At 32.3% G+C, this 64,003-nt stretch overlaps 3 protein-coding genes across 3 annotated transcripts; all 3 read right to left on the bottom strand.

Annotated features, from left to right (window-relative positions):
* Positions 1-21,468: 21,468 nt before the first annotated feature.
* Positions 21,469-25,564, bottom strand: LOC106780798 (ADP-ribosylation factor 2). Its single transcript, XM_014669102.2, has 7 exons — positions 25,436-25,564; positions 24,721-24,890; positions 23,869-23,939; positions 23,639-23,758; positions 22,175-22,293; positions 22,008-22,089; positions 21,469-21,743 (listed from the first exon to the last, which is right to left on the bottom strand). The coding sequence occupies exons 2-7, from the start codon at positions 24,866-24,868 to the stop codon at positions 21,738-21,740; spliced, it is 546 nt and encodes a 181-aa protein (XP_014524588.1). The 5' UTR covers positions 24,869-24,890; positions 25,436-25,564; the 3' UTR covers positions 21,469-21,737.
* A 3,282-nt stretch (positions 25,565-28,846) lies between these two features.
* On the bottom strand, positions 28,847-32,490 carry LOC106780774 (1,4-dihydroxy-2-naphthoyl-CoA synthase, peroxisomal). The gene is made up of 9 exons (XM_014669083.2): positions 32,184-32,490; positions 31,984-32,106; positions 31,552-31,653; positions 31,283-31,321; positions 30,542-30,640; positions 30,330-30,377; positions 30,100-30,195; positions 29,738-29,860; positions 28,847-29,187 (listed from the first exon to the last, which is right to left on the bottom strand). The coding sequence occupies exons 1-9, from the start codon at positions 32,418-32,420 to the stop codon at positions 29,071-29,073; spliced, it is 984 nt and encodes a 327-aa protein (XP_014524569.1). The 5' UTR covers positions 32,421-32,490; the 3' UTR covers positions 28,847-29,070.
* An 11,062-nt stretch (positions 32,491-43,552) lies between these two features.
* Positions 43,553-48,465, bottom strand: LOC106752403 (polygalacturonase At1g48100). The gene is made up of 7 exons (XM_014634085.2): positions 47,870-48,465; positions 46,798-46,929; positions 45,873-46,097; positions 45,700-45,744; positions 45,399-45,606; positions 44,616-44,806; positions 43,553-44,191 (listed from the first exon to the last, which is right to left on the bottom strand). Exons 1-7 carry the CDS (start codon positions 48,278-48,280, stop codon positions 43,799-43,801), a joined length of 1,605 nt encoding a protein of 534 aa, XP_014489571.1. The 5' UTR covers positions 48,281-48,465; the 3' UTR covers positions 43,553-43,798.
* Positions 48,466-64,003: the final 15,538 nt, after the last annotated feature.

Here is a 64,003-nt window from a genome sequence, read left to right as displayed (position 1 = left end):
AAAAACCGAACATAATAGATATCATAGTGAACGGAAACCGTAAATTGAACAAACCTAAAGCAAGTTGTATAAACCAATTAACATGCAGCAGATAAAAAAAACTTGGTGTGCTATTGGAATTACAACGATTGAACTAAAAAAAATAAAAATAAAATGCTGATTATATTAATCTATCAATGCATATTCGTCATGGCAAAGGTACTAAAAGAAAAAGGGAAAGCTTGAACAGTAAATGATGCACCAGAATTTGCAAAAAGATAATGAACATTGAAAGACGCATGTGTTGGACGTTACTTTGCTGGAATCAAAGCCATTAAATGCAGAAAACAAAATGTTGCAATAAAACTTCAATAAAAAATGTATGAACCAAATTTAATCACCGTTTTCTTCAATCAAGAAGTAAATCAGCGTGCTACAATCACCAACGAATAAAAGTCAGCTTCGTGCTCTTCTAAAGGAAATGAAATCAGCATGTAGTTTCTAAATCAAGTTGTTGCAGCCAAAACAAATGCAATAAAAAAAAGAAAAAAAAAACAACTAATGCCAAATGTGCTCCGCAACAGCATTATTTTTTCCTCATTCATCCAAAATTAAAGAACATCAACATGGTTCCAAGCTCTCCGAAAAAATAAGTTCAAGGCCAAGCCAAAAAGAAAATTTAGTGAAGGCTCCCCCTAGCTTCTAAGCACCATGTGCTTTTTTATAAAGGGTGGGGTCCACCCTAAAAGAAAACCCTAGGTGCCATGTGTCATTTTACTCTTTCGGCCCAACATCTTTTGCCAAAAATTGACCCAAAATACAAAAGTTTGTCCAAAAATATTCTAAACTACTAAATTACAATTGAATTAATTATAAAATGTCCGTGTGAAGAGTTTTGAATTATTTGTCTCCTTCCTAATGCTCCAAAATATATCTCCAAAATTTTCCCTACAATTGATAATGCAATTCATTAGCTAAGATAATTCAAATTAATTAAAATTAGAATTTTCGGTCAAATTAAGCGCAATTAGAAAAAACGGGAAAATATCGGACATTTAAGCACAATTTCCTGATTAATTCTAGCACAATAAACTAAGTGAAGTCAAGAAAATATAGACTCATCAAAAATAGATCACACTTAGTCTTTTGCACTCGTGGGCAAAATCAAGACGCAAATTAACGAATAGTTCAAAAGACATCAGGGAAGTGACACAGACTCAGCACAAGAAAACCAAGACTAACAAGGAAAAAAACAAAATTACACAGTTCTCAAGGAATCTGGACAAAGAAAAGATGTAGACAACATCCAATACAGAATCAGAGAAAGCAAATACTCATGAAGTCATCCAGGCAATTCAAGGCATGGCAAAATGATCATCAGCTCAAGAGGTGAATCAAAAGTAACAAAACCTCACAGATGCACTATCAATGTTTCTCTCAAGTGTCTAGGGTAAGCTATATCAACTCAATGCACTCAAGAAAGCAAGCAACAATAGACTTGGCAAGCCTCTAATATCAACACTCAAAACATATGCATGTTCAAATCAAAAGGTCTTTTATGGATGTAATGGGGCCAAGGACAAGGCAGGATAACATATGGATGAGAAGCTATAAGCCAAAAGAAATAGAGGAGCAATGGGGAACAAGTGAAAACACAGTCAAATCACACCCAAAACCTCTAATTCAATCCTCTTCTTGACTCCATTATTCACAATTTTTTTTTCATTTTTTCTTTTTGTTGTTTGTTTTTTTTTTAATTTTTCTCATCTTGTCTCTTTTTCCTTTTCTTTTTTTCTTTTCAGAAAAAAAACTGTAAGAGACAAGGTGCACACATATATAAAAAAATAAAACAAGAAGAGGAACCAACTAGTCAATTCATCATAATCCCCAAGGAGACCGCACTTGTTCCCAAACCACTTCTAAAGCTCCAAAATTTCCTAAGGTTAAGGTAAACATGGTTTTTCACTTAGGGTTGTTAGTGTATGAGCTTCAAAACAAAGAAATGGGGAAAGTATAGGCTCAAAAAAGGTTATCAAGGGATTAAAACAAGGTAGGCTTTTTTTGGCTAGAGAGGCTCAAGAAAAAAACTGCCTTTATCATTTTCAAACATGCATATCAGTCAAGAATTATCAACAATAGTCAAGCCAAGGCATATGTGAAAGCAATCAAGAGACATATCACACAAGAAAGAACATAAAGTGGCTCAAATCTCACACAGGGTACTTCTGTCACAATCAGTTCAACTCTCAAACATCATAATCATCTACCAAGCATAGTAAAGCAAGAATTTTCAACCAATCAGAGTATCAATGAAGTAAAAGACACGTCTACACCAAAACTGAGTCCAGAAATCAAGAGAAACATGCAAAACTGTACATAAGACAAAACGAAAACTACCTAGAAAAGAAAAAATTTAGCACCTAGAAAAGAAAAAATTTAACAAAGGAAATAGAAATATCCCCCAATAGACCACACTTAAACTACACAGTGTCCTCAATGTGTCACAAGCATAAGATCAGAAATCAAAACAATCGACAGATCATGGGCAAGTGCAATAGAAGTGGGGAAAGGAGGAGAGGGGAAAAGAAAACTCCCCTGATCATGGTGGCAGATGCCAATTTTGGACTATCAGGGAGATGTCTTCCACCACAGGATTCAACCAGGAAGTCTTAAGGAAGAATTGCTTCATCCTCCAAATTTTATCAAGCAAGGAGATGTCCTCCACAACTGGATCCAAGAAGAAGTGATTGTTGATGAGTGGGTTCAGTTGGTGCCTATTAATCTTCAAACTGTTGTGTATGCTGGTACCCTTGTCTTCCACCGTGGGTGTGTGTTGGTCAACTTCATGTGTACCTCCTGCAACATGGTTAGTGCAATGTTGTTCCAAAGAAATGACATGCAGGGGTATAACACCCAATCCCAGTGTAACAGCCTGAACCTCAGATATACCCTCAGAACATGAATCACTTTCAAATGTAGAAACAATATCAGCAACAACCTCAGATTCATGTTCAGTGCATGGAGAACAAACATTCATATGTGATAGCAAAAAGTGGTTCTCATCATGCAAAGAGGGAGAATGAAAATCATGCTCATCAACATACCTATCAATAGCATAATCATCAACAACAAGGTATGTTTACCTCCACTTCCTTGAAGATTGGTGGAGTAGTGGAAGGTGAAGATGGTCTACATATCTCAAAGGTGTTGCTTATATTTGTCTGTTCCTCAACATTTTCATCAGACTCACAGTTAGTATCACCCATCATAAAGTCGGAAGCTGGTTGTATCAAGTAATTGATTTCAACACAAACAGAGCAAGAACCAACTTCACAACTACATTTAAAATTTTCAGAAAACTGTGAAAGATCAAAATTTAATCCTAAGTCTAAAGCATCTTCAGTTTTCACAGTTTCTATGTCAAAATCATCACTAACATGTGAATCTGCAACAGAATCAAGAACATTTGAATGCATAAACAGCTCAGGCAAAGCAAGTGGGAATTCAAGTTTAGAGAAAACCTGTGCTGATTCATGATTCATCTCACTAGTAACAACAGAATGAGCAACTGCACCCTCAGGTGCAAGAGTAGGGACATAGGAAGGTGGGAAAGTAGGTGGCACTGTGAGCACATGACTTTGCTCCCCATCTCTTATGTGAATGGCACTGACATCATCAAGAATCTGAACAGTCTGAAATGGTGATCCCTCTTAAACTTGAGACTGTTCCTCAATGAACTGAGTGGCCATCTGCCCTAGCTGATCAGTCAAACTCTGCATGGAAACTTTGGTTTCCTGCTGAAACTCCATGTTCTCTTGCTGAAACTACTGAAACTGAGCTTTGGTTTCTTACTCAAACTGCATATTCTACATGACCATTTGCCTAAGTAACTCCTCCAATGTAGACTCAAAACCATACTGAACAGGGAAGAATTCATCCAAGAACATATGCTTAAGATCTTCCCAAGATGTGGTGGATACTGGAGGAAGACAATACAGCCAATCACTTGTTGCTTCTTGTAATGAGTGTGGGAATGCCCTTAAGAACATGTGATCATCAGGGACATGAGGAGGTTTCTTTGAAGAGCAAATGGTGTAGAACTCCTCCAAATGACTGTGTGGGCATTCACCTGCAAAACCATGAAACTTACGCAGCAAATGTATCAGTCCAGAGGTTAGAACGCAATGAACATCATCCTCATGAAGTGAAACTGGCTCCCAAAGAGCACTCTCATCATCCTCATGACTGTGTGGGCATTCACCTGCAAAACCATGAAACTTAGGCAGCAAATGTATCAGTCCAGAGGTTAGAACTCAATGAACATCATCCTCATGAAGTGAAACTGGCTCCCAAAGAGCACTCTCATGAGTGGGAGGATGAGTCATATTATTCTCAACATAGAAATCAGTAGAATATGCATGAGAAGCAATATCAGAGTCGGATGCAGAAGGAGAATCATAGTCATGGACATAGGCAGAAGAAACAGTATTCACAAAATCAAAATAGGTAGACATGTAGAAGGAAGGGGGAAAAGAAGAATGCAATCAAAATATGCAAGTAAAGCTACCTAAATGCAACACACATGATAACACACAAAAGAACAGAACATCACACTCACAACACAAGACAAAACACAACACACACTAACAAAACAAAAGACCTAAGACCGAACCATTGGTCCCGGCAACGGCGCCAAAATTATGATGGGTGTCGCACCCCATACAAATTTGATTGCATTAAGAATGCAGTATAGACTAGGAAGTGACTCCTAGTTTTTTTGTAGACGTCGTCTCTCAAGGACCAAATGCGGTTCGAGTCTTAGGTCTAACACATAGGGGGTTTGAAGGTGTTTGAGATGATAATTAAACTAAATTAAAGCATGAAAATTAAACATAACTAAACAGAATTGAAACCATTGCAGTAAATGTGGAAAACAATAAAAACCGAACATAATAGATATCATAGTGAACGGAAACCGTAAATTGAACAAACCTAAAGCAAGTTGTATAAACCAATTAACATGCAGCAGATAAGAAAAACTTGGTGTGCTATTGGAATTGAAACAATTGAACTAAAAGAAATAAAAATAAAATGCTGATTATATTATCAATGCATATTCGTCACGGCAAAGGTACTAAAAGAAGAAGGGAAAGCGTGAAGAGTAAATCATGCACCAGAATTTGCAAAAAGAAAATGAAACATTGAAAGACGCATGTGTTGGACGTTACTTTGCTGGAATCAAAGCCATTAAATGCCAAAAAAATGCTACAATAAAACTTCAATAAAAAATGTACGAACCAAATTTAATCACCGTTTTCTTCAATCATGAAGTAAATCAGCGTGCTACAATCACCAACGAATAAAAGCCAGCTTCTTGCTCTTCTAAAGAAAATGAAATCAGCGTGTAGTTTCTAAATCAAGGTGTTGCAGCCAAAACAAATGCACATTCTAAATGCCAAAAGAAAAAGAAGAGTGTTGCAATAAATAAATAAATAAATAAAACATCTAATGCCAAATGTGCTCCGCAATAGCGTGTTTTTTTTTTTCCTCAGTCATCCAAAATCAAAGAACATCAACATGGTTCCAAGCTTTCCGGAAAAATAAGTTCAAGGCCAAGCCAAAAAGAATATTGAGTGACGGCTCCCCCTAGCTTCTTAGCACTGTGTGCTTTTTTATAAAGGGTGGAGTCCACCCTAAAAGAAAACCCCAGGTGCCATGTGTCATTTTACTTTTTGGGCCCAACATATTTTGCCAAAAATGGACCCAAAATACATAAGTTTGCCAAAAAAATATTTTAAACTACTAAATTACAATTTAATTAATTATAAAATGCCCATGTGAAGAGTCTTGAATTATTTGGCTCCTTTCTAATGCTCCAAAATATATCTCCAAAATTTTCCCTGCAATTGATAATGCAATTCATTAGCTAAGATAATTCAAATTAATTAAAATTAGAATTTCCGGTCAAATTAAGCGCAATTCGAAAAAACGGGAAAATACCGGACATTTAAGCACAATTCCCTGATTAATTCTAGCACAATAAACTAAGTGAAGTCAAGAAAATATAGACTCATCAGAAGACACCAAGATCTGTTTAAAGTAGCTAGTTTCATATGATTCTTCACAATTTCTAACCAGTTGGTTGGAATGTTATTTTTGAATGCATGAAGAAGATAAATGTCTTCACTTGTCATCCTGTCAGTTTTAACTCTTCCTGGTAATATGATTCGAGCAAGAAGAACAGCCAACAACTTTTGTTCTTTTCTTAGACCTTCATGTGCATAGAACCTTTCAATGGAATATCTTCCAGGAAATCTCAACCAGTCCTTATATACCTTCCTCTTGTTGAATGAGATATTGGTTTAAGCAGAGGATAGATGTGACAGGCCTCCTTCTGAAGGTAAATTTACAACCATGTTCCACAAGAAGTCATCAATTACAATTTCAACTCCTTTTACCCTTGAACAAATATTATCATCAATCATCCTCAAGTTGTGGTAGAATACTTTCACAAGGTCAAGGTACCACCATCCCTTTAGTTGCACAAGTAATGACAATCTTTGTCTCTCTATCCACTCAAGAAATTTGAATCCTTCCTCTTCGAACAGATTCAAATTAATGTTCATAGGAGAGATGATAGTCTTTGTAGTTGCACTGAGGAATTTTTCCCGAGTTGCTTCATCACTAATACAGCCAGTTGGATTAGGCATTCTGGATTCAGAGTCATTTCTTCTTGTGTTTCTTGGTATGGAGCGACTTGAAGAACCCATGAGAGTTCACGAAACTTTCTTTCTCAAGCAAAGATAATAAATGATTGTCCACAAGGATAGTGGTGTTTCTAAGAAGAAAGACGCATAACGCAACGTACAACAATTTTAAAAACACAGTTCCTAGTTCATTAAAGTTCTAACGTTTAAAAACAGAGTTTTACACACAATCATATAACTCAGTCGATTGAATTAATATTGGAGTCGACTGTGACTCGAGAAAACATTTTCAAACAAATTCAATTAATCAAACAGTTAAGCATACAACACAAACAATCATACAGCAACAACCAATCAATATGAGCATGATGCAGTAGATAGATACATATTTACCAGTTGTAGATACTCGAGATCTTTGATGTATTCCATAATAGATTCATCCTTGAGATCAATCTGCATCAGCTTTGTATCTTGTAAAACAACTAAGTTTTGGTTGTTGGTACCCATTTGACTTTGGGTCCTTGATTGTTAATCCTTGTTACATGTTCCTTTGGTATCCAGACACATAATCCTTTAGGAACAACAACATTTTTGTAATAACAGTTTCTAACAGTATGACTAATACAATTGCAATAAAAACATGCATTTCTAGAAGGTTTATTCAAATCAGTGAATTTCCTAGCATTGGTTCTCTTAGATTGAGCTTTGTAACCAATTCCTTGTCTATTAATAGCTCTACCAGATGAATTTAAAATAGCATATAAGTTGTCTCTACCTTGAGTAAACTTAGCTAGCGTGCTAGTCAAGTAATTTATCATTTCAATATGAGCAGGACAATTTTCACAAACTTTTTCTACTGTAACAGTTTTAATTTCAACATCCTTAGCAGATAACAAGGCTTTATTCAATTCATTTTCTAATTTCTCATTTTCTGCAACAAGGTTATTAATTTTGTATTCATAATCTCTTTTTTCAGAGTTCAGTCATTAACCTTATATTGCACTCGCATAGCTTCAGCATGTAACTCTTTAAATGCATCTTGCAGCAAATCATACTTGACTTCCACTGGTTTATTTGATATGTTTGCATCATTGTCATAGTTGTCCCATGTTACACCTGTCATATAGCACAGATTTGATTCCTCCTCTTGATCAGAATCTTCATCACTTGATTTCTCATAATCTGAGTTCTCCCAAGCAATGTAGGCTCCTTTTCTTTTCATATTTCTGCCTTAAGGGAATCTTTTCTTTCCCTTTTGCTTCGGTTGCAAGTCAGGAGGACAATCAGGCTTGATGTGACCTTCTTTTCCACATTCATAGGACTGGACAGCATTTGTACTGAAGCTCTTCTTTTTGCTTTGACCTGGATGGTTAGACAGTTGACTATCATTTTGCATAAGTCGACTAAACTTTCTTACCATCAAGGTCATCAATTCTTTCTCGTCTCTCTTTGTTTCTGTATTGTTCTTGCTTGAAGCTTTCAGACCAATGGACTTCTTTTCTTCAATCTCCTCTTCATCCTTTAATCTACCAAGTTTCAACTCATGTTCCCATAACTTGCCAAACAAGGTAGCCATGTTCATAGTTGTAAGATCTCTGGATTCAGAGATTGTTGTGACTTTTGGTTTCCAATTCCAGTTCAGACTTTTCAAAATCTTGATGTTGATCTCCTCCTTATCAAACACCTTGCCAAGAGCCATTAGATGATTTACAATGTGAGTGAATCGTTTCTGCACATCATAGATGTTTTCTCCAGCCTTCATTCTGAACAATTCATACTCCTGTATCAATGAGTTCTTTCCATCTCTCTTGACTTCATCTGTGCCTTCATGAGTTACCTCTAAGAAATCCCACATTTCCTTCGCAGATTTGCATTGAGATATCCTGAAAAATTCATCAATTTTCAATGCATAGGCAATTATATTTCTAGCTTTAACATCATACTGAGCTTTTCTATTTTCATCAGCAGTCCACTCAATAAAAGGTTTTAAAACAGTTTCTTTATCAACAGTTTTTGTAGGCACATATGGACCATTCAAAGTGGCATCCAAAATTCCCTTATCTTGCAATTCAAGAAAGATTTGCATTCAAATTTTCCAAAAAGAATAATTTTCACCAACAAACAAAGGTGGTCTGTTTATTGAAGCACCTTCACCAAAAGTTTGAAAACAGGAAGCCATCCCCAGGTTTTATAGTCGAATAAGATAAAAACAGAGTCGACTAAATTTTCAAATATCTTATGAAAACCAGCTCTGGTGCCAATTGTTGGGAAACAAGTAGGCTTCATTTTACACCAAGAGGGGGGGTGAATTGGTGTTGTTTCAAAATAAAATCTTTTCGCAATCTTTAAACAAAAGTATAAATCTTTTTTATCTTTCTTGAAATGCAAGTAATGAAAATTTCTATGCAGCGGAAAAACGTAGTTGACTGCGTAACAGATATAGTCGACCGAAATAAAGAGTGCAGGGATAGAGAAAATCAAACATTGGTTTTTATATTGGTTCGGCCAACAATGCCTACATCCAGTGTCCTTCCACCCAAGAAGCAAATGCACTATATAGGTTGCGGTTTTTACAACAAAGAATTTATAGAAGACCTCACGTCAAAAATATAAATCTCCTCTCTAACCAAAAACCAAAATATAGCTGCAATAACCAAAACTAGACTTGCAGCAAGAATCCCCTCTTCTGCAATCTGAACCCACGTCGAACAATCTCAACGTGTAACCCTTGTATCACAACAGGTCCATTCCAGCACTCTTCACAGGATGCCAAGCCTTCAATGATCAATCAAGAAGCACCTTCTTCGTGCAGTTCTGATCACACAGTCAGCGCATAAGCCTTCTGCCTTTGAATCTCTCTCAAGATAGATCACTACCATCTTCTTGGAGAATTCTTGGAGCTGTTAACATAGAGAATTCAATCTGAAATAAGAAATAAAAATGTTAAATCGTCAAAAATCTCTGAACAAATCGTCTTCAGCCAATTTAAATTTTTCTATTAGTCAGATTGTTTCTCAGTCGAATAGCCTACTAATTCAGTCGACTGTACTAATACAGTTATAACAGACAGTCAACATAGAGGCTCTCAGTCCACCAAAATCAACACACATTTAATTCTTTGAAATAAAAATAATAACAAAAAAATTCTTTTTAAACTTTTCAAAATAATAAAATTATATATTTAAAATATACTTATAATTACAAAATTATTTTAAATAGTTTTTATAAAATAAATATTTATATATTTGTATTTAATTAAAAAGGATATTAGTAAAATATCATGCAAAATTTGGAAACTATTAAACTTGTAAAGTAAAGAAAAGAAATAACTAAAAATATATTACAAGTGCATTAATTTAGTTTGGGGGCCTAATCCCCTCCTAACCCTACCTCAACTCACTTTATATGGGGCTTTGGGGGTTAGGACTTTTAAAAAGCTCCCTATTAAGTGCGTTAGAAAAATTGAGCTTGATTTTAGAAGGGGTCAGGGTCAACCCATGGGTTAGGAGCTCAAATGAGACCTTTAACAGTAGTTTTGATAAAGTTTGAAAAACACTTTATCTTTAAACATGTGGTTTAAACAGTGTTTTACAAATCATGTGTCTAACAACCTGTGTAGATCATCTAACCATCACTAAAGTTGTTAAACATCTTTTGGCAAAATGTTTTCTAAAACACTAATCGACCCCCTTCTAGTGTTTTCCAATTATTTCATTCTAGGAACAATAAATAAGACTTGTAAAATCAATGAAACAATAATTGTGTTTAAGGAAAATTTTGTGAAACCCAATCCCAACATGTTTTATCTTATTAAATTCTTAAATCTTGATTGTGAGTTCTATATCATTCCTTATTTTCAACCAACACGTTTGATTATAAATCCAATTTAAATCTAGTTTTTGATAAAGATTGATCAAATACATGGTTTCAAATACATGGTAAAAATACAATGAATAAGTGATAGTAAGAAGGTTTTGCAAAACCAGATATACTTCAAAAGACACTTTTAGACCTTCAAGCCATGCATTAATGGATTTCCCTATTGTAAATTGTTAGTACAAGTTGATGGAACCTTTCGATACAAAAAATATAGAGATACCCCTAGTGGCTATTGCACATGATGGGAGGAACAACATACTCCTAATTGCATTTGCTATAGTTGAAGGTGAAATAAAAAATGCTAGGTTTTTTCTTTCCTTAAAAACCTTATGAGGCGTGTTACACCTTAAGAAAACTTGAGCTTGATTTCAAATCACCACAACTCCATTAATTTAACATTGATAAGAGTGGGGAGTGACGAAGNNNANNNAAANGTGTCCATGTGTACTGCACATGACACATTTCACATAATGTCATAAGAATATTTAAGAATGAAACTCTGAAGAAGGACCTTATCAACATGGGTAAGTACTTTACTTTTCAAAATCACATTTAAGTGTGTGTAATTTTTTTGTCAAATTTAATCATTATTGTTCTTACAAGGTCAAGAAAACCTTGTGAAAACTCTTCAAACTCCTTCTAACAAAGACTTCTTACTCTTCAAATCAAGATGTTTAAGGTCCATGTCTCTTTAAGACCAAGAGGGGGTGTGTCTACAAAAGACACTCTAATATCCAAGTTAGTCAGGTGTGTCAAATAACAATTAATGTTGTAATAATGAACGTAAATTATTACCTCAATGGTTGTACTTTTTATAGGGTAATTATGACGTTTGTGGGCTCTCACCTATATGTGTCTAGGTGGGCCTAATGGCCCATTTACCTCATGAGCCAGTTGTTTGTCTAAAAGGTAGCCAAATGAATTGGCTTATGACCAAGTATGGTGGTCATACAAACCGACTTGTGGTCAAGTAGAAATAGTCAAACAAGCTGACTTGTGGTCAAGTAAAAGTACTCAAACAGGTCAACTTGTGGCTAGCTAGAAGCACTCTGACTTGTGGCTGGGTAGAAGTAGTCAAATAGGTCAGCTCTTGGCCAACTAGAAGTAGTTAGACAGGCCAGCTTGTGACCAAGTATAAGCATTCAGATAGGCCGACTCTTGGCCAGGAAAAAACAGTCAGACAGGTCGGCTTATGGCTGGGTATATCACCATTAGCTTCAGCAAGTGACACATGATATTGTAGGAGGCATGCAGTCCTTGGCAAGTAGCACTCGACCTTTGGCATGCGGGCATATAGCCTTCAACAGCAGTTAGTGTTTAACCTTCAACATGCGGCATGTGGCACTTTGTAGATAGTGTTTAACCTTCAGTAAGTAAAACTTAACTCTCGACATGCAACATATAGGGTGTGCTTTGCACTAAGTTATTCTAAGAAAATATCAATGTTGATAAGGGCAAAGGATACTCAGCCATATACAATACAATTATAAATATTTTTTATTATATTTACAATATATGCATTGATTAAGCCCAGATGTAACTATTAGTATAACATCATAAGGAAAGTCAATCTAGAAGCAACAAGTTAGATTGACGAAATTCCAAGACATCAATGGACACTTGCGTATAATGATGATAGAAGATGAAGTCACCTTACAACTAATTTAGTCGAAGCAATCAATTTATTTCTAAAGATAACAAAAAATCTACTAATTTCCTCCATAGTCTTGGCCATATACACTAGATGCAACAACTTTTTCACATGAAGAGGGAAGCAAATAACTGCAATGATAAATGTTGGTCATTTCTATTTTGAAATTACTATTGAGGTGTTAGAAGATCGATATTCAAAATCAAACACACACAAAGTGGTTGAATTTGTTATAAATGTCGCTAGATTCAAAGTGGAGGAGATGGTCAACCTAAGAGAAATTTGACCTCCTAGCTTGGAAATTTGTCGTTAGGTTAAATGGATGGTGGTTTGATTGTAACAAGTTTCAAAATCTTCATTTATTGTGTTCTCATGTCTTATAGCCACTTGCAAACATGTTCACCACAACTTTAACCTGTATATCAGTACACACTATAGGTTGGATGTGGTCATCAAAGTGTTTAACAATATGTTTAGAGAGTTAAGACATGAAGATTATTGATCACTACACCAAGAACCATAACTTTGGCCAAATCCAACCATAAGTCAGTCAAAATCATCTAAAATTAAAACTCAAATAAAATATCAAATAAAGAGGACATTGAAAAAAAATGTTTATATTATCAAACACTAAGACAAAAAAAAAAATCACTGATCTCACAACTTTGACATAAGAAAATCCACATTCAATAATTAATTGTCTACTAGTTTCCACTTTAGTAATTTCTTTCATTCAATAAATAAAACTTATATTCACTTATACTTTTTCAATTTAATCAACCTTGCATAATTAACTTTATAATTACTAATACATTAATAATCGTACCATTTTATTTTAAATAATTAAACACTTGTTAATTTTTAACAATTAATTTCTATAAAAAAAACAATAGTTTATTTTTTACCTACAAATCTATTAATATTTTCTACTAACATTTCTTAAAATCAAAAATAGAAAATTTGCTTTTCTGAATATTATTAAGTCTATTTATTTTAATAAATAATTTAACTTTCTTAAAATATACAATTACTTTGGTTAACTTCATTATTATTAACTCAAAAACTTTAAAAAAAATAACAAAATTATAAATTAACCAAGACTATATTTTTTTTACCTACAAATCTTTTAATAATTTTTACTAATTTTTCTTACAAACACAACTAAACTAAATCAATTCTTAGTTTCATTCTTTTACCTCAATTTATTTGAATAAAAAAATAATTTTTAAAATATACATTCATCTTATAGATGAAGTTCATTTTTTTAAATCAAGTCATATACTTTACCTAAATAAAAATAATTTATAAAATCCAACGATAAATATAAATACTATTTCATCTTATAAACATATTTTAAGACTTTTTACTCCTCAATTTTTCTTAATTTCGAAAATTAAAAAAAAAAAAAACCAGCATAAAATTCGGTTTTCGGAATTCCAACTGGTTTTCTAGTGTAAGTGGATCATTTTAGCGTTCCGAACTAGGGTATTTGGGGATCAAATTCTCACCTACGTCCAAAATCGTGTTAGACTTGAAAATGAAAGGCAGTGTGTGCTACTCGTGTAATTTTAAAATGAAAGTGTGATAAAAAAAAATAAAAATAAAAAAATTGAACGAACATGGAACTTTTGAACTTCATGATAAACCACATCTCATTTACTCCCTTTACCAACATCACCATTATGGCTCTTCGTCATAGTTCTTTTTGCGTTAAAATAATACATTTTTTTTAAACTTCTACAAAATGGATAATTTTGTAATAATGGTTTGGGAAAGAATTGTGTACATAAATAAGCTATTTCGTGGATATCATATCCAACTACTTTTCAGTGAAATATTTTGCTTATCTAATGGGAAATAAGAGTTTTTGTAAGGAGCTCATATTTGAGAAAATTATATTAAAATAGTATTTTTATTGATACAATTTTTTTATATGTATAAAAAAGCTTACACAGGATATGGCCTCGCTATTTTGTATTTTTATCAAAAGTGAAGTCATTTTTTATTTATAATTAAAAAGGCGTATATACATAAATTGTGATTTCGATAATTATACAATTTCACTTAATTATCGATCAATTTTATTTATTTTCTTTTCAATAATTAAAGAATACAAATAGCAAGTATTAGTTATATTAAGAAAGTGGAGTGTAATTTGTGCAAGCTGAAGTGTTGGGTTGAACGGTTCCATTCGTGGTATCAGGTCCTGCTTTATCAAATGATCTCGAGTTCAATTCCTGCTCAAGCACTTGGTTAACCAGGCTCTGATACCATGATGATTATGTCTCCCAAAATTCATTTTTTATTATATTTATTTTACGAAAAACGAAGACTAATTTGAGTACGTATATACTGATGATGATGATGGATGGAACGAAATCAACTTAGCGTAATGCATCTGCTGCTGGTGTTTTTATTTTATTTAAAAAAATAATAATTTTGAAAAGAATAATTGTTTTATGTATATAACCATAAAATATTTTATATGTTAAGTATATTTCTAATACATATAAAAAAATCTTAAAAAAAAAATAACAGGTTAGGACATGCATCTGTCTTTTGGCTAACATGTCATAAATTTTAACTCGTATAAGGGCTTCTTAAGGCATCCCATTATTGTTTTCTTTCTGCAGTATCAAAATTTTCATTGCTTTCCATTTTGCTCCCTCCTAATATAAAATAATTCAATATAATTCTCATGTTTTTCCTCTCCTGAAATCCTTCTTTATGCACCCAAACCTTTCTTTGGTTTCACATTGAAGAGAACCAAACATCTAATTCTCTCCATTCTTAGTTGCTTTGCTCATACCACTTCAAAAAACTCTTATCTATATGATTTCAGCAATTCAATCGAGATAATATTCTGTTTTTATGTTTTTAAGAAATGAACAATTCGGTGTAGTGTTATTCAATCGAGGTAATATATTGTTTTTAAGTTTTTAAGAAGTGAACAATTCGGTGTAGTGTTTTGGGTGGGGATGAGTGTGTGTTTTATATCTTTTTAGAGAGACTAATTTGAAAGTCCTTTCTAAATCTATACTCTAGTCCGGTAATTTCGGTATTAATCGGATTGTAGGTTCTAGTTTACCCTTCTTCCAAATTAAGTAATGTGGTTGCCATTCTTGAATCTGAGATTTCAAACCAGAGTGGCAATTTCGGTATGCATGAACCTTATCCAAATTACGTAATCCAATTCTTTAGGAACAAATTGGGTTATTCCAAATATGATTTATGCAGTCCAGTTGACATGTAATTATGCAAACAATTTTTAATAATATTAGTTTGTGTTGTTTGTAGGTGGTTATAATTTTGATATTGTAGATAGCAGCTTAATCTTTAGAGTTTAAGGAATTAGATGAAGTCAAAACTTTAAAATGGAAGACTCATCCATTTTTTTTATTAAGACAAGATCATCTAAAAAATAGATTATTTAAGAAACTTAGGTTTTGAAATTTAATAAAAGTATCAAACGAAATATCATTGTGTATTAAAATTGTTTTGAAATAATGTCTAAGAGAAAAATATTTCGTAACATCTGTTTTAAACAAAATCAAACTTATGAACAACGTTTTCTAGACAAAATTTTTGGATGAACTAATTTTATAAAAAATGTCTAAGAAAAGAAAGTGTCTTATCATTTAATAAATTATATGAGTAACAAGCTCGCGTCTTATGAACAAGAAAGTCTATTTGTTTTATAACACTAAAGCTAAATGCAAGTTTTATTTAATATTGTGTTAACTCAAGCAAATAGTCTTATGATTTACATTGTATGGTCGTTAAACACTATAATATCCTTTGATAAAGCATTTAATGTTTTACACCATCTGATAATCAAATATATATGTTTTATCAAACGATGTATTTATTAATGACATGACAAATGTGAACACGCAATACAATCTAATGTTTATCAACGTTCAAAATATTAAATGCATGTATGGTAAAGTGAGTTGATGCTTGTGTACCTTGTTCTTGATATTTGTGCAAATCACTAAAGCAGAAAGATCTGATCAAAATCACTACACCCAAGAAAAAAGACATTGTGAGAGATGAAGAACATTCTAGGAATGTTTCCCTTGAAGCCTTCTACTTTGTCACATCGTACAAGCTGGGTTTTGTTAAAGGCTGTGATAAAGCTTTGAACATCTACAAAGTAGACTAAAGCATGACTTCCCACCTAAAGTCTATCAGCTCTCCTGAAGTCAACTTCTCTATCTAATGGTCATCTTCCAAGAAAAGTTATATATAAACGAAAACTTAAACAAAAAGATAAGAAGAATAAGATAGTAAACTCGTGAGCGCTAAGCCTATTGTGCTCATATATCGTCTAAAGTTAAATATTTTTCTAAAAGAGAAAAACCTTAGTAAATCACAGAATTCTTTGTATTGTTTATAACTTCTCTTTGAGAATTATCAATTTGTACCTTTGCTCATAACACTATTTGTGTTGTAAATTCTAAAGAGAATTAAAACACTTGGTGTTTAGCTTAGTTTAAACAGTCTAGACGTGTTGTCCAAGGTTAAGACCATAAGTGGTTAGAATACTTGTAAACCAGGAGTGGTTAAATTCGAGCTAGTCCTATTGACTAGGTGAACCAGGACTGGTGAGAATACTCGTTGTAAACTTGGAGAGGTAAAACCCGTGTAATCTTTGTAAAAGATTAATAGAACCCCTTAAAAGTTCTTAAGGAAAAACTGAACGTAGCTCAGGTTGAGTGAACTAGTATAACATTTGTTTTTATTGCTTTATTCTTCAAAACGTTACTTTCATTTAAGCATTTTATAAAAAAGCAACGTCTAAACATCTCATACAAATTATATCATGTATAAACTATTAACATTGCTTTGCAAAAGGTTTTCAAAACTACTAGTCACCCCCCCTCCCCCATCGCCGCTCCTTCTAGTGTTTTCCTATGATTTCATTTTGTCACTAGAAGTGAAATGAAGCATGGAGATTGATATGATCATAGATAGGGAAACAATGAAGTGTTTTAAGAGTAACAAAAAGCATAAAAAGAAATAGCATAAGTTTTCTTAGACTAGTATTTTGCCTATTCTAGTTTATAGTTTCTTTCTCTTATTTTGTTTGTAGAGAAGCTTATAAACTCTTATTTTCTTTAAAGTACAAGCAATGTGGGACTTCACATAGTTTGGACTTACAAGAAAAGAAGAATAAATAAGCCTTCTCATTTTGTTTCTTGTAGCGCAAGTTAATCATGCATAGTTTGTAGTTTTTATTTCTAGACTTGTTAGGAAGCTTATAAACCCTTAAGAAGTGAAAGAATTCAGAGATATGAGACTTAATCACCCTTGGGAGGCTGTTGTCCAAACTTGGAAGCTTTCCAAGTCCCACTTCCTTTAATTCTCTTCACTTACTTCATCCTTAAGGCTATATAAGCAACCTAATGGTCTCCCTTTGAACACACCTTTGAATTGAATGAATTTTAAGAGTGATTTGCATTATTACTTATCTTCTTTGAGATAGAAATTTGTCTCTAACTCATATTTTGGATCTTATCTTGTGAGAAGCAAGTGGTGATCCAACCTTGGTACTCATCTTAGATCATTTCAAGTGGCGTGTCCTCAAGTTCATAAGTCCTCTCTTCCTTATCTCTTCCATTTTAAATCTTTTCAATTTCCATTTCTTATTTGTCCTTAGGCTAGTTCTATCTAAGCATGTTATTCCATATCATGTGGTATCTAGAGCCATTGGTTTGACCATTGTTATAAATGCATGTTAGACTTAGAAAAGCATTTTTTATTTCTCGCTCGTGCCCAGCGCAGTTCGTCGTGTCCAGCACGGGCGGTAGCAGCATATCCAGTTTGTTTGATCCAATTCATGCTCATTTCTAATCCGAATTGAGTGCGATTTTTTTTTAAATTTTCGTCTATATGTCTACGAAAATGTACAGTTCTTATTTTGTTTCAATTCATTCGTTTACTATGCGCATTTAATTGTTTTTCATCCAGTACTCATTCTAGTGCTTTTGTTTGAGTGACTTCTAATCTGTTTGTGTTTGTGCTTGCTGTTTTGGTGCTTTGGTGGTTGTTTCTTCTCTCCTGGACGTTGTACAACCTCAAGCAACTCTTTAGGATGATCAAAAGGCTTTAATCCAGTGCATAGAAGTGGTTCAACGCTGTTGTCCAAAGGCTTCCACCAACATCTTCCATCGTAAGCAACAAGCATCTTCTTAGAAATCTTCAACAAGTAGGCTTCTTCTTTCCTTTTGTTTTCCTTTTCCAGCTTCTAATTCTTGTCTTGGCTGGATTGTTGAGTCTTTTATTGTTTGCTTAGCTTTGTATTGAGTCATATGTGTTTCCTCCTTAGGATTTTTCTAGAAAACAATTCTTGAAATTGCACTTGCTAAGAGTCTTTTTGCATCTTGGTTCTTGTATGCTAAATTAAGTTTGATCACCTTAGGATTTAAGTGTGCAGACTTTGCTTGTGTGTTCTGTTAGTAGATTCATTAACCAAATCAAATTTTAGCTTTAATCAAACACACATACTCCATTATTCACTACTTGGCCGAGACTAGTAATGCCAAATCTTCATGATTCAAAAAAATTTTGAAACCAACTCCAAATCTATTTGGTACTTTGTGCTAGTTTGGGCCGAGACTTTGCCTCTGTTTTGGTGTGTTTGATAGCTCATTTTGAAGCCTCTCTTATCATAAAATTACAAAACATATAGGTTTGAAGTTTGTCAAATTAATTCCACTCATTATTAGATCTTTCTCTTCATGTATGCATAGATTTTTGGTGTGAATTGCCTCTTGTTTGTGTCAATTTTTTGTTGTTGTCTTGTTCACATGTGCCTTTGTTTTGACTCCTAATTTCCTTGTTGTTTTGTCTCTTATTAGTATCTAGCTTGCTACCATTTTTTGTGCGTCAATTTTCTTGCTTTCATAGGTTTTTTTTCCATTATTTGTCTAGTAGTTTCACTTGAATTTTTGGCCTATTGAAGTGCATGTTTCTTGGTTTGTGTACTTGAATTTGTTAAGGTGGATCGTACATCCTTTCACTTGTTTTCTCCACAGTTTAAGTGCTCTAAAGTTTGACCTTGAGACACCTTGCTATCTTGAGTGAAGATTGCATGTGAGTTGGAGTGTTCCTTCTTTGTTTTTAGTCAAAACCGAGAGCAAACATTAAGGGAGTGTGTTGCTGTTTTTGCGTGTTTGAGCTGTTGTTTCTAACCTTTTTCTTGTGAGTTTTTGTTGTTGTTATGTTGTGTAAATATGTCTACAGGTTCAAGGCATTCTTCTTTCAATGGAGACAACACTTATGGAAGCACATCTAGCAAATTGGACATGAAGAAAGCCTTCAAGAAAATCCATAAACAAATTGATTTTCTCAGCCATAGATTAGAGAAGGAGATTGAGATGAAAGGAAAGCAAGAATATGGAAATCGAGAGCACAAGCATTCTACTCATAGCTCTTCCAAGAAGCATCAAGAAGATAAAGCTTTTGACCTATTTCTTCCATTTCCAAAACTCAAATTGCCTCCCTTTCATGAAGAAGAAGACCTTGACATTTGTTTAGATTAGATAGCTAATGTAGACAAGTATAGATGAAGGATTGCATGTAAATTTAGCTTGTTTATCTTTAGAAGGATATGCCAAACAATGGCTAATTAGGAGAAACTTAACCATGGCCTCACCCGCGAGTACATGGGAACTTTTTAAGGACATTCTAATCCAGCGTTTCATACCTCCTCACTACTTTAGGAAACTCTTGGTTAAGCTCTAACGACTTAAGAAAGGTAGACAAAGTATGGAAGAGTATGCACGCAAGCTCGAAGTGCTCATACACCGTACTAACACAATTAAAAATGAACAAACAAAAATAACAAGGTTTATCAATGAACTTCATAGAAACATCCAAGATTTAGTTACATCCTATGATGATGAGAAATGGGATGATGTGATTCATAAAGCTATCAAAGTAGAAAAACAACTCTTGAGAAAAGAAGTTTCTCACAATAAATTTTCAAACTCCTCAAGAGATCCATTTTGTAATTCCTCATCATCAAAGAAACAAGACAAAGATGTTTCTAGGAAGCCTTCTAATGAATCTCCTCATCTTTCTTCTTCACATCATTTATCTTCTAATTTCACATTTCCTTCTAGACCTAACCATATTAAGTGTTTTAAATGTTTAAGGCATGGTCATATAACATCTTCTTGTTCTAACAAAAAGTCAAACATCATTTCAGTTTAAGGGTAAAGTTCCATCCTAAAACAATTATTTGAAAATCAATTATGTAAATTGAATAACTTAATATTTTAAATATACATTTTAGAATAAATAGGTGAATATAAAAAATATCGGGATTAACTTTTACATAAGTAGACAAGTTTTGAAATACATTATGTATTTCATAAGGTTGTTGCTTCCTACACCCCCAATCACATTTCTTCCTCCACCCCCATCAAAACCCCTTCCGGAAAATAACTTCCGTAATAGGAGAGAGTAATTGCTTTTCTTAAAAAAAATTCCCACGGAACTGTTTATTGATGAGAAGTGATAGGGTGCAGAGAGCAATTGCCATTTCATAAACACAACGGTGTGAAGAAATTATTCTTTTAAACGACTTTTTATGTAAATCACGACTTTAAATTAAAATTATAAAATAAAATGTGATTTTGATGTCAGTTTTTATTTTTCAATTAAAAATGTGTTGTATTCGAACAAATGGTTTTATTGTTTAAAAAATGGTTTATCTAAACGAATAAATAAATAAATAAATAAAAAGCCATTTGAAAACTAGGAAGCAAAAGAGACAAATACGAACAAAAAGAAGTCATCTTATTTTAGATCTACACAGAACTTTGTACCTTTTTTCCAAAACCAACCACAGTTATAAAAGAACGCGACACGGTAAATATGCCCCTTAAGATTGTTAATACATTGCACATTTTGAAAAAAAAACCTGTCTCAAGTCCCAATAGTCTTACTTTAGACCACGAAAAAAATCTTTCAATGCTATGACTCAAGTTTCTGTTCACAGTTAAAAAAAGAAGCCTTTTTGTGCTTTCAACGAAAAAATAAATAAACCCATTAAATACTTAATGCATGATGTGTGAAGACCAGTGGAGAAACACGGACAAACACTGGTCTTTGTCTAAAAATTTAAAAATGGCTTGGCTATGAAAACGAAGGATGCCAATACCCAAATATTGTAGTCGAGTGATAAGTAGTTTTCTCTTCTTTTTTTCAGTGTCACGCAACATTAATAAGGAGAAATTAAGATATAAAAACTCAAAATGGGATGACGCCTTGATTGGTATCAATTACAGTTATAAACATTGAATCCAAACCCAATAAAAAAGCTCAAAGTATTAGACATCCCATGAAACAAATTCCTACTATAATTTTAGCCGTCAAGATGTGTCCCTAATAAACCAGAAAACATAAAAACATAAAGCCAATTTGTCTCAGAAGAGGACCAAAAAACAAACTAGATAATATTCACCCCTGCATCCAGAATTACCAATCCACAAGAAGACTCCCAAAAAGCCCTATGCCTGGAAGGATTGTCATTCATAAGAAAAAAAAAATCAGAACAATTCTATAAAAAAACTTAAACCATTTTCCGATTGATAAAAATCAAAGGGCCAACAAATACGTAATATTATGATGATATAGAAACGAATTCTAAATTTAGGATTAAGTGGTTAACAAGATAAATGCATGAATTCAAGCAGCTTGTATAACACACAGTGAAAGAGCATTTTTAATCAATTTTCCCAATGCTCATGAAAGAATGCGAAAAATAGAACAGTAGATACCTTGTTGGCTATGTTGTTGGAAAGCCAGTCCAAACCCTCATAAAGACCCTCCCCAGAGGTTGCACAGGTACTCTGGATGTACCTGAAAGTAAAACAAAAGTATGTTAAATTTCAACCAAGATCGAGCTTTCAGTTCTAGTCAAGGATGCTGTGATCAAAATATTTACCAGTGGCGCTGTCTGAGAGAGTGAAGACCTAGCTTGTCAGTAATTTCAGCAGCATTCATTGCATTGGGAAGATCTTGTTTGTTAGCAAATACAAGCAATACTGCATCTCGCAGTTCATCCTGAAAAAATTTAACTTGTGAAAAACCATGCCATTGCATCACAATATAATAGAAGGCAAAATTAAAGGCATTCAATGAATCAACTCATAATGTCATTATTTACATTAATGTAAAGCTAAACAGGCCAATCAATAAGAACTTATCTTCCAAGAGAGCATAAATAGTTTGAACAGACAATCACACTTAGAAATATACCACAAAACATTAATTGCTGACATTACAATCCCACAAAAACAGGTCAATTAAACTGAGTAATTTAAAAAAAAAAAAAAAAAAAAAAAAAAAAAAACTCTGTTGTGAACTCCTTTTAAAAATAGGAAAACGCCCTTTTTCTTATTAAAAGCGTAGTATGTGCAGTAGCATAGTCATATCCATAGAAGAAACAGAAGTTTGAACAGTTCTTTGTTTCAAAATTATCTAATAAGCAATGATACATAAATATTTAAATAAACAGAGAACCTCCTTCTAGATTAAAACTCAATATCTTCACTAATTTATAATTTTTTACTTAGCTGTGTGATCTTACACCTCATATATAAGTGAAGGAAATTACTGTTGGAGTGAGCACAAAGAAAACGAGAGAAAATTTTGATATTGGAAATAGCAAGAAAATTTTAGAAATTGTTACCTAAAGTCAACTTCTCTCTGTTCTTTCACTACATTTTCTTCAACCAAACACGAAAATGTTTTAAATTTAAAATAATTTCCCTCCTTTTTTCTCTTACATCCAAACACAAGGGCAAATGTCAGATGAATCTATACCAAAAAAAATAAAGTGGTCGTTGACTGGCTTTGACTACCCAACAAGATCTATAAAAAATGTGCAATGAAACTAAAAACAGAAATAGGGCTGGACAGAATCTACGAAACAAGTCACCCTTCTTCCTTTGGTTTGAGCACTTTCTCTTTCTCCCATGCCTCTATTTCCGCTGGTCAACAATCAACAGCCCATTTTTCACTTAGAAATTCTCTCCAGTATCATGGAGCAGAGTGACGAAGTCAATCCTATGCTATGATGACTTTGGTATATTTCCCATGTCTTTCTTGGTTTATAAACCCAACCAACAATTTACAACAAACAAAAGTCTTTCTTCAATTTTTAGAGTAAGAAATGATGCGGACCAAGAAAGCTTTCTTGATATGGATAACCAATCCCTTTTCAAATATACTTGGGAGGCTTTACCCAAGAATGGGTTAAAATAAATGGAAAGATAAGAACATGGGAATAGATTTGATAGCAAAATGGACAACATATTTTAATTGTTGTGCTTTCTAACAGGAATAGACACGAAAACAAAGATATCAAATAATATGACCTAAAGAGCCAACCTAAACTGATAAGTACCTCGTTCAACATCCTATGCAACTCATCTCTGGCCTCAACAACTCTGTCCCTGTCATTGCTGTCTACAACAAATATCAGACCCTGTGTGTTTTGGAAGTAGTGCCTCCACAAGGGACGAATCTGCAAAAGATAACATGTGTATTAAGCCATTGACCACTAAGATACACATAACTCAGCACCATGAAGGCATCAAGAAATTGTCAAGAATACATAAAGATTAAACTTTACACCTTGTCTTGGCCACCAACATCCCAAACAGTGAAGCTAATATTCTTGTATTCCACAGTCTCCACATTGAACCCTAAAACAATTAAGAGAAATAAAAATAAGAAAACATACAATTAAGAGCATCAGCACAGATGAGTTTACAATTTCTCCAAATTACTTTGGTAACAAAAGAAGTATAGGAACTCTGTAATCTAACTCTGATTGTTGCCGGAAAAAGATTGCATTTATTATGCTTGAGGTTCCAAATATGAACAGTTAATAGTTAGCTATAGTAGTATCAATAGTTAATTAGAATAACTATGCGGTTAATTAGAGATTATGGAAGGGCTGGGGATCTGGTTAGGGTAGAAAGGAGAGACATTCTGTTCTGTACCAATTAAGAGATGAGAATTATCTCTGTAGTAGAAAGAGGATAACTTGGAGGAAAGATCTTTCTCCTTGCTCTGTTCTTTTGCAATTAAGAAATAAAACATCACTGTTTTTTTTTTCTTCTTTTCTGCTCAGGGTTCCTCCTATCAGACTAACATGAAGTAGTGAGCAATAATTGCTGTAAAACATTACCCCGTTTTCATATAACGCATCATAAACTGAGGAGCCTCTGAAATACCCAGCATCATTTCATATCTCAATCTTCAATTTTCAAGGTTTCATTACAGATTCAATAATTTATGATTCATCTTAAAAGCTTACTAGCTGCGTAACAAGCTCTGAAATAACTAATTTAGTCCTCCTACAATTTGTTACAAGATCAATATTGAAAAAATGTAAGCACGTTAAAATTATATTGATTACATATTGCACACCATACATACACAATAATGTAACACAACCAAAATCAAAATCGGAAAACTTACCAATGGTAGGAATTGTTGTAACGATCTCTCCAAGTTTGAGCTTGTACAAGATGGTGGTCTTACCAGCTGCATCAAGACCAACCATCAGAATTCGCATTTCCTTCTTGGCAAAAAGCCGACTGAAAAGCTTGGTGAATGTCAACCCCATTTCTCCTTCAGCTAGCGGATCCCTACATTAGCAGATTGCACGGAACATTAACAGAACCAAACTTCCTTCCGCAGCAAAACTCAACCAAATCATTTCATTCACGCAATAAACGAATCCCAAAAATAATGGTATAGAATCAAATCAATTCAACACTAACTAATTCGTCGACAGACAACCAAATCAACGACACTGGACTCAGCCAGATCTCAAGCCAGGCAACCAAAACAGTAACAAGCATTTTGATCCGCCTCATCGAAAAATCATCACATGGAAACCGAAACGGATCGCAAACGAAAAAGGAAACCAGGAAATTTACAAGAATCAGATTGAGAAAAGAGGAACGATCTGAACATCCTGGTCCCGAAACCCTCAGATCGAACGATTCATATATATATTTGAAACAACGACAAAAGCCAAAGCATCGAGTTAAAGAATAAAAGCAATCCCCAAAAATGAACAGCGAAAACGCTGAAAAAACGCATGCGATACAAAGCATTGAAAAGAGAAATGAAATTACGTAAGGAGGAAGAGGGTGGAAGAGAAGGTGATTGGAGAATTTGAAATTACCTTGAGGGATCTCGAATGAGTAAGCGTAGAGAGAGAGAGAAAGCGTAGAGAGAGAAGCGAAGAATGCTTTACAAAAACGCAAAATGTAATGAGAGGGGATTTTATAACAGAGACAAGAACGGGGGTACCCGAATTATATGCGCGTTTTGGATCAAATGACAATTTCACCCAGCAAATTGCAATGCATCTCACTGCTGCACCTTTCTAACCTTCCCAATAGGCAATACCCCTTTTTAAATAATTCAAATTCAAATAACCTAAACTAACATATTTCTAATTTAAATTTAATCTAATTTTTATATCATTTAATAATCATAAATTATTATCATATGTTAGATAAAAACATATTTTTAATTATTATTTATGTATAATACAGATTTACGGTTGATATAAATATGTTTATATTATTACATAATTATAAATTAATTCAAAAAACTTAATTCATCATTATAATTTTAACTCAATTATGTTTTAAGTATTTCATAAATAAATTTAAGAATTTTTCATTGAATCTTTAATAAATTTTGTGGTGTATTGAGTTGAGTACTTAATAAATTAAAATTTATATTGTTCAATTAAGTTTTTTATTCAAATTTTTTAGTTAACTAATTGATATGACACTTATCTGTAGTCACTTTTTTTATGTCATCTTGCTGTGTTGATTTAATATCTTAAAATGTTATATTTTAAAACTTACGAATTTCTAATATTAAAATTTAATATATTAATAAAATATAATTATATAATTATAGTTTTGTAATTGTGTAAATTTCTAATATTATAATTTAATAAAATATACAATTATAAAATATATAATTAAAAAAACCATAAAATAGTGAATTTATAACAATTATAAAATTCAAACACTGTAAAACTATAAAAATTTAGAAATTTAAAATTATAAAATCATAAAATATGATTTTAAGTCTAACTCAACCACACAAAATTGGCATCTAAAGTGAAGTTTGTACCATATATCGCCTTTATCCTTAGTTGATATTGAAATTCCAACGCACGTCCCACACACTGAGATATATACATCTCAAGTGTGAGACTAAACATTTTAGGTGGTCATAGTGGGTGGAATAATATGCTAAACTAACAACAAATCATGTTAGGATAGGTTTTAGCCCATGACTTTGATACAATGTTGAATATATTAAAAACATGTATGAGATCAATCTCCTTTGTGTTAAATATACAAATAAAGTATAATAAACTAACTAAGGATAAAAGATAAAGATAAGATATTTATCTAATATATCTAATCATATAATATATCTAACACCAACAATAATATTTTATTGTTTAACTTAAGAGTGACTCTTATTAAATGAAGATATGCCAACAAGTGTTATTCAATTATTAACATTAGACAAAACAATTGTGTCTATTAATATTTGATATAATTATATTCATTTTTATATATTTTGTTGGAAGCACTTAATTAAAATAACTGGAATTTTTTTATCTTTTCTTTAACAAAAATAATTAAGGTGAGAACGAAGCTAGAAGACTAACTGAAAAGAAAACTTGTACAACTCATTAAAGATAACATAAATGTATTTGCATGGTTTGTGTTGGACATGTTGGTATTTGTCTTGAATTTCTATTTCAATGGATAATCATTTGTCTATGTATAAAGTTAGTGATTTAGCACAAAAGAAAGCTTGATGAGGAGAAAAATAAGGTTGTGATTAAAGAAATAAGGAAATTAATTTTCGCCCTTAAGTTTTATAGGCACAAATATAACTAAATTATAATACATTTAGAACACCCAAACAAGACAATATGTAAGGCATAAGTCACTAAAAATTGTTATTAAGTCATGCATTTCAATTTAAAAAATGTTGCAACAACGTATTAACAATTGATGTATAAGATTTTGAAAACTATAGTAAAATAAAATGTGAGAGCTTGTGTAAATGACATGTTGGAACCACCTCAATTGAAAATCATTAAAAGTTAATATATTGATTTGGTCAATGTATTTAACAACTGAATTTAACTCTTTTATAAGACTGATCAACATAAATTTTATATCGATCTCTTCTCTTTTCTTCCATCAATCGATATATTATTTATCAAATTATTTTATCTTTCTTGATATTTCAAATAATTTTCAATATTGAATTTTAAATATTAGTAAAACTTGTTTTACAACCTTGATCAATGATTTAATAAAAGTCAATACTTTCTTTGCAAAATTTGTTTATAGTTTAATTCATCCTATTTTAATTTAATATATTATTTTAGCCAAACCAATATAAAATTCCTATGCTTTTTCTTTTCTCTTTATCACCTTTTTTTATCATCTGACCTAATCCTATAATTGGGTTTTTCTATTTGTTTAAAAACATAGTTTTAAGATAATACCATTTCTTGCTTTTTCATATCCCAAAAGCACACATCACATTCTTCTTTGATCAAGATCTAACCAACAATTAATACTTTCTCTTACTTGCGAAAAGGTTTTAAAAATTAAACTCAAACTCCTTATGTTTCTCTTATCTTTTTGTGTGATTCATGCAACCTAATTAAAAAAAAAAAATAGTACTCTTTAGCAAATTGTCATTGCCAATAAATCTTTCATGGCCTAGGTCTTGCCACATTCATTTTGTCACCACACGTAGTTTTCTTGTTTGAGAAGTCTTCTTTCATAGATGACATTAAGAATGAAAGTATAAAAATGAGTTTTCCCACAAAACCCACAACGTGCAAAAACTACATCGCTAAGCCTCGTTTTAAGCGGGTTTATTTTTAGCAAGTTCACAACCCTCCACAAAGCTGGTGAGTTTAGCTCGCATTGATACAAAACAGTAATTAAACTGAAAATATTATTCATTGTGTAAAAGTTTACCTATTTTGAAATGTTGTCCAAAGGTGGCATAGTTTAGATATTAAGCCACTTAAATTGATTGGATCACCCCTATTCAATTTAGAATGGATCTTCTGAAAAGTTTGTACATTTCGAAGTTGATTATAAAATAATGGGTGATTCAGAAAAATATGTTAGGAACAAGAAGTTACACCCAAAAATGTGACTCTAGCAACCCTGTATATCCAGATCAAAGATGCTCTTTTGTAATCTGAACATGCCTCATTAAGAAAGTCAAATGAATAATCGTTAGTAGGGGGTGTATGGTACATCTCATACAACAAACACGTCATCTTTACTCCGAATATACATGGCGTGTTTCACGGTATCATATCATATCCAAGTATGTTGAGTACACACACCCAATATTCGCTGAAATATTACACAACTAGAGGAAAACTATTCCGAAACTTCTGGAGCATAAACCTGTAAAAATTCCCTTAAGCATCATGCATAATGAGCTTCACTCAAACTTGCAAGAGCTTTCAATAATCCATGACTTCAGGGGCAAAACTGAATTTCAGAAGACCAAGTTTTGAGAAAATAAGCGGAAATGTATATTCTGCTGTCTTGTTTACTGAAGCTGATAATCTTTTTAAGAAACAGGACACAACAGTTAAATCTGAGAAATCTGTTTATTTTATCATCATCAACCTCACAGATACATTTAAAATGGGTACATTAAGGACAAGGTAAATTAAGGACTAGAGGTCCATGCCTCAAATGCCTCAAATTGATGGAAACAATTGACAAACATTTAAGGTCGCCGTTTGAACTTAGAAAAATCAGGGCGTCTACGTTGCAAATATGCAGTCTTCCCTTCTTTAGCTTCCTCCGTGCCATAGTATATCAGTGTTGCATTTCCCCCGAGTTCCTATAATTTAGATCACCAAATACAGATTAAGTATTCATCTATATGAATCAAGACAAGGGTGAAAAATGTTAACATGTAGACTGAATGAGAAGTACATCAGTATAAATTCATCATTGAAAGCATTGGCATATTCAGTATAACTATATTGCTTCATATTATATTACTTCTCTACAAAAATTATATATTACCAACCTCCAGAAAGAAACTATTTTCTGTCTTAATTAAAGCAACACAATATCACTTTCGAATGATTTTTTGCTAATTTCCTTATGTGGGAAGTCTATCAGTAAAGTTTTTCACTTAAGTAGATGAATTTTTTAGATTATTAACAATGTACGAGTCATACTCGTTGGTTGAACAAATTAAATTACCCCTTACGCTAAGAGTAATGCTATTAAATATAAATATTACTTAAATCCTTCAATTTTATACATATTTATGAAATAAACTTAAAGTACGACATTGTTAACTAGAATCAACTAATTTATTGCTGATAAAAAAGAAAAACTATTACATAATATTTCACATAACATTAAAATCTTGAATATACCTGAAGTCCAGAATGTCCATCATCCACTGCATTAAGAGCAGACTTGAGCACCCGAATAGCAGTTGGACTGTTACTCAGTATCTCCCGACACCATTTTATCGTTTCTATCTCCAAATTCTCAAGCTAGACCAAACCAAAACATAGCATTCACTGTAAGTGCGAGGCTGATGTTGGAGCATCTGTTTATGCTATTGCTTTAATTTAAATAGCTCCCTATTCCGTAAGTGTTCCTTGACAGTTTAATTACTTTTCCACTTGGAATACAATATGTAATACTCAAACAGTGAAGTAACATTTCGTAATGCTTTCAGCAAAATGAGAAATTAAAATTAGAGTCATATTCTTCAGACGAAAATACTCACAGGTACAACAGTGTTGACAAGGCCCATTTTCTCTGCTTCAACAGCATCATAGAGCCTTGTGAGGAACCACATTTCACGCGCTTTTTTTGGACCTACCTGTATGAACAAGGCGAGTTTTTATCTTTGGACTGGAAATATCAAAACCATGCAGCAAACAAAATCCACTGCCATGTAGAATAGTATAATCGTGGAGTCAATTTCCAACAAAATAAATCGTATTTGATTCTTACCAAACGAGACATGATAGAACTTCCATAACCAGCATCAAAGCTTCCTACCTTCCATACGTACAAAGATAGAAAGAATTACAAATCCATTATTATATATCATTACAGAAGATGGAGAGTGAGGGTGATATAATTTTGCCTTCATAGGTTAAGAATATATTCTTGTATGTTTACTTATTATGCGTCTTATATAAAAAGGAAAAGGGTTCAAGTACCTTAGGACCAGTTTGGCCAAAGATAGCATTATCTGCTGCAATAGTTAGATCACAGACCATATGTAATATATGCCCTCCACCAACAGCATATCCTGCTACCTGTTTTAACGTCAGAAAATAGTTTGCATATAACAAGAATAGTAAAGAACCAAAAAAGAACACGATATCATATCTTTATTCATTAACTGAAAATTTGAAGCCTAGAGTTGTAGGTGTTGAAATAACAGGTAGAGGGGCACATTAAATTTTACAAAACTGAAACGCATGTTATATTAACCTTGAGTTGACTTTTTAAAGAAGAACAAAGTTTAAAATATCAAGGCAATATAAAGAAAACAATATATTACAAGCAGTTGAGTCGCGGGACATTTTTGTGTCATTAGTTGTTTGATGACCAGTCAGACAATGCCATGACTAAAAAGTTGTTTTATCTTCCAATTAATACTTAAAATATACTGCAATATTATCTGCGTTGTAAATTATTTGTTTTGGATGCTAAAGTATTAGAAGAATGGAAAGGACGAGGGTTATCGGTCTTTTTCCTTTTCTTTTTCCCCGCAGTGGATTTAATGAGTAACAGAAACTCCTAGTTTTGTGGTTTCCCTTGAGTTGCTTTTGGTCCAATACTTGTACTACTTTAAAAATCAAAAGGAATATGTATTTTTAATGTTGTCACGTCCCTTATTTTTTGGATACCACATCGACCTAAGAACAAAGCTGCAAAAAGGAGCGGCTGAGTACCATTGCAATCACTGGCTTAGGGAGGCGGCGTATCTGCACCTGCAATAGGAGAAAATAAATGAAAAAAAGTAGAGTAAGGAAGGAACATTTTATTTTTCAATGACAAGCATTAACATTTGTGTCATTACAAATAATGGGAACCACACAATAGAAGTTGAAGACTCATGGTTCACTGAGATGAATAGCTCAAAACAGACAAGGGATTAACTCGTGTAATGGGGATCACTTCTATTCACCCAACCAGAAAAATCTGAACTCAACCAATATACCTGCAAGTCTAACACATTAAGGTTGCTAAAACTTCCATCATCAGAATAGCCATCGTCAGTCCTCAAAGCCTGGTCACCACCACTACAAAATGCCTTGGTTCCCTACAACATGTCATCACCTCATTTAATCGAACGATCTCAACATTTTAATTTGCTTCACCTATTAGTATTCAATACTTATCCAATAACTTTAATAATATTTTATAAAATGCTAATTTAATCAATCCATTCATGATATTGTACTTTCATAAATATATTATTCATATCGATGTAATAAACTTACTAATCATTTTGAAATGGTATAAAATTTTGTGGATAACAATATTAAATTCGTGGATGGATGGATTGAATATACATTCACATTACTGTACGAATTTCCAAGAAATAGTAATTAATTAATAAATAAAATTCAGAAAAGAGAGAAGGAGTTACCTTGCCAGTGAGAATGACGACCCCAATAGAAGAATCATCCCTGGCGTCAGTGAAAGCACTCATGAGCTCCTTCACCGTTTTGGGACGGAACGCGTTCCTTCTCTCTGGCCTATTAATACTTATCTGCAACACAACATTTACCAGTTGCGTTGCGATAACAGCAGAGTAAGAAAAAGCAAAGAGAATTTGAGAAAGTGAACCTTGGCAATTCCTTCCCCAACGGCCTTCTCGTACACAATATCTGTGAAATCATCGGAAGCGATCCTCCAAACGACGTCGTGAGAGGGGACGTGGCCGTGAACGCGGCCGAAGCTGTTGTTTGTAGCGGAAGTGTGGGCCAAGGTAAGTTCAGGGGAAGCTGCGGGGGCGGAAAGGAGGTGATTCTTGACAGAGGCGAGCCTTCTGATGGCGGCTTCGAGGTCCTTGTTCTCCGCCATTCAATATCTGAGACAGATTCTGAAGATGATAGTTTGCTTTATATTCAATCGCATTCGACATTGGTAGCGCTTGTCGTGGCACTTTGCGATAAGAATGAGATAAGGTAAAGTCAATGAAATTAATGAAGCTCTGTACGGGGGAAAATGTTCATTTCAAATTATTTATATTTATTAAATTTCCTTAAACTTTTTTTTTTTGTTTCGCTAATTTTATGGAATTTACTAAAATTTTCTTATATTATGTTAAAATACTATTTTCTATTAATTTATAAAGTTATTTATTAGGCTTTTTTTATCAATGTATTAATTTTGCATAAATTTTGTAAATCGGCACATTTCAAAAACTACGACTTTTGGGTAAGTTGTATTTGAGGAACTGTGAACTTGTGGGTAAAAAACAAGATGAACTAAAGTCGTTATGCTAAATCATGACTTTACTTTAATTATGTTAATAATGTATAAAGTTATGAGCACACACATGACAACTTTCAATTTTAGTTTTTAAAATACAAGTTATCCTACTGGTGCACGACTTTATTAAAAAAAAATTGTACTCTCTTCACATGATTTGCATTTTTTTTCAAGTTAGAGGGGTTATGAGTACTGTGCACCATTTTATTTAAAATCAGCAGTCTAAAGTCGGGTTTTTTCATCAATATGGCTTAATCTGCTTTTGAAATTATATTTTTCAATCGATTTAAAAAAAATACTACATCATTCATGACTAAGACGTGTCTAATTAATATAAAGAAATCGTTATCATTTTAGACGATTTTTGATAAGTGCAACTAAAATTGTTGTGCACATAATGATTTATTTGTAACAGATATAACATCTCATTTAAATAATATACTATTTAGAAAACATCACAAGTTAAAAAACTAGAATAATTAATCTATAAGAAATTATAAAGTATAATTGCACTTATCTAAAATATAACCATAACTCAAATTTTATATACAAATTATTAATTCGAAATTATTATAAATTTGGTTTTTTAAGGTTGTCAAAAGAAACCATCTAAGATAAAGTGTTTATGCATATGCAAGATCTACGCCTAGTGTCCACTCCAGAGAAACATCATTTACCTTTGTTTAACATACAACAATTACAAACAAACAATACAACAATGGTAAGCTAATATCAAAGAATAAAACACAACATTCACAAAGTAGATTTTCTATTTTTATTTCAAATTAAGCACACCACTTAAACATCTTAGACATTTAGACTCAAAATCTAGATACATGTATTATTGTCGAGTTATGATGAATTTTGCACTTGTATGATGGAACAAGTGACCTACTTAAAGCTACCACACAAGGTTAGTTCGTTAAACAACACTTGTTGCCAATGGTACCAGCTCCTAGACTAGGACCTTATACTACTCCTCACGACATAACTCATCCTCTCTACTTGAGACTTAATGGTTATTGGAGTGTCAGGATAACCCCAAAGAATAAACTCTTACAATAATACATACACTACTTGAAACATCCACCGAGGATTTTTCCCAACGAGTTTCATGGAAGTATGCCACAATTATACATATGCATATATCAACTAATCACCTCATATCAATTAGTATCATCACTTACTCAGTATTTCAAGCATAAAATCATTTATAATATCCTTGAAATAACAACCACACAATAACACAAATTTTTTTCATAGCAACTCAATACACTCACTAGGCAGGGAAAATAGCTCGGAAACCCTCACCAACAACTCTGAAAGGGTCCAAAACTACCTAAAGAACGTCCAAAACTGATGTTCGGAACCCCAAATTCGATATTCCCAACAACTTAGTTCTTACTTGACAACTCGTACCACCAGATGCTTACCACTAGATAATTTCTTACCAAATGACTCCTTATCAGACAACTTCTCACCATATGACTCCTTACTAGACGACTCCTTACTAGACAACTCCTTACTAGACAACTTCTCACCAAACAACTCCTTACCAAACGATTTCTCACCAAACGACTCCTTAACAAATGACTTCTTACCAGACAACTCCTTACCAGATGATCTAATCTATTTTTAGTACAATAAGAGGCTAACAAAACTCTGAATGTCCACAAAACAGTTCCAAAAACTACAGACTTTTCCCATACCCATGATCTAAAAATTTTACCTATCAAAACCCCTTATTTTTATGCCAAAAACTCACCCTTCTTTTAATTTATTCCAAACTCAAGTTCTATAAAAATTCATCAGCTCAGATTCATTAAATCTACATTCATAAATTCATCAGTAAACAACTTTTAAGATCTATAAACCAATTACATACCAGCATGCATAAGTTTTTAATTCAATACACCACCCTTTTCAAGCACTCAACATATCAAATTTCATAAACTAATTAAATTTCAAAAATAAATCATCATAAAAACATCAAATATCACATGCATACCAAATCCAAACCAACTAAAGTAGCTTCCCTTACTTGGTTGACGCTCTGACTGTTTTAAGGACTCTAAAATTCCTCCTACGGCTCCAAGATCTCTATTTGCTCTTATATAACTGAAATCAATCGACTATAAATAAAGATCTTATCTCAAGGATTCCTCAAAGAGTCTCTAATATTCTGATATATATGAGTAAGGAGTTAATTTCTAGAGAAAAAATAGAGAAAATTTTAAAGGAGGAAATTTTAGACAGATAAAACTTCTTAGATAATGAAACTCCTTATAAAAAATTTTATTGATACTCTTGATATTTTTGAAAAAAATAATGCAGTATCATTGTGTAAAACACTTTATCATATCTAATATTCATTTTTGAAAGTCTTAAATGAGAAAAGAAAAACTTTCATTAAAGTTAAATATAATTAATTATACACTTAATAAAATCCACTTTTACACTTAATTAAAATTGATTTTAATTAAAATCGATTTTAATTAAGTTAAGATTTAATTATGTTAAACGACTTCAAAAAGTAAATTAAGTAGTGTAATAATTTAACTACTTGTTCACTTATCTTTAAAACAGATAATTCAAAATATAAAAATTTGAGAAAGATGAAATCATATATCTTAAATACGATTGTATCAAAACAAAAATTAAATAAATAATAAAGAAATCATAATTGAGATATATATTTCTTCAACTTTTTTAATTTTTTATTATAAATTTATTTATTTTATTTTACATAAATAAATTTGTATTTTAATAGGTTTTCTTAAATATAAAAATAATACATTTTTAAAAATATTCCTATATATATATATATATAATAAATAAGAATGTATAAAATTTAATATCCAAATTATTTAAAAAAATTGAAATATAAAATATTTACAAAAAAGATTTAGGGAGAAAACCTTAAAAAGCTAAAAAAAAGTATATTTAGTAATCAAATTATCAAAAAATATCCCAAAATAAAAATAAAAATTATATAAAAATTGAAATATTTATATTCCTTCTAATCAAATTATTAAAAAAAAAAATATTAAAGCTTACTACAAATTTTGAATTAATAAAATAAATATCTTAAAATTGGAATATAAAATTATATAAAACTTAAAAATAGACATAAAAGAATTAAAAAAAAAATTAATCAAATTGAAAAAATATTTTAATAAAAATATATTCATATAAAAAAATTAGAATAACATAATATGCATTAAAAAAATCCTAAGCACAATTTTATATAAAATAAAATATAGGGTTAAATATGCTTTTAGTCCCTGAAGTTTCACTGATTTTTGGGTTTAGTCCCTGTATGAAACTTTGATAACATTTAGTCCTCGTAGTATGGAAATAGGTACGCTTAGTCCCTAATTTTGGACGGCGTTAAGTTTTTGGTAACGGCAGAGCCACGTGTTTTTCACATCATTGACCATTGCTTGCCACGTGTTCTTTAGCTTTTGCTTGAGTATGAATCTATGACCTGCTACAATGGCTGCTTGTTTTCATTCGTTCAATGACCTTCAAATACTTTGCCCAAAAGTTTACCGATAAGCTAGCCAAGTCAAACATTTAAACTCATCACCATTTTTCTGTTCCGACTGACATCACCACGGTGTTCTATGATTTTATACCCTTCTCTAAGCAAGTGCATCTCTTCAACCAACACTACACAGAAAACGCCAGACAAAGAAACCAGCAGATACCGTGCCCTGTTCGTCCTTCACCCGCTTCAATGAGACCAATCCGCCCTCTTTTAATCTCAGGACTATTTTTCACCTGCATCAAACGAAGCCAACAGACCAAATCACAGATCCCATGACAATATGTTCAAAGCTTTTCCTTTGGAACAATTCATCTTATCCTCTGCCATATCCTATCACCATCACCAACTCTGACTTACCATCCCAGCACCCAACACTAAAAGATGAACAATTTGGAGTGTAAGAAAAATAGTGATAAGAAAAATAGAGAACAAGAAAACTCCAAACTTCATTATCTCCATTGCCGACACCCAATCAGAAAACCAAGATTGAAAGAGGAAACCAAAAAAATAATTTTGACAGTTGTTAATGATTATTTCTGATTGTAAGCCCGGTGATAGTGTGAGCGGCGATTAGGGTCTCGAATTCGTAGAAGAGAAGAAGGCAGCGAGGAAGCGACGAAGACGGGGACGTGAAGGAGCGAGATCCCGGTGGTGAGCGGTGGTGCACGCGGCTTCTTCCGACACGACACGCGCTAAGGCTACGGTGGCGACCTGCGTCACCGGCGACATCTCAGATCGAACTCGAATGTCGACGCGGCAGAGCATGGGAGTTTTCGCCTCAGCCTGCGGTGGCTCTGGTGACAAGCGGTGTCGATAGCTGCGATGCAATGAGACCGTCACAGTGGTCGCAGTGGCTGTCGGAGGAAGGAGGTGGCTGACGGTGTTCAAGGGAGGCAACCCCAGCCCTAGCGAGAGAGAGACTTGGATTCTCGGAGCTGTTGGAGTGTTGAATGAGGGGAGGAAATTCGACCCCCTTTTGGTTTCTAGGTCAATCTACTTTCAAAAGCTAAAGAACACGTGGCAAGATGGTCAATGGATGTGAAAAACACGTGGCTCTGCCGTTACCAAAAATTTAACGCCGTCTAAAATTAGGGACTAAACGTGCCTGTTTCCATACTGCGAGTACTAAATGCTATCAAAGTTTCATGCAGGGACTAAACCCAAAAATCAGTAAAACTTCAGGGACTAAAAGCATATTTAACCCTAAAATATATAGATTTACAATATAAAAAGTTGACTTCTTTATTATTTATTTTTTTTATTATGATAAAATGTTACTTTAAATATATAATTTCAAATTTTCCAAATCTTTTACATTGTAAATTTATTTATTTTATTTTAATTAAATAAATTTGTATTTTAATAGTTTTGAATAGAGTTGTCAAAATGGGTAACCCGACCCGACCCGACCCATCATGGATTGGCCACTTAGTGAGCCAACTCAACTCAGCTCATTTATTAGCGAGTTGAAAAAAATTTGAACCTGACCCGACCCACCACAGGTTGGTGGGTTAAACGGGTTGACTCATTGGTTCACTTAACTTTTTTTCACCCTCTTCTTTTAAGATTCTTATAACATGTTACTTTGATCGATCAAATTCAAACAATAATAATTGGACCAATTGATATAAAAGAAAATGAAACAAAATAACTATATTGTTATATATATATTCTAAGCTATCAAGCATCAAATTTTGCCAATTTAGTATAATGAGACATATATAACCGTTTGACCAAGAAATTACATATAGCCATTAATAAAAATATATAGCACAAGATAAAACTGTCATGCTTGTAGATAGGTCTAAAAACAAGATAAAACAAATGATATATTCCTGAATTATCCAATCTATAATATTATCCATCTATTAAATTGGAGTCCTGAATTGATAAATCCACAGTATTATGCTCTCTTGAAGCATCTTCTTCTTTATCTCCATCTACAATACAATAAAAAATAATGTTAACTTATAATATTGAAACACAAAGTAATAAATAATTAAAGACATATGATAATAACAATAATGTTACGTGTTAGTTCAAAACTATGCAACCAGTTTTGAGTTAAAATAAGTGCCTCAACATTCTCTGGAAGAATAGAGGAACGATATTTGGTTAGCACACAAGAACCAAGACTAGAAGGCAGACTCACTAGCAACTGTAGTGATTGGAATGCTAAGAACATCACAAGCCATCTTAGACAAGTTTGGATAACGATCTCGACGATCCCTCCAATAACTTAATATATCCAACTTATCAAAAAACTTTAGATCAAGATTCCCTTCATCTAAATAAAGATCTATTTCAAACCTCCCAGTGTCATTAACATGTTGGCTCAAATAATCAACATATTCCTAAGACATCATGAAACAAAGTTAATATGTCATTAGTCACAAGTAAGAAATAAAATATACATAATAAAAGAAAGTAAGTCTAATAATTATAGACTTACATCAAATGCATCCATCACTAGCTCATCATTAGTAAAAGAAGGTTGTTGAGTTGGAGGAGAAACTTGAGAACTTGAAGTATTTGACTCATTTAAATTTAATTTGACATATTCCTCAATTAACTTAAACATTTTATCCTTTAAACATTAATCTTTTCTTCACAAGTAGAAGGAATAATCTTTCTATAACCAAATTGAATGGCTTCAAACTTCTTCCGTGGATAAAGAATAGCCCCAATAGCAAGAATGTCACAATATTGATCCCAATACTTACTAAACTTGTTCATCATACTCAATGACATATCTTTAATCGTCATATCATCACTTTTTACATTTTCTCGTAACAAACATTCAATTTTCCAAACTTGCATGAAGTAATGATTAGAAGTTGGATAAGAAGAACACGAAATCAAATTAGTTATTACATTAATGGCTTTAAGAACTCACACATTTTTTTATCCCTTTTACACTCATCATTTGAAGGACAATGAAAATAATTTCTATCATGGATAGCCAAACTTCCAAAGGTGCGTCGATATCGAATTGCACTCTCAAGCATAAGATAGGTAGAATTCCATCTAGTAGGAACATCCATTTTCAAACCTACTTTGGTATCAATACCCCTCACTTGAATAACACATTCTTTAAATGCAATTTTTTTTTTGCCTTTGATCCTCTCACATATTTTATGCTCGCTCTAATGTTTTGTAAAGCATCAGAAGCCACCTTCAATCCCTTTTGCACAATAATATTCAAGACATGTGCAATACACCTTACATGAAAGTAATCACCATTACATATCAAACTATTTTGCAATTTCAATTGCTCACTCAAAATTTTTTGCAACACCTCATCTGCACTAGCACTGTGTAATAGAAAAAATCTTCCTATCTATTTCCTAATCAAGCAACAAAGCAAATATTTTTTGTGCCAAATCAAGACCTGTATGTGGAGGTTCCATTTTACAAAAGGCGATAATCTTACTATTCAAGTTCCAACTAGCATCAACAAAATGAGCAGTCAAACAAATAAACCCTTCTTGATTTATAGAAGTCCAACAATCAGATGTCAAACAAATTCTACTATGAGATTTACACATCGCAAGTTTAACCCTCTCTTTGTGTTCATGAAATTTCTTTGAAATACTAGACACAAGTGTATTCCTACTTGAAACTCTTACTTATGTATTTAGATATATAAGTAATTCTTTAATCCATTCATATTCAACAAAATTATATGGAAGTCCATGTTGAATAATAGCCATTGAAATAAGGTCATCTACAACTCTTTTGTCAATTTCTCTAGATCTTAAATTTCCTAGTATGATCAATTATCATTTTTCCTATGTCATTGTCTTTTAATTTATTTAGGACCGAACACTTTGACAAATGACGCAACATTGTTGAGGTCCCTATTTTCATACCACCAGCAACATACTCCGTTCCACATGCATTGCATCTTGCCTTTTCTTTACCATCTTTAATACCAATTTTCGTAAAATGATCCCAAACTTTTGAAGTACTTACCCTAGGTCTCTTACTTTCTCTATCAAAATCTTTACCCTCATTCTCAATGCCTGTTATGTTAGGTGGCGAACAATCTTTCAAATTATCATGAACACTTTGATCTTTCACGGTTTCAGATTTCATTTTGTTCTGTAACAATTATACAATATTATTAATATAATGGTCACAAAAACAGATACACACAAAATATTTTTAAACAATAATTCATTCCACATTAAATTTAATGATCAAATAGGTAAAGAAACTAAAAAAACTGAAAAATCTAAATATTTAAGTAGCATGTGTTTATTTTGTATTTATTAATATAAAAAAATTAAAGAATCTTAGTTATCATAAGTAACATATGTTTATTTTGAAATAATTAATATAAAAAAACTGAAAAATCTTCGTTACACGAAGGATGTTTTATATATAGGATACTTTATATGATTTTATATTGCTATGATTGTGTATATTAAACAATGAAAAATGTTTGATGAAATGGTTAAGTGATTGTAAAAATATTGTATATATTTTTCCGTATTATTAATTATTAAAAGTATTGTAAAAATATGGTATATATAGGATGTTTAAATATTGTAAAAATATTGTACATATAGGATGCTTAAATATTGTAAAAATATCATATATGTTTAAATATTGTAAAAATATTGTATATATAGGATGTTTAAATATTGAAAAAATATTGTATATATTTTTTCGTGTTATTAATCATTAAAAGTATGTAAAAATATTGTATATATAGGATGTTTAAATATTGTAAAAATATCGCATATGTTTAAATATTGTAAAAATATTGTATATATAGGATGTTTAAATATTGTAAAATTATCGTATATGTTTAAATATAGTAAAAATATTGTATATAATATATAGGATGATTTATATGATTTTTCCGTGTTATTGTAAAAATATTGTATATATTTTTCCATCATATCTCACATATTAAGAGTAAATCAAAATTAACTTCCTAAAATACAACTGATATTTGATTGTGAAACTTTCAGTGAGAAGACAGAGAGTCTAATGATACAAACTTGTTGATAAATCTCGTTTAACAAAAACACATATCCGACCAACCAGAAAGACAATTAGAATTTAGATCGTAATACAAGAAGAAGTGTTTGACTATACTTTTCCTAAAATAATATACCTCTTTCCCCAACTATGTCTTATCTTCATAACCATATAACTGATGACACTCAAGCACTAAACCCATACCTAATGCACGGTTCACTCTCAAAATAAAGCACCTCACAATACACTTTATTATGGTAGAAAAACACATGAGCAAACAAGATTTGAAAGCTACAAATAAAAATCATTATTTACCTAGATATTTGAGAGGATAACAAGGGTTTCACGAAGGGGATAAAAAGGGTATGTTGCACGAAGGGCTCTGCTACGACGAGATTGTTGTTATGCTAAGGAGAAGGGCTGTGTCGCGTAAAGACAGCGTAAGGGTTTGGTTTGTAGAGGGGAACTTAGGATTTGATTTGTAGAGGAAAACTTTTGGAAAGACAACTGCAAGAAAGGCTCTATTGCTAAATAAAGGTCGTGCATTTTGAATAATTAAAATAATTAATTTGATTTCAATTAAAAAAAGGATTTGAACAATTAATTTGATTTAATTAAAAAATAAGTGAGTTGGTAAGTCAACCCGACCCATCATGGGTTCAACTCGTGTGAGTTGGGTCAAAATTGCCTCGCATCAAAATTTTTGTATTTTTTTTCTAACCCAACCCGACTCAAATCCATAGTGATCCGAGTTGACTCACGGATTTCAACCCATTTTGACAGCACTAGTTTTGAAGAAGTCCTTAAATATTATTGTTTGACTCCAACGTAACTCGTATATATAGAAATGGTAAAATCATTATAATTTATTTTTAAAAGATGTTGTTCAATCCTTATGCGATTCTAAAAATTTGTTTTTAAGAAGAAATCATTTAACCCAAACACGACTTTAGTTTAAGGAAAAGTTGTCTAAACATATAATTATAATGAAAATAATCTTTCGTTCTCAGAACTTTAGCGGTTATATAAAAGTCTTCCTGTGCTAATGACTTCAATGGTCAAAAATTGTTAAGAATGATATGACTTTTTTTACAACAAAGTTGTATTAGCTAAAAACGATTTATTCATAAATGTAAGTTCTTAAAAAATAAACTCAGATACTTAATTTTAAAAACAAATTAACCCATATTTATTAAAAAACCTCTTATTTTCGTTTAATATATGTGTGATGGTAGTAGGAAAGTTTGACTTAAAAGAATCCAAATATTGTAAAGTGCAATAATTCTATGGACATCATCGTATTCAACCTATTTATTAAAAAAAAAAACAAAACGTAATAATCTTTTAAAACTTAATGATAGGAAAATCTTAATCTAAAATATATACTTTGACAAAAAATATAATAATAAATCACCAACGATTTATGAATTAATTTTTATAAATTATTTCTTTGTTATGTTAAAAAAATATGATTTTCAATTTCTATACTATTCACAATGGATCTCTCTACAAGGATTTGCATTTCTGCAAAATTAATGCACCAAAGTCTATGAAGTTTGCAAATAATATTTCAACCTTACCATGTTCAATATTCAACTGTAGAAAGTAATTAGCATTTCTATGGGTTCCATAACAATATTTGCTTTAATTAAATGAATTCAATTAATGTAATTTCCAAATATTTATTTATACCCTTAAATCATACAAAAACTAAATCATTAAATTTTCAGAGAAGAAAAATATTTATAAAAAAGTTTATTTGAATTTTAGACGTTCTTACTATATGGTATAGATTTTTTGTTAGAAGAGGACAAATTTGGGATGTACCAAAGTTAAAGGCAACAGTGGAGGAATGTTTTCTTCCTGCACCCCATAAGCTTGATGAAATGACAATTTTAACCTCGCTTTCTTCCTCCATATCACACCTCTTCATATCCATTGGAGGAAGGAGAAGAAGAAAAAGCATGGGAAGGAAGGAGAACCAAATGAAGGATATGTTTTCAGCTCTAAATTTTAATTATTTAGCAGATGTATGTTACAATGGAGAAAGATACCTCCTTTTCTATATGTTGAAATGTTCTTGCAGACAAATATGGCCAATGTAACCTTGGCAACTGCGCACGCAATTGCATTTTGGACTGCAACACAAAATGCTGATTGAAATTCCATAGTGCTGACATTGTATAAAAAACGATAGTTTTATTCAAAATGCCAACACTCGTATAATAATATCTCAAGCTCTTGCATATGCCACAGCTACAAGGCTACCTATTATACTATTCTAGACCTCTTGCTAATCGCAGGGCCGGTATATTCTCACAATGATAAATCAGTATCACCCTAATGAAGAAAATTTCCTATATAGTAGGATTTTTACAATATACATACTTTATCTAGCTGGCTAAGCATTTTAATTTATATCTGATCAACATAAATCATGATCTGTCTGAATCCGATTGTTTGTGGGCTTCCCAATCTGTAGACAACCAATTGGTGGGACTGTTGGAGTTTTCAATTCACCATAAGTCTGCCAGCAGAAAGGATCATATAGATGGTTTTGTTCTTGAATTGGTTTCAACTCAACAGAGGTTAAAGAAATATCTACACAAGGAAGGCTATCACTGCAGGCAAAGTGCACTGGCGTAACTGTGTATGTGCCCCTTATCCTTTCATAGTTGATTCCAGCCAGAGAAACAGCCGATGTTTGGTTTTTGCAGGTTCTTTTATCGCAATAGAATTGATCGATCACAATTGGGAATTGAACTTCAGAGACTTGTATATTTGAGAATAGTATTCCTTGTGCAGAGCCTGACCCACCCTACAGTGCAGATGTACATGTTAGTTTGTAAGAGATCATAATTTTCATCATGTTCTAGAGCTGGAAATGACGTCAGAACTTGGACGGATTGAGAACTTTGTGACATTTGATTGAATCATATTCAGCGTTACTAAAAGAAACACAAGTGTTTGCTCAATTGGATCCTAGGCTACAAGAAAAGACAATTTTCACTGCATCTTAGAATAGCTATTAAGTTTGGCAATTTCTCATGTTACCTGAAAAATCATGTAAAATGCAGTTGAAGATTTAAAATTGATTTCAGAGTGTACTCAATTATGCTGCCAGAACTAATTCAGCTAACAGATTATTGATTTCATTGTAATGACCATTCTTTAAAATGATAACCAGTTCATGGTATAAAATGATTTTGAAGTTAAAGTGCATTGCGTTTCTTATATTTTACCTGCCATGTTTTGATTCTGACGCCAGTCATTGTGTTGTGCATGTTGACATCCCTGACTGTAATGTTGGAAACACAGGCTCTGGTGTTATCCTTTCCTAGACTTCCAATGCTGATTCCATGCCCTGGTCCACAGTTGACATTGTGAACATAAACGTTTGAGCATCCAGTTTGTATGGAAATACAATCATCTCCTGCACAATAGTTGGAATTCAAATACAGTGAGCCAAAAACTTGGACCATATATGTCAGTAAGTCTACATAGTTTGTTTTACTTTTGTTTTTTGTCCATTTGCAATCATCCCCCCTCCCCACCCCAAAGTTTTGGTAGCTTGTAATGGACCACTCGATATGCTATTTTCATCCAGCCTCAAATGTGTGTGGAGGACTGAAGAGGAATGTGAGGCAGAAGTTATAATTCCAATAAGACAAGAGTGATGGAAGAACTGCAAAAACAAAAGCTCTTGTTTATGGAACTGAGTACTCTACAATTGGATGATGCAGTGTGGATTTTCCTGTTGACACGTGCCATGTAGAGTACTCAGTCCTAGCAGGCATTGGTATTTTCCTTTTGTAGCTATTTGTCCAATCTGGTTGTGGATAGGATAAGATAATGCCGTGCTCTTTTAAGAATCATAGAACATGCATGTAACAGTTATTTTAGTTTTCTTCTTTTTTGTCTTGAGTTTTCATTTTCGCCCTTAATTTTGTCCCTATCAACCACATTGTCCTCTTAATAAATTTTCAAATGAAAAGGAAATGTGGCACAAGTTCATGAAATTTTACCGCATGCCATAGTGCTGCCATATATCAGTACATCTTTGGAGTTCTGAAGGTGAATTCCATCTGTGTTAGGACTGTTCCCAGGGGATGATATGCTGACATTATGGACCATGACCCCATTGCAGTTGTCAAACTTGAGGTGGCATTGTGGGCTATTTACAATTGTTATGCCTGTAACTGTTGGGTTAAAACTCCCATAGAAGCGCAATGCCTGTACACAAAGAAATCACCTCCATTATATTCCAATAATAACTCCTAAACATGAATCAAATTGGTTCTGTGAAAGGTTTAAAATGGTCCTCACAGTTGGCTTGACAGATGGCATTTTTCCTCCCAGCTCACTTTGAATCTAGTACAATCATGTAGGTGAGTAACAAAATTGTAACGTAAGAAATTACAAAGCAAGAACTGTATGAAGAATACTAGCAAAGAATTCTTCTCATTGTTACTTAAAATTTACAGAAAACTAGAAATTACCGGCAGTGGGGGACTTGGTACTGTCTGGTTTAAAGGGACTATGAGCTTTTCTTCATCATCTATAGGATCATCATATTGATTATCTTGCCACCACACAGAGCCTTTTCCGTCAATGACACCATTTCCTTGAATGGTAATTCCCACTAACTTGGTAAATTCTAACCACTGTAGTAGTCCTCTGCCCCAGGCATTGGGGTTTGTTGGTGCAACAATGGTGCCATCAAGCTGACACATCATAACCAACCTTATTACCATCACTTCAACTCAATTGTCGGTTGATACAGTATGCATAATAAACAGGGACAATCACGTGTAAAGGTAAATATGTGAAGATATAAAGTAAGAGGTAGTTTATTTTTATTTTATTTTGTGGTGGTGGTCACATAATGTACGGTTTCTTGGCTAAAACTCATAATTATTAATCAAATTTTTATTTACTCACTTATTCGAATGTAAAGTTTTACAAGTTGTATCGATTATTATAATTTTTCGAAATCAACTCTGTTTATTTTTCGAAAACTGATTAGACAACTCTCCACGAAACTACTCAATTTATTCTTCCATGTTATTTGTAATTAATTTTTTTGAACTCTTTTAAATAAATTACATATATCTTCTTTATCATCATGGTCTTATATTTTTGTTTAATTTTAACATTATATCTATATTTACAACATAAGAAAATGACAGGCATGTGTTCTGTCTTTACCAGAATGACAGAAATGTTGATGTTATTTTCTGATGCCACATCACATTCGGCTCATGAACACACTAGTGGGGTATCATGTTTTTTTTTTTTTTTTTTTTCACTTTTATTTTTACTTTTTTTTTAGCATTTTAATTCCATTTATTTTTTATTTTCCTGTTATTTTCTCTTTTTCTCTCTGCTCATTCATGCTACTTTCACTCTATGTAGATATGTTACCTGGAAAACGATGTTGGGTTTGCAGTATGGGCCTGAGAATGAAATGGGCCCCACAAAGAAGACGTAGTCCGATGGAACCACCATGGTTGATGCCTCTACTTTGCAAGCTTCAGCCCAAGCTGCTTGAAATGCCTGCATTCAATTTCAATTATAGTTGTTTCAATTACAGTACCAACTTCCACATAAAATAATGAGTATAATAAAAATATATATTTTCGACAACCAACTCAAGATAACAGTTTAATTGAAATGCACAAACATTATAAAAATATCATAATGCTGAACGATTTCTGATGGATTCATAATATTTTTTTAACTTTATTAATATGTGTGTCGTTATTGAATTTTAACTTAATAGTTTCAAAATTTAAATAAATGTTCTCTGGGTTAATAAAATCACTATATTAAATAATAGGTGGAATTGTGATCACAGGTGTGGTTCTATAAACTAAAAATTGTAGAAAATGTGATTCAACTGTCGTAACGAGAATAATTTAAGTAGGTCCCACCCATTTGGCTTGTTATGGTGTCTTCACTTTTCTATATTTTTCACTATATATTTTGCTCTCTAATTCTACGTCACTGTAAACTTTGTTTAATGGGTATATTACTAACTGAAGAGTGAAGAGCAACATCACAAACACAAAAGACAGGGAAAGCAATTTTCTATGCTCCTCGTGACCTATTATGTTTATCAATTACCATGGACTTGTTTAGTTGAACCCAGATCATTTCAAGTTAGAAAAAGGAAAATTCTCACATAAACCGCAGCGACATCCCAAAATTACTTATTAAATGGGGAAGGTTTCGAGTTGAAATCTATAACCTTAATTTTCAAGATTTATGTAATTGCTGCATTATTAGTAATTGGGCCACTTCTCTTCACATAACTGTGAGCACAAAAGTAGTTTTGAATAACATAATATTTTAGAAAATTTTCCAGGAAATTTCATTATACTATGATGTTCTCTGAATTCTACAAGGAACATTGAATTATACGGTGAACTGAAAATTGTCAGTCTTACATGTTAACTAGTTAGCAGAAGTTACATGAAGAGGTTGAAAGAGTTACCTTTGTGTCATCAGTTTTCCCATCTCCCTTGGCACCAAAATCTAGCACATTGAAGGTGGTGGAGGAAGAATGGCCTCCATTGTAAGGTTTTGGTGGGGGAGCAGTGGGGTTATCTTCGTTTGATGGTGGTGGATATGGTGGTGAGGGAATGTTTTTATGAGATGGAGGCTTTGGTAATGTTGGGGTGCCTTTATGTGATGGAGGCTTTGGTTTTGATCCTCCACCATGGTTTTTGTTGTGACCATTTCCATAACTTTTTCCTTTTTTCTTATACAAAGCAGTTGATGCATCCCTGCTGCTATGTCTCCAGTGCTTGCCTCTTCTTGCAATGCAGGCTTCAAAATTGGAAGACCAAATGAGAAATACAATGAGAAACATGTATGTGAAGCCCCTGAAACTCAAGGCACTCATGTTGGTAGCTTCTGGTGAAATGTGAATAGAAATTCAGCAGAGAGCAGAGAGAGAGAGAGAGAGAGAGAGAGACAAAGTGAGAGAGATGAGAGAGCTTCTTTGTGTTGTTGCCAAAAAAACAAGTGACGGCTCTGTTTATATAAGAAGAACACTTGAAGGCTAATAATAATTGTGCAGGCAAAAACAAGTGTATTAAAATATTCTTGAAAATGCCAGGCATTTATGATTTCATTCTCAATTCTTCTTCCTTTTATCTTTCATTTATTAGTCTGTATTCCTTTTTGTGAATTTTGGTTAGAATTTGTTTATTGGAGCTGCTATTCTCTTGCCACATACACAACAATGTCATTGCATGTGACCATACAAAGCGACAGTTAAGGGGACTATATTGTTTTTTAACCATGGCTTGTGCATGCCCTTCATTATTACTCTATTGGAAGAACACTCAGGCCAAATCTACCTGCTCTATCTGTCAAACTTTCTTAGCTTAACCTCATAACAGTACCATTATTGTGACTAGATTGAATCCAAATTACAAAAGTGAACACAAACAAAGATATTCCTCAGCATGTTTCAGCATCACAGAATGACACTAGGTAACAAGACAAGTTAAAGGTAGATGGGTGCTTCACACACCAGCCAAAGATAAAGTTCAGAACTTGATGTGGATTTTATTTACCACCATTTTCATTTATTTTTTTCTCAATGGTAAAAGTCTAGGAGATTATCAATCACATTTAACTTGTTTTATTCTTCCTCCCCTCAAATTGTGCCTTAATTTTTTAACATGTATAATTGTTAATGTCATAAATCAAGATTTTGTGGAAATTTAAACCAAAAAAACTCCACGTGAATGGGTCTATAAGGTGTCAATGGCACACAAATTGTCACAGGTCTTTTATGATCACGTGCAACCTTCACGGGCCAAGACTTCTGTCACTTTGTCTTGTTAAGCCATGAGCCACAGCTATTGTGGTCAGAAAGACCCTCCAATTAAGAATTTTGTGTTCCTCTTTTCCTTATTTAACCGAAAGAGAAAAAATTTCTGCCCAAGCACGAGAGATTGAGGGGAAGTGAAGTGAATGAATAAAAAAAAAAAAAGAAGCAAGCCATTGTACCAGAAAGGATGGATTTGTGAGAAACCATCCTTCACGCCCACTGATTTGCAGCATTTTATTCATGTTTATGCTAGACAACATTTTCTGTACACACACATGAATAACAACAAAAGAAAAAGTACCATATCATGCTCCTCCTGCACGAATTTCTGTGCGTGAGGTTCTCATATCTGTTGAGGCCCCCAAAACAGAAAAAAGTGAAATATATTGCATAGAAAAAGGTTCACTAAAATCAGACAAGTGAACAAGAAAATTCACTTTCATTAGATCATATGTCAAAATCCCAATGTGAGTGGGGGTCACATTAGTTTAATGTATCAATTAGTTAACCTAATTCAGAGTTGGATCTGGTAATCTATTTTCATTCATTTGTTTTCACTGTTGCTCAATTTAAGGAACTACACCACCCAAGTTTTTCTTTCTCTTTTTCTGCATCTGTTACCATTGCAAAGATAATTCAGGATCAATTTCACTTTACATACCCAGCAAGAGTCACATAGCAGAGAAATTATCTTCTGCGTATCCTTAACTGGGTGTAAGGGAAAATTCTTATTAATGTAAACCATGTAAGTCACGTGAAAGTGAGATTGAAGTAAAGTACTGAAAATGCTTGGCAACAAGTGCACTGAAATATTATGTTACTGTAGTCATATTATTAATTTACCATTCAACCACATTTGGGATACCATATTTTAAGTTCTTTGATAAATTAAAAATTACTTTTGGATCAAAATTAGAATATAAAATATGTATGTTTTTTTTCTTTTGGCTGACAACGATGGGCACGAGGTGCATTGGACTATCATATGCAATCATCAAACATCAAATATGGGTTTCTGTTATATACATGTGTTTGCTTCATTCCCTGTGAGTTTCTTTGTACAGTAAACTGGCAGTGACAAATTTACACAAATACCACCACTTCATAGTGTCACTCAACAGTGTTTATCTGTGATTTCATTGACCTTTTCTTCCACAACTTCCATTCTTTTGCTTCCGACCATTTCTTTATCCTCACATCACCATTTAATCTTATAATGTTTCATCAATCAGTATTTCTTAACTTAACTAATTCACTGTGGAATATATGATTAACTAATTCACTTGAGTTCAACCACATTATAATATTCAACCATCACCAACTATGGTACCTTTCATACCTCTATCTTACTCTGTTTTTCACATTCGTCACAAATTTTTGCTTCTTTCGAAAATATGCATTATATATATACTTTGGTAAAATTCAAAACTTTCAACTGTTTATTTTGTATTTTATCCGCAAAAATATATTACTTTTTTACTAATACCCAAAATGCACAACTTGATTGTGCCCTCGTATGCAATTGTAACATGTTTCCTAAACATGAGGACATTGTAAGAGAACCGAGTCCGTTCATTATATAAAATAGAATCGGTTCAATAAATAAACATACATAATATTATTTTCAAAGTGTTAATTACTTAAACATTTAGTAAAATGCATAAATTTTCTATATTTGAACCTACTTTAAACTTTTTATTTTTATTTTCATCAATAAATATTATCATACAAAATATATGAGAAATGAATCTGTTGACTGATAAATTATTCATTGAATTCGTAAGTACTTACTTTTAAAACATTTATATGTAAAATAGATGAATTTTCCAAAGACTTATTGACATAAAAATTTTAATCAAAGACGTATAAGTTAACATACTCATTCTTTTAAGAATTAATTTGGATACTTATTAAACTATTTTTCTGTAGTGAAGTGCAATTTTAAACATATTCATAGTTGAAAAAGATGGTTATAAAAACTTTTGTGAGAAAAAAGAGTAATAATTCTATATACAGTAGGATAAGCATATGTTTTTGTAGTTTTCTACGACAATAACATTGATCATAACCTTTAAGTACGAAGAATAATCTCATATTATATTAACGTACCTAAATTGAATGTTAATTATATAATTTGAAATTCGATAAGGTGTTGTATGTAAAAATTGTTAATAGTTTAAAAATATCATTGAAGTTAAATTAAGAATGATTAATTTTATTATTATACTATCATTTAGATGTGTTAAGAGTTGAAAATTATAATTGCGAAGAATGAGATTGTTTAGTGTTATTACATAAAATCTTTCAGAAATATTATCTACTCAGTAATTTATCTATATTAACATAAAAAAAATGATTCCAGAATATAGAAGCTATTATTAGAAATATTTAGAAAAAAGGGGTCCAGCCCCTGTGGATTGACATAGTTATGTCTGTGGAGAGGGCATGTGGGATATAAAGATATGTTGTTTTATTATCTGATATATCTAAGTGAGAGTTATTAGTAATTCTGTTAATTTTGATATTTACTTTGTAAATATTTGCATTTAATTTGAGATGCATTATCTGTGGTGAGAAAAGGACATAATTAATATGTGAGGAGGAAGATGAGAGAGGGAGGAGGGAAGAAGGAGTACCACACAAGATTCTTAGCCGTCTTTTATGAGTAGTGTGCTCGTGAACTATAAAGTCTTCTCGTGAACTTCATCTTCATTAGCTTTGCTTCTCATCCATTATTACAAATATATTTCAACAATTTCATGCTCAATCACCTTTCACCAACCACTTCAAAACTTATATATCCCTATAAATTCATTTCTTTTTATTACTAAATTAATGTCAAATTCAAATCTCTACCCATTTTATTATTATTATTATTACTTCCATATTATTTACATTAGATCTTTCTAAATGGACTTAAATCTATAACTTAATTTAATATACCACAATTAAGTTCAAACAAATAAATATACAGGTTAAATTAAATTAATTTTTTTTTTTAAATAAATTGTGTTTAGACTTCAAACGATTCTGGTACCATTTTAAGAATTAAACTTTAAAGGTAATCCAATTTTACAAAACCAACATATGAAATGAGGTTCTACACCCACTTATAGGATACAAAATTCAATTTATTAATTTATTAGTAAATTAAATGACCTTTGAAATTTTTAACTTATCATAGAATAAATAAGATTAATTAGTTTATTTTTAACTTTATTTGTAATGAATCAATTGTGTAAGTTTCAAATTGTATCTAATTGTGACAAACTATACTTTAATTAATCTATTTGATGGCTAATATATATATATATATATATATATATATATATATATATATTAAAATAAACAATACTTTAATAGTGTAAGAGAACAACAATGTAATAAGAATGGAAAATTTAACTTAATTATGTAAAAGTTAACATTTGGCGAGATCATTTCATTGTTAAAGTATATTTTCAAAACTAATTTAATATCATATTAGTGATATTTTTCTATTAAATTATAATATTTATAAATTAATTTATACTTTTATATATATATATTTAAGTACTAACTCAGACTTTTTTTAGTAACTCAATTATCATTCCATCACACATTCAATAGTTAAATTAATAATTCATTCACATAACTTTAGGAATATTAAGCTAACAAACTATAACTTTATTAATTTAATTAAAATACTTAGAAATTTCGACATGCAGCCTTTAACGAAGATAAAATAATATACTATTTATTTAATTAAGTTTTAAGCCTTAATAAATTTGAATATTCTCAATAATTTTTTATTAAAATTTTTAACTGTTAAGTGTTTAAAACTTTTGTATTTTTTTATTGAGTTTTTATTATTTAATTTTATCATTAATTGGTTGACGTGATATGTTAACACATATTTTTTTTAATATAAAGTGATATTTCAGTTAATGTAAGACGAATATAATTTTTATTGTTTTTAAAAACAATATAATCTGATTGTGAAAAAAAGAGTTACTTGATTATAGAGATAACATAACAGGATAATATTGCACTTATATCACCCACATTTAAATAATAAAAGCTTAATTGGAAAATATGAATATTTTTTAAGTACTAAATAAATTAACATTGAAAAATACTCAAATCTATTACCAAACAGATTTTAAAACTAATTAAGTCACAGTATGTTAACACTCATAACTACTATTAGTTATTTTAATTGTTAATATTCTTGAATTTTGTACAACTTGTTCGTATCCTTCTAACAAAAATATGTCGTTTAATTGAATATAATATAATACACATATTAAAAATAAAATTTTTGTCTCTTATTGTTTCCCTGGGTAGAAATTTTTTTAATTATGCCTCTGAGTATAGTATACACATATACATATTCATTAGATACTGTGCAACTCGTTGATGGTAGGGCCACGTTGTCGTTTTCTATCCTAAATAATGCACAATGATTTTAATGAAGAAAATTAGAAGGTAAAAGATATTATACGTATACCTCCACCAACCTTTTGTTTTTAATTTTGGTGGGTAATCCAAAGACATAATTTTTCGAGACAGAAAAGACCTATAATGTGACAAATTTGGCTGCTTTAATCATAAATTTATTATTTTAATATAAAATCTCCTTTCTTTAAAGTTTTTCTAAGGTAATAATCTAATTAATCTTCTTCTACTTGTAATAGAATTAGTTTTAGAGATTTATAAAAGGAATATTATAACAATTACTGTAATAATTAATCAGTATCTTAATTAAAAAAGTATTTATTTATATTATCATAATATTATTGTTTTTATTTAAATAATATATAATTGATGTAAATGATAATATTTAATACCATTTTCTATCTTAATATTAGAGTTTTTAAGCAAATCATTATTGATTCATAACTACAGTTATCATGTCATATAATATTAATAAAAAAAAATGACATACTTTTTACAATTTTTATCAAGTTGGACATAGATAATTACCCATTATGAAAATCTCTAGTTTTACTAGTGATTAAAGGATGTAAACTTGATGATTATATACAGAAACAATAGAATGTCGAGATAAATTCATTGTTGCGGAGAATACAATGACAAAATTGAATCCTAGCATAAGGATTGGCAAGCCCAAGATCAAGCCATTTTAGGATGGCTAATGAATTTTATGTCAATTGACATTTGTTTCATTGTAAAAGTCCAAACAACTTTTGGGATGAAGCTCAAAGCCTTGCTGGTTCACACACTAGATCTAGAATCATCTATTAGAAATATGAATTTCACAACATACGTAAATGATACATGAAGATGGAGCAATATCTTGGCAAGATGAAAAACCTTGTTGACAAGTTAAAGTTGGTAGGTTCACCAATCTTTAACTCTGATTTAGTGATTCAAATACTATATGGTTTGGATTCTGATTAAAATTCAGTGGTTGTCAAGCTGTCTGACCAAATTAACATTAGTTGAGTTGAATTACAAACTCAATTGTTAACCTTTGAAAGTAAATTAGATCAACTTAATAATTTTAGCAGCCTTAACCTGAATGTCTTTGCTAACTTTGCTGCCAAGAAGAGTCCAAAGGCAACAAATTTAGATCCCAAGGTAATTGAAGAGACTCTAATTTCAGAGGCACGAGAGGTGACAGAAGAAGAGGTAGGATGTCAAAACCAATATGCTAGGTATGCAGAAGGATTGGCCACACTACTATACAAGGTTATTATCGATTTGATAAGTCATATACATGGAAAACTTAATCTGTTGAAAGTGAAAAGCAAGGAACACACAATGCATTCATAGCTTCACCTTATCAGGTTCAAGATTATGAATTGTATTTTGACAGTGGAGCCAACAACCATGTGACTCACCAAAGTGACAAAATTCAGCAACTTGGTAATTCTTTACTTGTTGGTAATGGTGAAAGACTGAAAGTAATGGCCTCTAATCAAGCCATAATGGAAAGAAGCCATGGATGCAGAATTTAAGGCTTTAATGTCTAATCAAACTTGGACATTAATATCATTCAAGGGTAAAGAAAACATCATAGACACAAAATGAGTCTTCAAAACCAAGTATAAAGCAGATGGTTCTATCAAAAGAAGAAAAGCAAGACTTGTGATAAGAGATTTTTAGCAAACAACAAACAATAAACATAAACTTTGATGAAACTTTCAGTCTTGTGGTCAAGTCCAACTTTTTCATAATCATATTAGCCACTGCAGTACATTTTGATTGGGATGTTAGACAACTTGACATAAACAATGCCTTCCTAAATGGAAATTTGAAGGAAACAATTTTTTATGTATCAAATTGGGGCTACATAGACTCAACTCAGGCATCGAGGACTTGGTTTGATAAACTAAGAGGCCATACATTGCTTTTACGGTCAACAAACTTAGTCAATACATGAGCATACCTACCATGGATCACTCGCAAGGAATAAAAAGAATACTAAGATATCTTCAAGACACAATGAACCTATGTTTGCACATAAAACCTTCAAGTGATCTTAACATAATGGAGTATTTTGGTGTAGATTGGACAACTAATTATGATGACCAATCCATGGTAGGACAATGTGTATTTCTCGGAGAAAATCTTGTTTCCTAGTCTTCAAGAAAACAAAAGGTAGTGTCACGATCAAACACAAAATCAGAATACAAAGCCTTAACTGGTCTTGCTGCTGAAGTAGCTTGAATTAGATCTCTGCTGAAAGAACTAAAACTACAAATGCTCAAGAAACCAATTCTATGGTGTGATAACCTAAGTGCTAAGTCAATTGCTTCTAATCCAATCATGCACGCACGGTCTAAACACATTGAGATAGATGTGCAGTATATATGTGACCAAGTCCTACAAAATGAAGTAATTGTGGCTTATGTTTCATTATTGATCAAATTGCAGACTGTTTGACTAAACCTCTCACTCATACACGATTCAACTTGCTAAGAGACAAACTTGGCATGACTATGTTATCACCGGTTTGAGAAGGAGAGAGTTAGATAGAATCAAATATTCTATCAAATGTCTTATCATTTATGACTTTTGATTTTGATCACAATATTAATTTTTTTACGGTGTAATATTACAGTAATTACTATAATTATTCATCGACATTCTATTTAGAAAAATATTTGTGTGTATTGTCATAATTATAGGATCTTGATTGTAATTAGTGTTTGTATCTAAACAATACATAATCAATGTAAATCATCATGAAATTCAATATCATTTTCTATCTTAAAAACTTATTTTTCACTCCGTAATATATTTATATTTTTTTATTACAATAATAAATAATTAAAAGGGATATTAAATTAATAAACAAATTAAAATTAATAAACAAATTAAAATTAATAATAATTAATAATATATATAATTATTTTACTCATTTTCACTTTTTTGATTTAATATAAGCAATTTGATTTTCCATTCTGTTTTTATTTTTTCTTTTCTAACTTTCTCAGTTTTCATCACCCTACCTACTCGTTTGGGATTCTCAAGAATTAAGATGGTGTTAAGAACATGGTGTGAAATTTAATTAACTAAAAAGAAAAGTTAGCAAGCATTGCATTTCCATGATCTTGGGATGCAGGAGAGTGTGGTTGGTTAAAAAGACATACATAGATGTGGGAAGTTTATGCATGATATAATTCTTAAGATGAAGGTGCCATCATGGTTTTCTCAAAAGGAAACCGAAGGAATTGGTTCATTATAACAACACTCTATGGATTATATTATATCCTTCCGACAATGTGCTACAATTGAAGTACTTCCATTTTTAGTGAATTTTTTTTTTTTAAATATCCAGCAAATATATCAAAGTTTAATAAACTAAAAACATATTTAATATTTAAAAAATGTATTAAATATTTGAAATATATGAAGAAAAGTGTATTTTTTTTACCCAATTGGTGTTGGTGGTGATGGTATAGTTTGTGATGCATGTGAGTTTTTAGTTGGAAGAAAGGGTCGTTTGTCCATGTGAATGATGATGAAAATATTAATTAAATAAAAAAAGAAAAGCAAAGAGACAAAAAAGTGTTTTGTCTGGATGGGTTTGTTTGTATCCGAATAGGCTTTGGTGTGGATCATCGAATACAAAAAGCTATTTTAGCAACATATATTCACGGATCACTTTGAGCCCCAAAAACTTTTTGCTTTCTCAATAATTTCATAAAGGCAAATCTAATCTCTTAATTCTTGGCCTGTAACATGACCCTTATCCCACGGCTCAAAATCTCACAATCTCACTCACACAATAACTTCATTTTGGCTATCATTATTATGCACATCCATGTGCCCTTTTAGTATTTCTTCCTTCGAATGTTCATTCTGTCACTTTACATCATAAAGCTTCCATAATAAATAATAAGTAAAGTATGACATCAAACATGTTCTAGAATTATGCAGCACAAAGGAAAATGCCGTACGTTTTCAAGAACCAATGCCTTCTTTTATTAACAAAACTTTTTAACAAAAAACATCCTATCATTGTTTAATCAATGTCTATATATATATATATATATTCCTTTCTCATTGTGAACTAATACTGATTATTGTCCTGTTGAACAGCATTTCTTACATAATAATCATGGATACGACACTTACCAACCATACCAGTTCAAATTGTTCTGTTTTTAATTGTTTAAAACCATACTTGTACCTACATCATTGATTTAAACCTTGTTATAGAAGAAAAAAGTAGGGGACCATGAGTTTTAGACTCTTAGTGTGATATACTAATAATAACCAAATATCTGTGTTAAAAAAAGGAAAACAAGTTGGTAACATTTTTCATTGTTTGGTTTTATGAGGAATTAATTACCAGTCTATGTTCAAATATTCGGAACCTAAAGAATTTAGATTTATACTTTTGCATTTTTGCTACCTGGATTATTAAGTAAAGTGGTCAAAAGGCAGAGAGAGGATTTCCCTAAGGTATTCTGAAAAGCTAAATAGCATCCATCTGTTAGATAACAGATACAGAAAACTGGACCCTTAAATTTTCACATGGAATATCGATTTTTTGTCTGTGCAGCCATATCTATCTAATCTGATCCTTAAGATGCTGAGATCCCAAATTGATGAGCATCGATCTAGTTGAAAACCCATGTGGCTGGGACCACCATGGACATTTCAGGCCTCATCAGTCTATTGCTTTGAGCTTTCTGCTGCTCAGTTACAAGTTCAAAACTAAGCCACAAAACAAACTTTTTGTTGGAAACTGAGGAGCCAAGGGCAGGGTTTTAAAGCCTAACCACATGTCAGCAAATGCTGCAGTCTGGACAAAATGGTGTGGGGAAATTCAATTTTTCTTAAATTCAGACTCATTTCTTTAATCACATGTCTCCAATTTATGATTCTAGTAGTAGAAATCAAAAATCATAAACCGCCAATTTCTTATAAAAAATTTCAGTTCGATTAACGAAAAATAAAACCAAAATTGTAATTGTATGGTTTGATAAATATGTTAGCAATTTTTTTTTTCAAATGTTGCGACTTACATACTGCTATCTCTTGATTTAAAAGACTCATTTTAATTGATTAAATCAGATTTTTTTTTACACATAATTAAGAACCAACCCAAACAATATAAGGCCAAACTTAGGATTAATAAGGTGTAATCGGGAATATTGATTTTATTGCTCACGTTAGTAATTTTATAAAGAACAAAGAAGGTCCCAAATTAGGAGGGTGGTTCTAATATCTATAGGTGTGAGATGTTGATGAACTGTAAGGTAGTTTCTATTAAGTAATCTCAACTTGGTTTGGTATGTGTACAGCTTGGCTTGGAATTTTCGGTTATGGCTGAACTTCTTGTTTCCTAGGCTATATGATGTGACAAAAATTAGAAAGAAAATTGTGGATGATGCAATGTAATGGTTTTTTTAGGTTACATTGTGTACTCTTGATTGATCATAGACTAGCTTTATGATGTGTGCTTTACTTAATAGGATTATTAAATAACTAAATAAGGCATCTTCAATATGGTCAAGTTTCTTCAAAAGTCTTGAAATTAACTAATGCATTGTTGATGTTATCTAAATGGTGACAATATTATTCAATATATAGGCTATTGTTTCGGTTGTTCTTGTTTGAGGTTAGTCGTCCCTCCTTGCTATGTTTCGATTGTCCAATTCTTTTTATAATTTTTCCTGATTGGGGGTTGATCTGCAGAAGACACTCCGACGCTCAAGTCAGATATGTTTCATAAAGAGGTCAATATTTTTATTAGGGTAGATCCAAAGATCCCTTACCTGTATTTTATAAGGCTTGTGGTAGTCAATCACATTGATTAGTCATTAAACCAGACAATCAAATTCAATAATACCTGTTAATAGTCCATTAATGCCATATTATTGTGCAATATGACCTGTCAATCACTCATAAATAACATATATTCGCATTTAATACGACCATTAAACATATTAATTGACCATTAATGATTTTTACCTTTCCTGATTAGTGTTTGTCTGATCACCAGTCGGTTGCCTGTCTTGGCTCCGGACTCTCCTCAGCCGATTGGTCACTAGGGTAGGTACATTAAGCCCCCCAAGCCTCGAGCAACTATTTTGCAGGTGCGAAGGGGTTTAAATATGTTGGACGAGAATGAGAGTTCATAAGGAGCGTTCCCTACTGCTTGGTTTTTGCCTTCAACTTTTTGGTTGACGAGAAGGATTTACCTCTCTGTTTTTTCTCCGAGAGGGATTTACCGCTCAGTCTTTCTCTTCAACCTTTTGGTTGACGAGAGAGATTTACCTCTCGGTTTTTTCTTTGAGAGGGATTTACCTCTCGGCCGAGAGGGATTTACCGCTCGGTCTTTGTCTTCAACCTTTTGGTTGACGAGAGGGATTTACCTCTTGGTTTTTTCTTCGAGAGGTATTTACCTCCCGGCCGAGAGGGATTTACCGCTTGGTCTTTGTCTTCAACCTTCTAGTTAACGAGAGGGATTTACCTCTCGGTTTTTTCTTCAACAAGAGGGATTTACCTCTCAACCGAGAAGGATTTACCACTCAGTCTTCTTCATTAAAGTTCCCTAGGAACCTCTTGGTTGACTGTTTACCACCAATGAGTGAACATGAATTGCTTTATTTATTTCATAACAAAAGCATAAAAGAACAACAAAAGTCTAAATCAAAAGGAAATTGAACTTAAACATAAGATTAATAAAATTTTGTATGCCTCTCCTCAGTTGATAACTCCTCGAACCGATTGTTCACGATGGTGACTGGGACTACGACTATAGCTCCGCCTTTGTTTGTCCTTCCTATAAGTCCGTTCGGGACTTCTCTGCAAATATCCCTCCTTGGGGAGGTTTCCTCTTCCTTCTTTTATATACTTTTGTAGGTGTCCTGCCTGGATGAGATTTTCTATTTCATTCTTCAGTGTAACGCATTCTTCTGTAGTATGCCCATGGTTCTGATGGAAATGGCAACTCTTCCTCTTGTCCGCCTTTTTTGGAGATGGTTTCCTTCGGAGTGTGAGAAGTTCAACATTTAGGGCTTCTTCGAGAACTTTTGCCCTAGGTGCATTGAGGGTTGTAAAATGGTCAAATTTAAATGTCCGGGGGAGTTCTCTACTTTTATCATTATTGCCGAACGGTCATTTGCCATCCTTTCTACCTCTACCTACATAAGCTTCTTGTTGGCGCTTTCTTTGTGAGATTCGCATATCCTCCATACGTATAAATTCAGCCACTCTTTCTTGGAGCTTGTCCATAGTTTTTGGTGAGCGAGCATACAACTTTTCAGCAAAGTACCCTGGCCTTAGGCATGAAGGCAAGTTGTTAATGATGAAAGAATGATTAACATCTTTTACTTGTCGAGCGGTTTCAGTGTACCTCTTCATAAACGCCTTCAAAGTCTCTCCTTTTTCCAGCTTAGTATTCACCAATTCTACCGGTGTTATTTCTTGCTTCCGGTTGGAGGAGTACTGCCCTCTGAAGAGGGTTTCCACAGTGGCGAAGCAATCTACTGAATTTTGAGGGAGCGTATTATACCACTCCAACGCTTTGTCCTTGAGTGACAAGGAGAAAGCTTTATAAATGACTGGATCGCTGTCCGTGTAAAACGCCATTGCGTTGCTGAAGATCCTAAGGTGATTGTCGGGGTCCGCCGAGCCATCATACTTTTCTAACACATGGGGACTCTTTTCTGGTATTGGAGTTTGCAAAATAGCCATCGTAAATGCGAGTAAGCTGGTGGGCCGAACGGTTTGTAGAGGAACCGGTTGCTCTCCGTATGGATTACCATGCTGGTTACTGCTCGGGTTAGCGTGCTGGTTTCCGTTCGGGTTAGTACGTTGGGACGCCTAGCGATCATGATTTTCATTCTCATGGTGTTGATGTCGGTGTACAGTAGACGCTGAGTGCTGAGCAGACTGGTCATGACGACCCAACTCCGCCCTTAAAGCCGCAATTTCCTCAGCATGCTTTTGCTGCATTTCTCGTTGCGTTTGCGCATGCTCTTGTATGATTTGTGCTTGGTCCTGTAATTGTGCTTGCATCTGTGCCATGAAATCCCTCGTACTCTACTGCTCCTCCCTGCTCCTTGTGGTCACCATTTCGGCCTTTCTTGGGAAGTAACTATGTGTAGTTTGAGCGTTCATCTTAGTTCCTTGTGTTTTCAATGGGATGTCGCTTTGGGCCCCACGATGGGCGCCAAAATGTTTCGGTTGTCCTTGTTTGAGGTTAGTCGTCCCTCCTTGATATGCTCTGGTCATCCAATTCTTCCTATAATCTTTCCTGATTGGGGTTGACCTGCAAAAGACACTCCGACGCTCAAGTCAGATATATTTCATAAAGAGGTCAATATTTTTATTAGGGTAGATCCAGGGATCCCTTACCTGAACGTCAACAGTATATTTTATAAGGCTTGTGGTAGTCAATCACATTGATTAGTCATTAAACCAGACAATCAAATTTAATAATACTTGTTAATAGTCCATTAATGTCATATTATTATGCAATATAACCTGTCAATCACTCATAAATAACATATATTCGCATTTAATACGGCCATTAAATATATTAATTGGTCATTAATGATTTTTACCTTTCCTGATTAATGTTTGTGTAATCACCGGTCGGTTGCCTGTTTTGACTCCGGACTCTCCTCAGCCTATCGGTCACTAGGGTAGGTACAACTATGAATTTGTTTTGAAAACTTATTTATATCACTAGTAGAAGGGAAAGGTAAGTGAGAAAATGAAATAATAGGAACAAAAAATTAATTACACTTCTTTATTTATATCTAATATTCTAAAATTCTTTTGGTTGAATTTAGTAAAGAAGAAAAGTTTGGAGAAAAAAAAAACATGGAAGAAGTAATGATAGTCCAATCAATGTGATTCATTACTTAGTCAAAATGATTCTATACTCAATCAACATTCTCCTTATTTAACAAAATATGGACGAAAGAGCAATACATTTTTATCATAAGTTCTCGCCCAACAACATCTAAGTGTCGTTTAGTTAGATCCATGGATAGAGAAAGCATGAAAATATTTCTTATAAATTGTCTATTTGAAGCTTATATAATGTCCTTCATTTCATGACTTCAAAGAAAAAAGGGATAGGGCACTTATTCATTGAAGACTTCATCAATGACTTTGAACTTCAATTTTTTTAATCATTTTTGTTTAGATTTCATGTATTCAACACCATAAGCAACTAAGTCCTCATCTATTAGGATTAGATGTAACTACCAAACTATATTGTATATTTTAATTATATTTATATATAGTTCTATATTTCTCATGTATATTGATGTTTAATTTTTAAGCTCGTTAGTTACTATGGCTTGATAAACTGTAGCTTATTTGAAATTATAAGAGATTGAAAAATGATATAAGTTATTTCACCTAAGAGAAGATAATCATTAAATCATTCATATGGAAATAAAGAATGAATAGTTATTATATTTAAATTCTTGAACGTAATACAAGTTTATCTTATTGAGTTGACGAGGAATTGTGATTCAATAACATATACTTAAGGTTTTCTCTTTACGATTTTAGTATAACTTCTTATGATAAAAATTGATAAAAATAAAAAATAAGAAAATTTTAATTTACAAGATAATGGAACAAGAGATTATGGTATTAAACTCTAATCATAAGAATATCCGTATTATATATTTTTATTTGACTAACTTTTTTATTTTAAAAATACCAAAAATATAATAGTGCTTAATTTTAACCTTTTTCTTCAATCCTCACCATTTAATTTCACTTAATGCTTTGTCATTTCTGTTAAGTTTAACCGTATGAAGTTAGTATAATTCTTAGCATTCTTCCAAGTAACACCTTAGTAAATAGTCATTTTCATGTTCCATACACGTTGTTTGAACATCAACTATCTGAATATTTTTTGTTGAAAGTTCTTTCTATGATTTCAACCATGACTTTCTTGACAACCTTACCTACTGATAATGCTAAATATTATCATTATCTAAACACAATTTTAGTAGGAAAATCAACTCTTCTTCATCTTATTACTTGCTTAAATTGTCTCTTTTATCTTGTTTTAATGTTTATCTATATTTTGGGCTACATTACGTAAATAATACTCTAATCTCCTGTTTTTTTTTTTATCAATTTTGATGTTAGGTGTTACCAATAAGGAGCATTGGTAAAACCTGAAGAATTGTTTTGATGATGCTGCAAGAAGTATTATTTAAAGAGAACATTAGATTTATTTAAAAAGCAACTTATAGAATTTGGATGTAGTAGGAAAATCTTAAACCTTGTATTTTTAAATTGAATAATCGATTATGGACAAGCTATAATCGATTATCACTTGCTTTT

Source organism: Vigna radiata, unplaced genomic scaffold (assembly GCF_000741045.1).
Source record: "Vigna radiata var. radiata cultivar VC1973A unplaced genomic scaffold, Vradiata_ver6 scaffold_206, whole genome shotgun sequence".
Taxonomy (NCBI): domain Eukaryota; kingdom Viridiplantae; phylum Streptophyta; class Magnoliopsida; order Fabales; family Fabaceae; genus Vigna; species Vigna radiata.
This window is presented reverse-complemented; position numbering and strand designations above follow the sequence as displayed.

Bases quoted from the DNA above. Each gene is read 5' to 3' on its own strand.
- LOC106780798 (XM_014669102.2), bottom strand. From the start codon at position 24,868: ATGGGGTTGACATTCACCAAGCTTTTCAGTCGGCTTTTTGCCAAGAAG. The intron at 23,759-23,868 runs GTGTAAAGTTTA...TATCTTTTGCAG, and splicing joins ATGTTGGTGGCCAAGACAAG to ATTCGTCCCTTGTGGAGGCA. The intron at 22,294-23,638 runs GTACTTATCAGT...AAATTTTTTCAG, and splicing joins TGCATAGGATGTTGAACGAG to GATGAACTGCGAGATGCAGT.
- LOC106780774 (XM_014669083.2), bottom strand. From the start codon at position 32,420: ATGGCGGAGAACAAGGACCTCGAAGCCGCCATCAGAAGGCTCGCCTCT. The intron at 31,654-31,983 runs GTAACTCCTTCT...GACATGTTGTAG, and splicing joins TCGTCATTCTCACTGGCAAG to GGAACCAAGGCATTTTGTAG. The intron at 31,322-31,551 runs GTATATTGGTTG...CTCCTATTGCAG, and splicing joins TTAATGTGTTAGACTTGCAG to GTGCAGATACGCCGCCTCCC.
- LOC106752403 (XM_014634085.2), bottom strand. From the start codon at position 48,280: ATGAGTGCCTTGAGTTTCAGGGGCTTCACATACATGTTTCTCATTGTA. The intron at 45,607-45,699 runs GTGAGGACCATT...CTTTGTGTACAG, and splicing joins TGCCATCTGTCAAGCCAACT to GCATTGCGCTTCTATGGGAG. The intron at 44,807-45,398 runs GTAAAATTTCAT...ACTATTGTGCAG, and splicing joins TGGCAGCACTATGGCATGCG to GAGATGATTGTATTTCCATA.